The 72,089-nt window shown below is 38.7% G+C and overlaps 2 protein-coding genes and 1 pseudogene across 2 annotated transcripts; all 3 read right to left on the bottom strand.

The window, feature by feature from the left end:
* Positions 1-4,423: 4,423 nt before the first annotated feature.
* Positions 4,424-5,449, bottom strand: LOC133099165 (palmitoyltransferase ZDHHC4-like; annotated as a pseudogene).
* A 10,700-nt stretch (positions 5,450-16,149) lies between these two features.
* MMP20 (matrix metallopeptidase 20) lies at positions 16,150-67,135 on the bottom strand. Its single transcript, XM_061203697.1, is given in 14 exon segments — positions 16,150-16,250; positions 17,251-17,360; positions 30,353-30,508; positions 31,489-31,614; positions 48,646-48,787; positions 51,045-51,206; positions 52,003-52,083; positions 52,086-52,127; positions 54,269-54,417; positions 57,812-57,972; positions 58,278-58,364; positions 64,956-64,997; positions 65,000-65,099; positions 67,119-67,135. Coding segments are annotated over 14 exon segments (1,476 nt in total).
* LOC133099155 (heterogeneous nuclear ribonucleoprotein K-like) lies at positions 33,428-34,832 on the bottom strand. The gene is given in 2 exon segments (XM_061202639.1): positions 33,428-34,091; positions 34,093-34,832. Coding segments are annotated over 2 exon segments (1,404 nt in total).
* Positions 67,136-72,089: the final 4,954 nt, after the last annotated feature.

Below are 72,089 nucleotides of genomic sequence, written 5' to 3'. Positions count from 1 at the left end.
AATCTAACCTTACACCTAAAGGAACTAGAGAAAGAAGAACAAACAAAACCCAAAGTTAGTAGAAGGAAAGAAATCATAAAGATCAGAGCAGAAATAAGTGAAATAGAAACAAAGAAGACAATAGCAAAGATCAATAAAACTAAAAGCTGGTTCTTTGAGAAGATGATAAACAAAATTGATAAACCATTAACCAGACTCATCAAGAAAAAGAAGGAGAGGACTCAAATCAATAAAATTAGACATGAAAAAGGAGAAGTTATGACAGACACTGCAGAAATACAAAGCATCGTAAGAGACTACTACAAGCAACTCTATGCCAATAAAATGGACAACCTGGAAGAAATGGACTAATTCTTAGAAAGGTATAACCTTCCAAGACTAAACCAGGAAGAAATAGAATATAAGAACAGACCAATCACAAATAATGAAATTGAAACTGTGATTAAAAATCTTCCAACAAACAAAAGTCCAGGACCAGATGGCTTCACAGATGAATTCTATCAAATATTTAGAGAAGAGCTAACACCCATCCTTCTCAAAGTCTTCCAAAAAATTGCAGAGGAAGGAACACTCCCAAACTCATTCTATGAGGCCACCATCACCCTGATACCAAAACCAAAGATACTACAAAAAAAGAAAATTACAGAACAATATCACTGATGAATATAGATGCAAAAATCCTCAACAAAATACTAGCAAACAGAATCCAACAACACATTAAAAGGATCATACACCATGATCAAGTGGGATTTATCCCAAGGATGCAAGGATTCTTCAATATATGCAAATCAATGTGATACACCATATTAACAAATTGAAGAATAAAAACCATATGATCATCTTAATTGATGCAGAAAAAGCTTTTGACAAAATTCAACACCCATTTTTGATAAATACTCTCCAGAAAGCGGGCACAGAGGGACCTACCTCAACATAATAAAGGCCGCATACAACCAACGCACAGCAAACACCATTCTCAATGGTGGAAAACTGAAACCATTTCCTCTAAGATTAGGAACAAGGCAAGGATGTCCACTCTAGCCACTATTATTCAACACTGTTTTGGAAGTCCTAGCCACAGCAATCAGAGAAGAAAAAGAAATAAAGGGAATTCAAATTGGAAAAGAAGTAAAACTGTCACTGTTTGTAGATGACATGATACTATACATAAAGAATCCTAAAGATGCCACCAGAAAATTACTAGAGCTAATCAATGAATTTGGTAAAGTAGCAGGATACAAAATTAATGCACAGAAATCTCTTGCATTCTTATACTTTAAGGATGAAAAATCTGAAAGAGAAATTAAGGAAACACTCCCATTTACCACTGCAACAAAAAGAATAAAATACGTAGGAAGAAACCTACCTAGGGAGACAAAAAACCTTTATGCAGAAAACTATAAGACACTGATGAAAGAAATCAAAGATGATACCAACAGATGGAGAGATATACCATGTTCTTGGATTGGAAGAATCAATATTGTGAAAATGACTATACTACCCAAAGCAATCTACAGATTCAATGCAATCCCTATCAAATTACCAATGGCATTTTTTACAGAACTAGAACAAAAAATTTCACAGTTTATATGAAAACACAAAAGACTCCAATGGCCAAAGTAATCTTGAGAAAGAAAAACGGAGCTGGAGGAATCAGGCTCCTGGACTTCAGTCTATACTACAAAGCTACAGTAATCATGACAGTATGGTACTGGCACAAAAACAGAAATATAGATTAGTGGAACAGGATAGATAGCCCAGAGATAAACCCAAGCATATATGGTCACCTTATCTTTGATAAAAGAGGCAAGAATATATAATGGAGAAAAGACAGTCTCTTCAATAAGTGATGCTGTGAAAACTGGACAGCTACATGTCAAAGAATGAAATTAGAACACTCCCTAACAGCATACACAAAAATAAACTCAAAATGGATTAAAGACCTAAATGTAAGTCCAGACACTGTAAAACTCTTAGAGGAAAACATAGGCAGGACACTGTATGACATAAATCACAGCAAGATCCTTTGATCCACCTCCTAGAGAAATGGAAATAAAACCAAAAATATTCAAATGGGACCTAATGAAGCTTAAAAGCTTTTGCACAGCAAAGGAAACTATAAACAAGATGAAAGACAACCCTCAGAATGGGAGAAAATATTTGCAAATGAAGCAATGGACAAAGGATTAATCTCCAAATTATGTAAACAGGTCATGCAGCTCAATATCAAAAAAACAAACAACCCAATCCAAAAATGGGCAGAAGACGTTAATAGACATTTCTCCAAAGAAGACTTAGAGGTGGCCAAGAAGCACATGAAAAGCTGCTCAACATCACTAATTACTAGGGAAATGCAAATCCAAACTACAATGAGGTATCACCTCACACCAGTTAGAATGGGCATCATCAGAAATCTACAAACAACAAATGCTGGTGAGGGTGTGGAGAAAAGGGAACCCTCTTGCACTGTTGGTGGAAATGTAAACTGATACAGCCACTATGGAGGTTCCTTAAAAAACTAAAAATAGAATTACCATATGACACAGCAATCCCACTACTGGGCATATACCTAGAGAAAACCATAATTCAAAAAGACACATGCACCCCAATGTTCATTGCAGCACTATTTACAATAGCCAGGTCATGGAAGCAACCTAAATGCCCAATGACAGACGAATGAATAAAGAAGATGTGGTACATATATACAATGGAATATTACTCAGCCATAAAAAGGAACGAAATTGGGTCATTTGTAGAGACGTGGATGGATCTAGAGACTGTCATACAGAGTGAAATAAGTCAGAAGGAGAAAAACAAGTATCATATATTAATGCATATATGTGGAACCTAGAAAAATGGTACAAATGAACAGGTTTGCTGTTCAGAAATAGAGACACAGATGTAGAGAACAAACGTATGGACACCTAAGGGGGCAAGCAGCAGGGGGTGGGGGGTTGTGGTGTGAAAAAAAAAAAGAATTAATTATATAGGACTGAATAAATTGATGTTGGAAACTTTTTTTCAATATTTATTTTAAATTTCAAGAACAATTATGAGACTTGAAAATGGAGAAAAAAGAGAGCACTAAGTGTTCTTTCAGTGGAGTGGTCCTGAGTGTTGTCTAGGTGATCCTCCAGGGATTATTTAGTTGTATTTGATTATTTCACTGTCTGGTTGACTAATCTATTTTATAGCTGTGTAGGGATAGAAACTAAGTTGTAAAAAAACGATAACAATCTAAGTTTTTCCAGTCCACAGTAATGCAAACAGTCTTGTCCATAGAAATGCAAAGACTCTAAAAAACAAAACAAATGAAGAAACAGTCTCATAGAAACAGAATAAACTGGTGATTGCCAGAGAGGAAGGGGAGGGGCTTTGGACCAAATAGGTGCAGAGGATTAAGAGGTACAGAATTTCCAGATAGAAAATAAATGTCAAAGGGATACAATGTACAGTGTATGAATTATAGCCAATAATATTTTAATAACTTTGTATGGTGACAGATGGTTACTAGACTTATCATGGTGATCAATTCATAGTGTATATAAATGTCAAATCACTATGTTATACACCTGAAACTATTATATGTCAACCATACTTCAATTAAAATAATTTAAAAAAGGAATGCAATGGCATATTGTCTCATAGAGATAAAACTTTTAAATGTAAAATTTATATTTAATTGACCTATAGAATTTTAACCAGTTTTGCGTTTATTAACAAAATCACTTCAATGTTCCTATTTGCACATATATATTCTCCAAAATCTCTTACTAGTACACTCATTAATTAATTGAATAAAAAAATTCTTTGACATATGTTTATTTTATGTTTGTTTGAGAGTCATAATTTTACCTTTTAGAAAATTATAATTTGGCAGTTTTGGAGGTTACACTGAGAAACCCAAGTGGGCTGTCTTGGCAAAGTATCAAGTATACCGCATTTCTGGAGAAGTTCACTAATGGTTATATAACCTGGACACATCTTTCTTGGCCTCCAGAGTGAATTCCAAGTAACGATAGAATTTTAGCTTTGCTTACTCGGTTTCTCTAGTTTTTCTTCTCTCTCTACTGATTTTTTTTTTTCTTCTGATTTTCCCATAGTCAATAATATATTCCCAAGTGGTTGCATCAGTGACTGGAAATTTGGTTTTATAGCATAACCATTTGATGATGTTTCTAGATGATGGAGATGAATTCTCTGTTGCGTGAGAAACAACAGAGAAACTGATTGGTTAGTCTTTTTTGTTTGTTTTTCTGTTCATCTATATTTTTGTGAGCGCACATCAATTCAGAAATTTGTGCCCCCTGGGAAAGAGGATAACTCTTTAAGATCTAAGCCAGTTTGTTTTTGTATTTCTGTGTTTATTCTTGACCGGGCTGAGGTGTGAGACTGAAGCCATAAGTTCACACTCTTCCCATCCTTATTTCTTCTTTCTTTCATAATGTGCAGCAGCAGGTAGAGAGATCTCTTGAAGGTTACTCCAAAGCCCATGGAAGTGAATGTTCTGGTAAACCTGGGGCTCTGCTGATGGGGGCCGGGCCATCTAGGAGCAATGTTGGCACCAGGCTCGGTCACCTCTCTACCACTTGTGGTGGCTAAGTACAGACAAAAGCACAGGTAGCTCCCCAGGAGGAAGCTCAGCACCACAACAAACCCCAACAGGAAGACAATCCTTGGGAAGGTCAGGAACAGGTGCTGAATAAGAAAGACAGTGTCAACAACCTGCAAGTGTCCAAGGTCATCAACGTAAGCCTCCAGGTACAAGTCTGACACCACCAACTGGACCAGAAACAGTGCTCTCCACAGCCATGGTAGCAGCTTAGGCTGTCACCATTAAGAGGCAGAAGAGGCAGTACCTGGTATTCCAGGCCCCAATGCAGTTGTTCACCCACACACAGTGATGGTCAAACTGGTGTACACACCAGTTATACATGCTTCAGTGCTTGGATCATGCTGGTTTCCTTAAATCACACATAGAGCACTTCATGTTCTTTGGGAACATAACTTCATCGAATTCATAAACTTGAAGAAACAGTAATTCGTTTGCTTTTGTTATGGTACTGGGGTTGGTTACACAACTTAGGGCAAAAACAAACAAACAAAACAGGTTTACAACCAGCAGCCGATAAGGCAGAAAAAAGGTAATACAAGGAGAACTCCAGCTCTTGACAAAGGCAAAATATTTCCCCTCAGGTGTATTTGGTATAAACTATCCTTTGCAAGATGAGATGCAGGATAACGAAGGTGTGGTTCCGCGTATGAAAGTGGTAATGAAGCAATCTTAGCATGGGTCTCCAAAGACATTCTGGAATCATACAGGAAAAAGAATCTGTGCTCTTCCTCTGACCAGGCCTTTCAAGCAATGGGTTTTTGAGCAGATGCAGATTGTAACAACACCAATCAGCACCAAAGCCAGGTAGAACAAGAAGAGAACCAGAAAGTCCATCCTGGGGGAAGTGATTCAGGGTCCCCAGCCTACATATATCTTTTGTTTGGATAGTTTTCAGCTGGCAGCTCTGGCATTCCTCCTCCAAACATTCATGGAGAATTCAAACGGCATCTCCTCTTGTGCAGTGGCATCCGCCTGGCACAACAGGTGGCACCAAAATCTGCAGGACATGGTTCCTCTAAGACAGCGGTCCCTAACCTTTTTGGCACCAGGGACCAGTTTCGTGGAAGACAATTTTTCCACCGACAGTGGGGGAATGGTTCAGGAGGTAATGCGAGCGATGGTTCAGGTGGTAATGTGAGCGATGGGGAGTGGCAGATGAAGCTCCGCTCACTCGCCCGCAGCTCACCTCCTGCTGTCCTGCCTGGTTCCTAACAGGCCATGGTCTGGTACTGGTCTGCGGCCCAAGGGTTGGGGACCTCTGCTCTAGGAGGCTGGATCTGGCACCAGGATCCTTACATAATCTTAATATGTCCCAAATTCACAGAAAATGAGAAAAGTAGTTTTAATATAGTAAATGTATTATTTTTTTTAATTCTTTTTTACAGATACTATTAACTCAGAAACATCTTAAGAATTTAAGTTCACATAATAACGGTAAGTCTTTGGCAAATCAGAATGGTTTAATAATCTTGGTTTTATGAAAAAAGCTAAGTCTTTTCTCTGATTTATTAGTGTTAAGTATAATACAAGTATACACTTTATTTTATTTTAAAATAAGAAATGAGTTTGTTTTCTCATGAACATACTAGTTAATTTGTACTTTCTCAGTGAGTCCTTCCCTGACTTAGAACACTTTAAGTTAAGAACTACACCTTAACCCCTGACTCCCAATTGCCTGACACTGCCTTACAAGTATTCTTCCCATAGAACTTACCATCTTCTAACATACTATATAATTTAATCACTTATTATGTCTACTGTTTATTGCCTGTCTTTCTCCGGCACATGGGAAGCTCCATGAGGGCAAGGGCTTTTGTTTTGTTTGCTGACATAATCCAAGAGTCAAGTAGATGCTCAATAAATATTTTTGAATAAATTAATGTGGAATTGAGGCTGAATGCCAGCAAAGATGGGAAGTCAGTAACAGGATATATAGTCAGCCTGACCAGTTCCTGAAAAATAACTTCTCTCACTCCTCCCCAGACTAGACACTAGAAAATTACAGAAATAGCAGCAGCCCTCAGAAATTCTCAGAACCTGATGTTGAATTTGAGGTGTCCCTGAGGGGAGGATCCACTGATCAGGTTGAGATATGAGAGTGGTTAAGCCCAGACTTCCAACACCAAGCTCCCTGTCCTGAGGTGCTTCAACTTCTTCCTGGCCCCTAAACTAGGCAAGAAGGCACAAACTGAGATGAAGGCCCTCATCCCTCCCCCAGCTAGGGACACTGATAATCCATGAAAATATGAGCTCACAGAGCAAATAAGTGAGGCATCCGAGGAGAGAAAGATGTCCAAAAGAAAGTTCACATGCTGAAAACCTATATCTGTGAGATAGGCTGGGACCTGGGAACCGGGACCTTTACTGGAGTGCTTGCACCTGGGAAAATGTCTCCTCCAGCAACAGAATACAAAGACACCCATAAGGGACTAAAAATAATTGCTTGCATGTGCAGTTGGGGCAAATTATGAACAATAAGATACAAAAAGTCCAAAACCCAACTGCCACTTCTGAGGTGTCGGGAGCAAAAGCAGGGTACTGTGCCTGATCCCTGCACACAGCACCACCAAGACCACATAGAGAAATATTGAAAGACTCCAGAATCAGATTGCTAGAGTTTTTCATGTGATATACTTTCCAGAACAGCCTTTACTTTCTGTAGTAGTTTGAAGCCTGCTTCAAATATAGTGAAATTTCCGTTCATATGCATGTAACCTATTTAGGTTTCAGGCTTTCAAACTAAATTTGATCTGGCTGAAACTTATTCACATATTTTTGTGACTAGCCTGTAATTAGCAAAGAGCGAGAGTAGGGGGAGAGAGGGAAGGAGAGAGAGATACAGAGAAGGAGATTGATTATGTAGTTGTGTTTATGGGACGTGGAAGTCCTGGCAGTTAAACCTAACCACTTTAGAGTATTAATATTATGAAAATAACGGAACTGAACTTCAGGTTCACTTGTAGGAAGGAAAATCTGAGACTCCTTTCCTCTTTCCTTCTTTCTTGCCACCTTTTTTCCTTATTTGGGTTTCTGTAGCATGTGTGGTTTGTGCTACTTGCTTGGCAATTAGTTAGCATTGATTTTATTCTCTGTACACATTCATGTACATTTCTAGTCTTACCTGTGTGACCGTGGAAGTAATAATACCCCTCAGGGTTACCACAAGTCTCAAAGCAGATTAGGTACGTAATGATGCTTGAAAAACTATGGTACTAAATATAATTCTGGGACACCAGCCAAGTGATCTGGGGGTTCAGCCAAAGTAGGGTTATAAATCTGTGTACTGGGAACAAGCACTGAGGCGAGGGCCTGTTTGCACACACTTGGTTAGGCAGAAGAAGGTGTACATCTCTGGGATTCATCCTAACCCTTGGTATACTGGCCCACTGGAGAGCAAGACTGGCCCTTCTGATATGAGCGCCACTGATGGCTGGACTGAGGTTCCAGGCATAATGGTTGTTTTGAAGATTGACTTGGGTACTGGGGAAGGCCTTGACTGAGGTAAAGACATAGTGACTCTGGCTTTCAGGCAAAGACAGAAGAATGTGGTAGAGAACTTGCTAGTCACTTTCTCTGTAAGGCTTGGTAAGATTAAAAATAGAAGTGTTTTCACTTCTATTTTAAGAACAAAATGGCTTTTTAAAAAAAAATCTTGAAACTTCTTTTTTAACCTTTTAAAGAAAGTCCTAGGCTACCAACAACTTTCTTCCAGAAGAGCAATCCTTAAGATTTTGTATTTTCTTTTGTGATTTATTCTTTGATTTTTGTACCAAGAAATGTAAATACCAAGGGAGAAAAACCCCTCAAAACCTTGAAAACTCTTGTTGAAAATTAAACCATGTTCTTGAAGAGGGGAAGAAGAATGGATTAGTAGACTGAGCACTGGATGGTGATTAAAAAACTTGAGATCTTTTTATCTGCTTCCTTATTCTTTTATAATCCATTTTCCCTGAGTTTCCTATGGGGGAAGGGGGCTCAAAACGTTGTAGGTGACAATATAAGGGCTATCTATGACTCCCAAATTTCTAGCTCCAAATTCTTCCTTGAACTCAAGCTTTTATATCTACTACCTAATTGGACATTTTCTCTTGGATGTGTAATAGGCAACTCAAACCCAGCAAAGTCAAAATTTCTCTCTTGATTTCCAGCCCTCATAAACCCATTCTTCCTCTAATCTTCCTCATTTCACCACCTTTCTCCCACTTGCTTAGGCCAAAAACTTTGGAGTCATTCTTGACTCCCCCCCACGCTTTTATTCCCTAAAATCCCACAGGCACTTCAGGAACAAATCCTGTTGGCTTTACCTGGAAGAATTTCCTCGATCTGACCATTCTTAACATCTTCATTGCTCCTTCCTTGGTCAGCACCGTCATCGTCTCTCCCCTGGCAAATGCCACTGTCTGGTGTCCCTGCACCCACTCATAAGCTTTTACAAGCTCTTTGCCACCTGGCAGCCAGACTGACCCTTTGAAACCTAGCTGAGATCATGTTATGCACCTGCTCAAACCCTTCTCACGTCATTAGTGTGAAGTCGATCTCCACAGGTGGCCTGCAGGTTCTGGGTAGTTTGGCTGGCTTTCTCTTGGACCTTACCTCCTTCTACTTTTCTTCTCCCTCGTTGCCTCCAGCCATACTGGCCTTTCTGCTGTGCCTCAAATGTGCCCGACCCCTTCCTAGCTGAAGGCCTTGCACTTACTGCTTCCTCTACCTGAAACCCAGAGACACCATGTCTCCTTCCTCCCCTCACTCACATCTTTGCATAAATTTCCCTGACTCAGCATATCCTTTCCCTACACATGCTTTTATAAAATGGCACTCCAACACCCTTTATCCCCTTCCCTGCTTTATTTATTTTTCACATCATTTTTAATGTCTTTGATTGCGTCTAGATTTATTTATTCATTTGAATATTGAATGTCTCTCCAATTAGAATGTAAGCTCCTTGAGGGCAGAAGTTTACACTTGAAAGCAGCTGGGCCTAGACTGGTACCCACATAAAGTAAACACTTAATGAATATTTTTTCATGCATTAAGAATGAGTACTGAGGGGGATGGTGGGATAGCTAGGGCCTTCAAAAAAGGCTGAATTATTTGTGGAGATAAAACTGTTTTAGGGAAGGAGTGACGTCTTTCAAAATAAATGGTCAAAAATTTATTAACTTCCAGAAATTGTCAGTTCATACATGCAAATATGCCTAAAGTTTAGTCAAGTGACACACTACAATTGTTGGGCAGCTTGCAATTCATGTGGAATGTGCTCTAATAGGACTTTTGACATCCCATCCTCTACCGAGGCAGCTGTGAACACCCAACCTCAAAAGCTCACATTATTTACACTGCATTACAGGCCTGGGCTTTTCCAAGAACAAACAAATCGCTAACTATTTACACAGACTTGCTTTTTTTCCCCCACTGCAGATGAGCTAAAATGGGTTTGAATGTTACATTTCTCAACTGGTCTTTTGCAACAGTTTTTTTCATCCTTCTGTCCTTATCTTTTCTGATCTCTCCCTCTACTCTTGTAGAAACAACATGCTTCATTGTGCAACAAAGGTTTAATATTATCCCCAACCATTTAAAATGATATATTGAATGAAAGGAAAGTATGTTGGATTAAGATTAATGGAGAAGAGATTAACACGAGGATATGTGCATTAGAAGCATCCTCTTTTGGACTCCAAAGTCACTCACTAATTTCCTACTCTAACTTATTTACCAGCAGGCTTCCCAATTCTGCTCTATTTCAATTCCAAGAGTCTAAGTGGTGAAAGCAAGGCAGATTATGGCATTTTGAGTATAATAGGATGCCTTTTAGTCTTGCCATGTTGACAAGCCACTTGGGGACGGGAATGAGACCAAAGACAGGCTCAGCAGATGGAAGATAATCAGAAGATGCTGTTTAGGCCTACTCAGGCCTGTAGGAGAGAGACACAGAGAATCTTTTGGCCTAGACTTTTCTATGATCCATTATGGGAGTCTAAAACTCCAACCTGTTGACAAACATTATGCATTTCCTCTCAAATGGTTCTTTGCTGGGTAATTTGGCTATAAATATTCACAAAAAACCTTCAATATCATTGTACATAAAAATGAAAGCACTTGAAGACCCTGTGATATGTTTTAAACATATCACACAGAAGTCCAAATAAAAAACGGTAGTTCGTTTGTGATCTACCATGTGAAATGGAAGTCCAAGGTGTTTCCAAAGAAACATTTGAAAAAGAACAGAGGACCTAGAAAGGTGGGTCTGCCATTTCACACCAGGTTAACTGGAAGAGAGCTTGGTCCAGCCACAGAAAATTTAAGGTTGAGCTGTTAGGGAAGCTCCTCACCTAGGTGAATCCATTTGTCCTTCAGTAGCCTTTCTGGTACTTTCCAAATAGTTATCACTGAGGTTAATAGGACAATACACAGAGGTCATCAGAAAGCAAACTCTGTTCTGCTTCCTCTTGATCTCAAAAGAAGCAGTCAAACCACACTTTGTTCAAAACTGTTATTTAACCTAATATTTTTGCACTGTTATTCTGAAAACAAGTGAGGAGCATATGTTATAAATTACTTCTGCGCAAAATTCCTCTTTCAGATGAGCATATACATGCTCTGAGTTCTGACACAAACAAAATCACTATTTCTTGTGCTTTAGAGAGACTATATCTTTCCAAAATACATACAACTATATCTGGAAGCCAGTTCTCTTACTCAACAAAGGAATAAGGATTTGTAAGAATTACTTTCAGGGAATGGAGGTTAACCACAGTCAGCATATTATTTGATTGTTGATTTAATTTGGAATTTGGAAAAGAAAAATTTCAGTTCACTGGTTATCAATCCTTGTGGTACTATAGCTCAGCTATCTCAAGGGATATACACAAATTCTCCAAAGCATCTCAAAACAAAATTTATTCTAATTGCTTCAAAACCAACAATTATAGAGCCCTTATAAGGTACCAGGGACTATCTAGAGTTGTACATATTTTGACTCATATATTTAAGCCTCTAAATATCCCTAGGAGGTAAGAACTATTCTTGCTGTAATTTTACAAAGGAGGAAACTAAGACAGAAATTAGGGAACTTGACCAACCTCACAAGGCTAAAAATAGCAGATCTGGGGTTTGAATTCAGTCAGGCCTCAGAGCACATGCTTTTTGCATCCAGTAACATTCATTTATTTAGTGAAGTGTTTACAGTGGACATGCCCCTCGGCTAACCCTGGACATAAGGAGGACATCTGGCTGGTTGTGCTCGGCACCAGATGCCTTCAGGCTGATGTTTCATTGCTATGGGGTCCCTGTCACAGCTGACCAGATTGCACGGCCTGCACAGATAATTGCACCACCTTGATCTCCTTGCTTATTATTTAAAACAAATAAAAGGTTTATTGAGATATAATTCACATACCATACAATTCCTCCATTTAAGGTGTACAATTTAATGGCTTTCAGTTATTCACAGATCACCTTTAGCGTGTCATCCATCACCTTTAGCGTGTCATACCCATTAGTAGTCACAGCTGCCCCCTCCCTCCAGCTCCTGACAAGCAGTAATCAGCTTTCTGCATCTATGGCTTTTCCTATTCTGAACATCTCATATAAATAGAATCATACAATATGTGGCCTTTTGTGTTTGACTTCTTTCACTTAGTGTAATGTTTTCACATTTCATTCATGTTGTAGCATGTATTAGTCCTTTTCTAAATTGACAAATAATGTTCCAATATGTGAATTTACCAGATTTTTAAAAATCCATTCCTCATTTGATGGCCATGTTTCTACTTGTTGGCTATTATGAATAATGCTGCTGTGAACCTTTGTGTGCACTTTTTTGTGTGGACATATGTTTTGATTTATCACAGGTATATACCTAGGAGTGCAATTGCTGGGTTATGTGGTAACTCTATGTTTAGTGTTTTGAGGAGATGCCAGACTGTTTTCCCTCCTTGCTTATTGATACTAAGAAGTTTTCCTCAGCTGACTGTTTTTGCAAAAGTGACTTTTCTTACTCTGTAGAGTCAGTTGACATTGGAAAGCAGGGATGCCAGATTTTGTCTTCAACAGTCAAAGATTCAACATCTGGTTGGCTGTAAATAGCCACTTTCAGTAACAGAAACCAAATGGAAAGTTTAGAGTAACCTTGAGTAACTGCTCCATCCTTCTTTTTTTTCAACATTTTATTTTTAAAAAAATATTTTTCTACTTCTTATACTTTATTTTTTAATTTTATTTATTTTATTATTATTATTATTATTGGCTGTGTTGGGTCTTCGTTGCTGCACGCGGGTTTTCTCTAGTTGCTGTGAGCTGGGGCTACTCTTTGTTGTGCTGTGTGGCTGCTCACGGCAGTGGCTTCTCTTGTTGTGGAGCACAGGCTCTAGGCACGTGAGCTCAGTAGTTGTGGCTTGCTGGCTCTGGAGCACAGGCTCAGTAGCTGTGGGGCACGGGCTTAGTTGCTCTGCAGCATGTGGGATCTTCCCGGCCAGGGCTCGAACCCGTGTCCCTTGCATTGGCAGGCGGACTCTTAACCACTGCGCCACTAGGGAAGTCCCCAGTCCCTTCTTAATATTGTCTTTTTAGTGAGTGTATGAAACAAATTTAATAAATGATGGTAATAATTATAGCTAATATCTGTTGAACACTGTAGATGTTCCAGTCTATGAAATATGTTAAATGTATTTTATCACCTAATTGTAGAAGTACTGAAAATTTTTTTTAATTGAAATATAGTTGATTTACAATGTTGTGTTAGTTTCTGGTGTACAGCAAAGTGGTTCAGTTATATGTATACACATATATATATATATATTCTTTTTCATATTCTTTTCTGTCATGGTTTATTACAAGATATTGAATTTAGTTCCCTGTGCTATACAGTAGGTTCTTGTTGTTTTCTATTTTATATATAGTTGTTTGTATATGCTAATCCCAAACTCCTAACTTATCCCTCCCCTCCCTTTCCCCTTTGGTAACTATAAGTTTGTTTTCTATGTCTCTGAGTCTGTTTCTGTTTTGTAAATAAGTTCATTTGTATCATTATTTTAGATTCCACATATAAGTGACATCATATGGTATTTGTCTTTCTCTTTCTGACTTACTTCACTTAGTATGATAATCTCTAGGTCATTCCATATTGCTGCAAATGACATGATTTCATTCTTTTTTATGGTTGAGTAGTATTCCATTGTATATATATACCACATCTTCTTTATCCATTCTTATGTTGATGGACATTTACGTTGCTTCCATGTCTTGGCTATTGTGAATAGCGCTGCTATGAACATTGGGGTGCATGTATCTTTTCAAATTAGAGTTTTCTCCAGATATATACCCAGGAGTGGGATTGCTGAATCATATGGCAACTCTATTTAGTTTTTTGAGGAACCTCCATACTGTTTTCCATAGTGGCTGCACCAATTTACATTCCCACCAACAATGTAGGAGGGTTCCCTTTTCTCCACACCCTCTCCAGTATTTATTATTTGTAGGCTTTTTAATGATGGCCTTTCTGACCGGTGTGAGTGATACCTCATTGTAGTTTTGATTTGCATTTCTCTAATAATTAACGAAGTTGAGCATTTTTCATGTTCCTTTTGTCCATCTGTATGTCTTCTTTGGAGAAATGTCTATTTATGTCTTCTGCCCATTTTTTGATTGGGTTGTTTGTTTTTTGTTATTGAGATGTATGAGCTGTTTGTATATTTTGGAAATTAAGCCCTTGTCAGTCTCATCGTTTGCAAATATTTTCTCCCAGTCTGTAGGTTGTCTTTTTGTTTTATTTATGGTTTCCTTTGCTGTGCAAAAGGTTATAAGTTTGATTAAATCCCATTTGTTTATTTTTGCTTTTACTTCTATTGCTTTGGGAGACTGACTTAGAAAACGTTGCTATGATTTATGTCAGAGAATATTTTGCCTATGTTCTCTTCTATGAGTTTTATGGTGTCATGTCTTATATTTAAATCTTGAAGCCATTTTGAGTTTATTTTTGTGTAGGGTGTGAGGGAGTGTTCTAACTTCATTGATTCACAGGTGGCTGTCCAGCTTTCCCAGCACCACTTGCTGAAGAGACTGTCTTCTCTCCATTGTATATTTTTGCCTCCTTTGTCAAAGATTAATTGACTGTAGGTGTGTGGGTTTATTTCTGGGCTCTCTTTTCTGTTCCATTGAACCATACATCTATTTTGTGCCAATACCATGATTCCTGTAGCTTTGTAGTATTTTCTGAAGTTTGGGAGGGTTATGTATCCAGCTTTGTTCTTTTTCCTCAGGATTGCTTTGGCAATTCTGTGTCTTTTATGGTTCCATATAAATTTTAGGATTATTTGTTCTAGTTCTGTGAAAAATGTCATGGGCAATTTGATAGGGATAGTGTTATATCTGTAGATTGCTTTGGGTAGTATGGCCATTTTAACAATATTAATTTTTCCAATCTAAGAACATGGGATATCTTTCTATTTCTTTGAATCATCCTCAATTTCCTTTATCAATGTTTTATAGTAGAACTACTAAAATGTAAGATTAAAAAAAATAAGAATGACAGACAGCTGTATTTTATCTGTACTAATGACTAGGTAGGAAAAAAAAGGTTTAGCTTGAAGTGAGAAAAACTAAAACAAAATACAAACTTCCTTAAATGGAAAGCTGTTCAGAAGAGACACACTTAGATGGGTTAAAGATAGTTTCATTGAGGGCATTTTATTTTTGGGAAGAAGGAAAAAGAGTGAATTATGAGTATTTTTTCTGGGTCTGCATACTCATGATACTATATCAAGGTTTGAGTTTTCTATAGGTACCCAGAATTTGTTGCCAAAGTGTGATAGAAGCTAGTAAACATTAACGAAAGAGAAATGAGGAACTATTCTTATACAACGTTTTTATTGGCTTTTGTTAAAAGTCTTCCTGTTGCAAAGTGCCCACCTCTTACCTAGTATGAAAATCCATTTGAGTAGGTTTGCCCACTGTAACCTACTTCAAAGACCAGTGAGCACACATAGAGTCAAACAAACAAACAAACACAAAAACAATGAGAAACAAAATTTATACAGTATGTTGTCTGTGATATGTTAAAGTAAAGACGGATACATTTATATTCATCATAACAAATGTTAAGGCCAAAAAAGCTACTGCTTGTAAAGAATTATTATAATTTGTATAGTAATGCTATTTCCTATTAAAAGAATTATAATACATGTCAGGGAGTCCACAAGTAGGCTTCTTCCTGGAAATAAAAACCAACCTTATCAATTTGCCTCAGTGTATTAGGTAAGAAAAAAATGACGGGTCTCTAACTGAAGCGTGCATTGTGTTGATTCTGATTTTGTGTAAAGTTGACCATATAGGAATTTTCCATTTGGATTAAAATTCTGAATCCAAAACTAAGATACAGTTCAGAAGCATAATTATTTTCAACAAATTCTAAATTACCCTTAGAATTGAAGGTCATGGGAAGAATACGTAACCTGAGTTCTGATTTAGTCCTTAAGATCCGGTTACCAGCTGCTCTCGGTCATCTTCATTCCTTAGGAAAGACTAGACTTTTCTATTTAGCAACCAATCCAGGAACTAGATTTCAGCACACTAACCACATCTTCCTTCTCTGTGTCATACTTGTACATTTTGGGTCCTGAAAAGAAGTAAATGTAGCCTAAAAGAGACAAAGTTGAAATTATGGTTACTGAAAATGACTCTCAAATTTATAAATGGGATTGTCTTGTAGTTGTACCTTTCTTGAGGTAGCACCAAAGGGGGACTGAGAACGTGTCAGGTGGCAGTTAGCTAATCCTCTGCACAGCTCTCTCTGAGCCCTAGAACTTGACGCCCCTAACATGTCGATCATCTCTCATCTCTTTGCTCATGCCAGAGGTGCTTTTTGCTTCTACTCAGGCTGTTCCCCTCCAGGAAATCCAGCCCCTGCTGTTTTTTTTCCCTAGTCAAACCTCTAGCCATTCTTTAAAACCCAGCTGAAGTCCCACCATGAAATCTACAGCACCTGATGCCTGTTTTGACCTTTTCTTCCTCAGATCACCTCTTGCAATTATTGTGAAGACTACCACACAATTCAATACTAAATTATAGATTGTCTTGTTTTCTAGTAATTTCATCTGTGTTGGATGGAAGGTCATTTCCCAAAGAGAATAACCATTCCACAAGTGCAGAGACCATATCAAACTGTCTTTGCGTTTCTGAACATTGTCCAGCTCTGTGCTATGTACTCAAGAAGAATGTTTTGACTGATTCAAAAAATCCAATTAAACTTATTCAACTCAGTTCAATTCAATTCAACTTTCCCAGCTATGTGTTAAATTTCAGGAGTTTGGTGATGGAGTGGGGAAAGGCACTGGGAAGGTTGAGAGTATGTGCATTTTAAAGATGAAAAAGGTAATTTTGTCTGGATGGCCTTTATGATGTAGCTGACTAATGCACTGAAGCTATACTTTTAAAACTTTCCATTTGTAAAGAGAGAACCATAATGACAGACTTTTTATACTTTCTGGTGGTTAATCTTGTTAGCTAAATTTATGTGGGACTCAGGGACAAAAAAATAAGAACCAAGGACTCCCATTTGGAAATCCATCTTCTTCTATGTTAAAGCAGAGACCAGATTTCTTGTTACAATTTCTACAAAGAAACTTTTCAGTGTAAACACTCATCATTTAACTCCACAGCAGCAACTATTTGGCCATTAACTCCTGAAAATTCTTCTTCAGTATTCTTTGGATAGTCTTTTTCCATTTTCCTTTTTCATTCATCATAGCTGGAAGAAATATTATTTCATAAATAATATAAACAAGAAGTATTTATTGATTGTAGAGGACACTGTGCTAGTCAGGCATATTTAGCCAGGGTTGATTTATGACTTACTTTAGATCTCTCTCTGTCTCTCTGTCTCTCTCTCTTTCACACACACACACACACACACACACACACACATTCTGCCATTTCTCTCCCAGTTTCCAGAGATTCTGGGAACACTACTTTGGGAGTCATTTGCTCTAAACATTCTCTTTAAAAAATTGCCAGATATATTGTTTAGAAATAGTTATCTTGTTTAGAATTATAGGATCATATTTCTATAATTAAAAAAATACTGCCTTTCAATGTGAACGCTACATATATTTTTAGTGCTTTATTTACTGTTGCAATTTCTGTCTCTCTGATGTTCTCTATGTATGAATTTCTTGGCTTACCAAACAGTTAAAAGCCCTTCACAGAGGCTTTCCTTAATGAGCTTCTTGCTGTGTACCCGTAGAGGATGGATTGAACAAATAATGCACAGTGAATGAATAAATAAATGTGTTAATGCTCAATAGATAAAGACAAGAAATGAGAAAATCTGGAATAATGGAGACTTTGCCTTTTAAATTGTTTATTTATTTATTTATTTATTTATTTATTTTTGGCTGTGTTGGGTCTTCGTTTCTGTGTGAGGGCTTTCTCTAGTTGCGGCAAGCGGAGGCCACTCTTCATCGCGGTGCGCGGGCCTCTCACTATCGCGGCCTCTCTTGCTGCGGAGCACAGGCTCCAGACGCACAGGCTCAGTAGTTGTGGCTCACGGGCCTAGTTGCTCCGTGGCATGTGGGATCTTCCCAGACCAGGGCTCGAACCCGTGTTCCCTGCATTAGCAGGCAGATTCTCAACCACTGTGCCACCAGGGAAGCCCTTAAACTGTTTTAATTGAATTAAATTATTTTGTTTCCTAGAAAGGTTATACAACTGACCAAAGAGTAGATTAGGTTTTTTTTTCTGAATCCACAACTACCGTGTAATGATAACTCTGAAGATTGGTTAATACATCTCTTTGTGATCTAAATTACCCCTTGTAGAAAAGACTGTGACTTGTATGAATCAGTATGACTTGTATGAGTTCAGTATGTAGGCAGGGCAGACTCTTTTCCCTTCAAGAAGATTTCATTTAAAGTGTGAGAAAGTCCCTTCTTCATTAACATAGAGCTCCCAGTGCAGACATTCCCAAGGTGGACACGCCACTCCTTTCCCACCCAAAGGTCAATTTCTCCTGTGTCTGGGCCACTGAGAGTTTCCTGCAGCAGCAGATCACATCCACCTTCTCCTGAAATGTGCCTTTCTTGTGACTATGACTGCACAGGCCAGGGGACAGATCTCTCATGATACTGAGTGGATCAAACATTGGGAAAGAAGTATTCAGGCTGAAACTGACTAGTGGGCTGAGGTGCTTTATGGGGTGTTGAGGATAGGAGTGGAAGCTAAATCCTAGAAGTATCAATAGGAGTCCAAACTCCCTTTCCAGGAGACCTATTAGAATCTTCCAAGTAGGCCAAGGGGAAAACCAAGCTATATGAGTTACTGTAAGCACAAATAAACATGGAAGCCATTTACCATATTTTGTTGTCATCAGAAGTGCCAATAAAGAGTGGGGACAGGACACCTGTATGGTATTAGAAGGAGTGGTTGCAAGGTATCAGGACTGTAATGAGGGAAAGACTGGAGAGAAAGAACAGCCAGGAATATTGCCTCTCCCATGGCTTGGACTTCTTTTGTTCACTTTGTTCCAGTGTCTGAAATCTAGAGTCAGACACTGAAAGTACAGTTGTTTACATATTAATCTTTGTTCACTAGGTTTTCTTCTCTCAATTCCCTGAGGCAGTTGTACTGGGAAAATGGATGCTTTGAGTGAAGGGAGTGAGGAAGATAATTCCAAAGCTTAAAATATTTAGGGAGAGGGATGAAAAAGGAAGAACAAAGAAGTGACCAAGAGACATTTGGTGTCTGTAGCTATAGAGGGAAATGTGGTGGGGGGATGCCAGAGAACATGACATTTTGAGTTCTTTGCTTAATGTTGACCCCTAAGCTCAGGGAAAATGGTGAAATGCGTTTCATGTCTTTATCCTCTTTTGTCTGCTCTGAATAGAGGATTAGAAGCTGAGCTATTATAATTAGAGCTATACCTTACCTTTGTGTTCATTAAACATTTATGAGTGATTTTGAGAACTTAATCACCATTTATGTTGTTTTATGGCAAAATGTATTCTCAGTTCCAAACAAGTGACTGACTCAAGAATATCTATAAGGAAACCTATTACAAGATGGGATATGCTTGTATTATATTTAAGTTGGATTGAGAAATCTGAAAAGTATGAAAGGAGAGAGTAAAGATCTTTTCTGAGACTAGAAAAACCGTTTAAATAGTACAGGAATAAGTTTTAAAGAGAAAATGATGACTATTAATCCAATAGAAAAATCTGAAAAAGAAATCTTTCTCTTTTTATCTGTCTGCTTAGTTTGCTAAGGTGGGTGATGGTGACATCTAAAATCTTATATATATATATGTTCACAGGATAATGGAGGTAATAATATTATATGTAAATAAAATTTCAGAAGAAATTTTAGAGACGCAATGTCTGACTGAGAATTTTAATTTTCAATTTCATTTATAAAAACATAGGCAAAAATTTTGGCAAAACTGTGAAATCATTTTTTCTTTCCTCCATCCCTTTTACCACTTATGTATTTAATAGTCCCTCTCCCTTTCTGCCAACCCCCTCTCTGCCCTCTTGCCTCTTATCCTATAACAGCTTTCCAAAGAGTATTACTCTCAATAAAATCTATCTCAAAGTATCAGTCTGACACATAAGTCACCATTTTAAGATTAGCTGATAACATGTATATTTCATTTGGACCTTTTATGTAGACACTGTGTGGATGGGCCTACATAATTAACATAGGGTTACCTACTTTTCATTTTACCAAGTAAGAACATTACCATCAACCCTCAAAATAAAAATTACCACATATTTTCACTATCATTTCACAAAGAAAAGAAACTTTAATACTAAAAAAGGCAGAAAGGACATAATCTCAGAATAAAAGATGGTTCTTGCCAATAATACTGACCCAGATCACACCCCCCAGTGTTTATTATATTGTGCTATTTTTATTTTTCTGTAGACTGCTGAAAACTTTGTGATGATCTAGCCCTTGGTTTTTGGACAGATATTTGAGGATTTCTGTAATAGAGCAAAGAGTGTATAGTCAGATGGTTCTGGGTTTGAGTTCTAACTCTGTTACCTCCTGGCTTTGTGATCAGGAGAAAGTGCTCTGAGCTCTGAGCCCTGGTTTCCTTATCTGCAATACAGTAGCCGTGAGGATGAGAGAAATCACACACACACACACACACACATGCCTGGTACATGTCAACATGAAGGTCTGGCCCAAGCTATAAGACTTTGTAGTTTATTTTGGTCCCAAGAACCAATAAATGACTGGCTAGTATGATGTTTAGTGAATGTTGCCATTTGGCCTGGGATCCTAAGTCACCAAAGAGTTTAGTCTTTACCTAATTTTTTAAACACACTTCATTAGGATAACATGCAATAGTAGGCAAGGTTGAGAAGAGGAGAAAGGAGGGCTAGAGAATGTTGGAGGTAGTCCAGAGACCTCAGCAGGAAAGGGGTTAGGAGGTCTACTAGTATGTTGAGGATTTGGCTGCGGGTAAAAGAAAATAAAATTATATGACAGGATGAGAATTATGGGCATGGGTATTTTAATTGACAGTAAATAAATAAATCAATGGTGAAGAGAATAAAAGGTGACTATGTATGGTAGATGGGACGGATCTCTGGATTTGGATTCAGAGGGCATAAAATATAGCCTCAGATGGACTATTTTTAGCTGTGTGACCTTGATCTAATCACTTAATCTCTTAGATGCAATATTTTCAACTATGAAATCGAGGTAGCAATACCTACTTCTCAAGATTGTTGAGAAGGCAGGTGGGAAAATGAGAGAATATGAGAAAATACTCAGTGTGATTCCTAACACATAATAAACCATCAATACTTGAATACTAAGAAAATATTTATTGTAAATATACTAGATACCTGCTAAAATCATTGCATACGTTTTCTCATTACTTGTTTGTAAATATACTAGATACCTGCTAAAATCATTGCATACGTTTTCTCATTACTTGTTTGTCTCATTACTTGAGGTCTTGTTTGTGAAACCTAAATACCAACTAAAAATGATTGACCAGTAACTATGTTTATTTCCTTTAAGGGTATTTGTTTCATCATTTAATATTGATCAATAGGTATAGATATTAACTAAATCATTACTGACAGTGACACTTTACTAGCGATATTGCCATAGATATCTGATGTGGTTTTTCATATATATTATCTTACTCTCTACCTTTGTAATCTAAGAATTTGGGGACTATATTGGTAAAATACTTGCATATTGTTTAATTGTATGCTCAGACCTCAGATTTGTTAGGAATTTCTGGTGTTTTCATTGTGATGATTTCTAACTTATGTCAATGGCAAAACTTAACTCCATTCTGCCCTCTTTGAAGTACTCAATAGGGAGTTCAGTCTGCTAAAAGATGCTTAAAGAAAATGTGAGAAAGGATGGCAAAAAGAGGAATTTATTGATAAGTATTTATGGTATATGTTTCAGGAAGTTTCTTCAGGGAGACCTTTCTAGTGAAATCTAGTGGAATTTCTAGTGGAATCCCCTTTGAAGTTAATAATCCACTTCTAGCCAGGAATCACATGGCTTTCATGGAGGAAGAGGCCTTTGTGATCTCACTAGAGAGGGCAGGAGGGAGAGTGGTCAGGAATGAAGAGAAGGGAGAAGAGTAAGAAGCTGCAATATACCATCCTAGATAAGGGTCAGGAACAAGGTCCCCATGAGGAAAGTAACTGTGAGAAAATTCTGGAACAAAGAATTAATAACAATGTTGAAAAGTATTGATGGTCTCAATTACTATCTTATTGTATGATGAAATGCAAATTTATATCTCCAGCCTGAATTCTCTGAATTCAAGACCTGTATTTCCAACTGCCTTCCAGACATTTCCATTCTTCAGTCTCACTAGCATTTCAAACTACATATGTACAAACTGGAATTCCTGTTTATTCCTTTAAATTCGCTTTACTTCTTAATTTTATTCTTTCCCTATTGAATGGCCTTAGCTTCCTTGTAAAAAATCAACCGAGCATAGATATATGGGTTTATTTCTGGACTGTCAATTTTATTCCATTTACCTATATGTCTATTCTCATGTTAGTATCACATTCTCATGATTACTTTTGCTTTCTAGTAAGTTTTGAGATTGAGAAGTCTGAGCTCTCCAACTTTGTTCTTCTTTTTCAAAATATTTTGGCTATTCTGGGTCTTATGAGTTTCCATATAGATTTTAAGGTCAGCTTGTCAGTTTCCCTGAAGAAACTGGTGATATTCTGATAGGGATTGTGTTGAGTCTGCAGATCAATTTGGGGAGAAACTGCCATCTTAAAAACATGAAGCCTGACCCATGAACATAAGATATCTTTCCACTTAGATCTTCAGTTTCTTTCAACAATGTTTTGTAGTTTTCAGATTACAAGTTTTCTACTTGTTCTGTTAAAATTTATTTCTTAGTATGTTTTTCTTCTTGATGCTATTGTAAGTGGAATTGTTTTCTTAATTTCATTTTTGCATTGTTCATTGAAATGTATAGAAATACAATAGATTTTTTTCATATTGAACACATACTCTGCAAACTTGATGAACTCATTTATTAGTTATAACAGCTTTTTTTCTTTTGAGGATTCTTTAGGCTTTTCTATGTAAAAGATTATATGACAGACAAAGAAAATTTTACTTTCTTTCCAATCTTTTCTATCATTAATTTTGTATATCATTCATTCTTGCTTAATTGCCCCTCTAGAACCTCCAGTAAAATGTTGAATAGAAGTGGTGAGAATGGAAATTTTTGTCTTGTTCCTGATATTAGGGGGAAAGCATCCAATCATTCAACACTGAGTATGATATCAGCTGTGGGTTTTCATAAATGCCTTCTATCAGATTGAAAAATTTCTTTCTATTCCTAGTTTGTTGAATGTTTTTATCATGCAATGGTGTTTGATTTTGTCAAATGCTTTTTCTACATCTATTGAGATGATCATATGGTTTTTAATTTTTTTATTCTATTGGTATGGTGTATTATATTACTTGATTTTCAGATGTTAAACCAATCTTGCATTCCTGGGAAAAAAATTCCCCCTTGGTCATGGTGTGTAATTCTTTTTATATGTTTCTGGATTTGGTTTGCTAGTATTTTTGGAGGATTTTTGCATCCACATTCACAATATATTAGTGTGAAGTTTCATTTTCTTGTGATGCCTTTGTCTGGTTTCCATATAAGGGCAATGCTGGCCTCATACAATAAATTGGGAAGTATTCCTTCCTCTTCTATTTTTTGGAGGAGTTTGTGAAAAATTGGCAATAATTCTTTAAATGTTTTGGTAGAATTCACCAGTGAAACATGTAGGCCTAGGTTTTTCTTTGTGGATAATTTTTTAAATTATGAATTAAATATCTTCACTTGTTATAGGTGTATTCAGGCTGTCTATTTCTTCTTGACTGTTTCATCTGTATCTTTCTAGGAATTTGTCTGTTTCATCCAAATTTTCTAATTTATTGACACATAATTGTTCATTCCTTTATAACCCATTTTGTTTCTGTAAGGTTTGTAGTAATGTTCCCTCTTTCATTTCTGATTTTAGTAATTTTGGTCTTTTTTTTAACTAGGTCAATTTAGTGAGCAGTTTGTCAATTTTCTTGACCTTTTCAAAGAACCAAATTTAGTTTTGTTGATTTTCTCAAATTGCTTATATATTCTCTACTTCATTTTCACTGTAATCTTTATTATTTCCTTTTTTCCTGCTTATTTTAGGATTAATTTGCTCTTTTTTCCAGTGTCTTAAGTGGAAAGTTAGGTTATTGATTTGAGTTTTTTCTTCTTTTTTAACATGGGTATTTACAGCTAGAAATTTCCCTTTGAGCAGTGCTTTAACTTCGTCAATAAGTTCTCATACGTTGTGTTTTAATTTTCATTCATCTTTAAGTATTTTCTAATTTCTCTTGTGATTTCTTCTTGTCCCATTGGTTGTTGAAGAGCATGAAGTATAATTTCCACTTATTTGTAAATTTTCCAGTTTTCCTTCTGGTATTGATTTCTAGCTTTATTCCAATGTGGTCAGAGAAGATATTTTGTATGATTTTAATGGTTTTAAATTTACTGAGGCTTGTGTTTTGGTCTAACATATCATCTGTACTGGACAATGTTCTACATTCACCTGAGAAGTATGTGTAGTCTTCTTTTGTTGAGTGAAGTGTTCCATAGATATCTGTTAGGTCTAGTTGGCTTAAAGTGCTGTTCATGTCTTCCTTTCCTAATTGATCTTGTTGTCCAGTCGTTCTGTCCATTATTGAAAGTGAAGTATTGAAGTCTCCAACTATGATTATTTCAGTTGTGGTTTTCTCCCTTCATTTTTGTCAGTTTTTTTTCTTTATCCATTTTGGGGCCCTGATGTTAGGTTGTCTTATATTCCTGGTAGAGTAACGCTTCTATCACTATAAATGATCTCTCTCTATTCCTAGTAATACTTTTTATTTTAAAAGTATTATTTTAATACGTTTTGTTGCCTGGTATTAGCATAGCCACCTTGGCTTTCTTATGGTCATTGTTTGCATGATGTATATTTTTTCCATCCTTTTACTTTCAGTCTATTTGTATGTTTGAGTACACAGTGACATTTTGTTTTTTTATCCAGTCTGACAACCTTTGCAATTTGATTAGATTGTTTAATCTATTCACATTTAATATTATTGATATAATTAGATTTAAATCTGCCATTTTGCTTTTATTTTCTACAGGTCTTATATCTTTTTTAGTTCCTTTTTTCCTCCTTAATGCTTTCTTTTGCTTTAGTGAAGAATTTCCAGTGTATCATTTAAATTTCTTTCATGATTTTTTTACTTCATTTAATAAAGTTATTTCCTTAGTGGTTGCTATAGAGCATACCATATATATATTTTAACTTAACATAAGCTGCTTCAAAGTTTATATATAAATGTATATTATCTTTCTATATGTTATAGGCCCAACCATACAATTATATATATATATATATATATACACACACAGCTTTATACAGTTAATTTTAATTAATTTAAAAATCAGTTAAGAGAACAAATACACATTTATACTATCTTTTATAATTACATAATTACATTTACTGGTACTCTGTTTTTTTATGTGGATTCAAAATTTCAAATAACTGTCTGCTGAAGCCTGAAGAATTTTCTTTAGTACTTCTTGTAAGGAAGATGCTAACGACAAAGTCTCTGTTTTTGTTTATCTGGGAATGTCTTTATTTTGCCTTCATTTTTGAAAGATAGCTTTGTGCAATATAGGATTCTTGGTTGAGAGTTTTGTCTTTAAGCACTCTGAAGATGTTTCCCACTACCTTCTGGCCTAACTGGTTTGGCTGACTTCCAGTCTTGTCCCCCTCTAATCCAGTCACACTGCTGCCAGAGTGATATTTTAATAACACAAATCTTAATGGGTTACTTCCTTGTTTAAGACATTTAAAGATATCCCTCTTTTCTATAAATTAACACTGATCTCCCTAGAAAGGCATAGGCCCTCCATGATCTCCGTCCTTGGGCCAAATTTCTCATTCTAGCCCACGTTCTAATCATACTGAACTGCTTGAGGTTTTCCTCCTATACACAGGCTTTTTTATGCATCAGTGCTTTTGCTTCAACTGCTCTCTCTGCCTGGAAGCACCCTGCCCCTCCTGTTTGGGAAACTCCTACTCAACTCTCAAGATGAAGCTCAGTCACTACTTCCTCTAAGAACTCTTTCTTGACAAGTTTCTAGAATTGGCCATTTCCTCTTTGTTTGCCCCACTGATCCCTGTGCAGTCTTTTACGAGGCCACTTGTGGCACCTGGATTGCTCTTAATTACTTATCTATACATTTACCTTCAACTGTAAGACTTGTTGAGGGCATTAATAACACCCAATATGAACTGAGTACTTACTATAGGACAGGCATTTCACATTTTTCTCATTCATTTCCACAACTCAATGAAGTAGATATTATTTCTGCCTCCATTTTGAAGATGATTAAACTAAAACAGAAAGGTGATCCAGGTTGCCAGATGACTGCTGTTAGAGTTGACATTAACACTCTCTTACTCTTGTCTACACTCTTATAAACAGCAAACTTTGTGCCTTCTCATGTGTCAAGGTCCTAATACAGATCCTGACATGTAATCATGCCCAATATATGTATGTTGAATGTGGTAGTTTGGCAATACATTAAAAAAAATAAGATTAAAAAACCAAGATTTTGAACTCCACCCATCTTTTAAATTTTTATTACTTATTATTTATTTCTCTATGGTGACTAACTATAAAATCCTTAAATAAACAGATCCAGTTCCAGTATTCTTGGGGTATCTAGGAAGGAAAGAATTTAGAAGACTGTATCTTATTTTGCATCAATCATGCCTCCATATATATAGAAAGAGTGATTTAGGAGTGGAAAAGGGCTGGAACCTGTAGATTTGTAAGTCACTTTACACAAAATTTAGAAAACACTGACCATGTCAAAGAATGATGGAGTTGATAGCACCTCCCCGTCCCCCCCCACCCCCACCCCAGTTCTCAGAAACTCCTTGGTGTAATCACTGCTCTGGTATTAGTAGGCAAGGGAGAACATCTATAGGGAGAAATTAACCATAAGTAGTGGAAGTAATGTAAAGAAAAAAACTGGCTGGATCATTGAGGCCTTCTAGGAAAAGAAAAGGAAGGAATGAAAGCAATCAAATGTATGGGGAAGTAGCCCTTGTTAGTAAAGTTTAACCAGTATGTCATTTGGTAATGTAGCATGTGACGGCATCAGCATGGCAGAACCCCCTTTTGGATTTCACTTTGTAGTTCTGTGGGTTGCTCCTCTGTAAGTTACTATCAATAGTACACTGACATGTGGGTTCTTACTCTTACAGCCTGAATCAACCTGGTCCCAAGCCAACACTCAAACCTCAGTGGAGGAATTCTTCAGTAGTTTTCTCATGCCATTTCATTCACTAAAATGTGTCCCCAGCCCTAGGGGTTCATGGAGAATTTCCCTGACAACCTGCATATCCAGAGACTTTTCTTCCCTTGGCACATTATTTGTGTCACAGACTGAACTAGCATGAGGACCAAAGAAGAACCTGAGGAATGACTAAGGAAAATAAATCCTAACACAATGTCAATGGGTGTCAATAGTAAAATTATTGGTCTGTAACTTGAGGCTTCTGTATTTTTTGAGTGTGTCCATGTGCTTTACCTATAGAACTCCATTGCCTCCTTTGCTTTTTCCTTCCAGTCCTCTTTCTTCCTATTTAGAATAGGATGTAATGGCTGAGGTGCCATTGGACACTTTGAATCCTGTGGCAACCATGAGAGTGGAAGCTACCTGTTAATACTAGAGCAAAATGTCAGAAGGAACTTGGGTCCCTAATGGCCATGGACCCACCTTACCAGCTCTAAATCTGATAAACTTCAGACATTTTACATATATGAGAAAAAAAGACCCTTATGTGTTTAAGCCACAGTTATTACTGGGTCTCTCTTACTAGCAGTTGAACATAATTTCTAACCAATATAGGGCTTTACAAGACAATAAGATGTCATACTCATGTGTGAAATGTGTGGAATTCAGGGGGATTTATTAATAAAGATGATATGTTAGCTTTTCCTGAACTTTTGAGGTTATTTGAAAATAACCTTTTCAAGGTTATTTGTCTTATTCCTTAGTATGTAAACCAGTGTCTGTGTTGGAGAGTATAAAGTAGAAGACTCCAATTGCTGAAATGACTGTCTCTGCCTTGCCAAAAGCAGAGATTTCAGTGCAGTTTCAGGGGCCTTCAGTATTTAAAAAGGAAATCCCCTTTGACCAGCTCTTTGACTGGATTGCTGTTTTAGGAATACTGAAGTTTAAGCAATCATTTGTTAATTATCACAACTTTTAAAGCAATTATTTGCTAATTACCATATAAGTTCCTACTATTACTGAACAGTCACTCTTTTTGAGCACCTACTATATGCCAGGCACTGTGCTAGGTATCTACATGCATTATATCACTTAATACTCTCAATAACCTGGGGAGGTTAATATCAAAAGTGCCTACTGCAGTTTCTTTTCCTTTCCAGCAAAAAGAGCTCTTTAATATTTGCATTAGTGCCCTAGGCCAACTTTTTAATGAATCTGTTTTATCTAGATTACTAAAGACTTTTCCTTAATAGACACTCACAGAGGTTCAGCTGGAAAGGTTCAAAGTTATTTCCTCAGGGGGATAAGGCATCGTTAAAATCAGGGACCCTCCCCTCCCCATCCCTAAATTTATGGAGAATTAAAAACCTCTCACCAGGCCCCTTGTGTTAGCTGTTAAGCCTCAGTCCTTCCTGGTTGGAGGTCCATGCTTTACTGCGGGTGCTGGTGGGTGGTAGATTAGTCCAAAGACCAGGCGATGAATGGAGAATAGAAATAATAAGAGAGTGGATAATCCCCCCAAGGAGAATCGGGCTATGAACAGGCTTTGACAAATAACCGAATAATCATAACTCATACTCTCACACACCTGCTCATACACGCATCTCTGGATGCCATTCTCTGAAAACCTAAAATGGGAGTTGGATTTCTCAATATCTATCTTCCTGTATGTCAACACGGTGATTACAGCCACCTTACCTTAAAGAAAGACTTTGGAGAATATGCCCAGCAGATATTAGGGACTTAATAAGGGAATAACTATTACTATTTCATAAAGGAAGTTCTGAAAGAAAATTAGCTGGCTTAGTGGTTTAAACATTGGACTGGAAGTGACAACTCATGACAGCACGTGATACTTTGAGCAATGCTACAAGGGCTCTCAGTGGTCCAGAAAAGTCAGCAGGGTCCACATTTTGACATTCATTTTTATGAAATAAATTTTTCTTTTCATGAAGTATATCTGTGCTTCAGTTATATTACTTTCTCAGCTCTAAATTGAGGAAGATGACAGATATTTATTTATAAATTTATTTTATGCCACAGAAATGGTTATTAAAACTAGATAATAGAAAATGGAATGAAAACCCTTGGACCAAAGTTGGGTCCTCTGCCAACCAGACCTTAACAGGGACCTAAAGCGTTTAGCACAGTCACCAGTTTAGAGTCTGTTTTGGTTTCTTTCTTATAGTTCAGAAAAACAAGCAATGCTAAAGTGAGAACTGTGAATAAAGAAGGTGCAGAGGCAGCGCTTGACAAAGAGTTGCACTCAGTTCTCTAACATGAGTCAATTAAAGTGGTAAGATGAGGCAGGAGAGATGGGGTGTGACCCTGTGTGCAGTGATTGGATCTGCTTACAATAACCTCCTGCAAGACGGGCATGGAAATGATATGTAATCCTCCTTGGATAAGAAGAATCTTCATGTTCTGGGTTAAAGGACTTAGCAATAAGGTCTTTGCCTTTCAGCAAAAATTTCCTTCAAAGAGCCCCATAGTCATGACCACATTCATTTTGCACAAAATCACAGAGTATGCTGGAATGCATAGATACTCAAGAGGGAATCAGTTCTTCTTTCAGGCATTCTCAGTGGGTAATTATATACTGGGAGTGCTACATCCACTCTTTTAGGCCACTGGGGGTCCAGTTAATGAGTGATTTGAAAGCTTTGGATGATTCATGTGCTAAAGACCAAACAATGGGATTATTGAATGAAAGTTTCACTTATTTGGATGGTTCAGTATCTTGAAGACAGTATCAACCATCAGTAAATGACACCCCAGTGGCTGAGAAGAGTCGATGGGCCTATAGCAAACTTGCCTTGCATTCTTTTCTGCAAAAGGATTTTTCCTTCTCACTGAATACATCTGGACAATCAAAAGGAGAAAAGCCATACCTGTAGTATTCATCTCCCACAAAGAAAAGGGTCTTCTGTGCATCCTTGAGATAGATGGCAGCATCTATTCGCTGCACGTATCTTGGGAACCCAAAGTCATAAATAGTCTGAGGAGTACCTTGCATTTGGAATCCTCTTGTTATCCAGTAGTGGGGTTGGAAACAGAAATTAAAATTTACACAAACTCTGTACCATTTAGTGATGCTCTTCACTCATGAGGATTTCTATGCAGGATCACAAATAGGGCTAGTTTATCAGATATTTACCATGGCTAAAACCTAGTAGGAGATAAAAGCCTCTATTCAATTCAGTAAAAGACTTAAAACTTGCTCTGGAGGCAAAATCCCTAGTGATGCCTTAAGAAAGCAATAATATTGATACAGTTATGTTTTAAATTGAACACATTCAATTTTTTCAAGATACCTTTCATCTGTATAATTTCATTTTAGTCTCATATATGTATGAGAGACAAGGGGCAAGCAACTCACAAAAGCTGATTCTTGCTTAAATTGGCACTAACCTTCTACCCTGAGCCCTCAGCATCAAGAAAATACAAGTTAAAACTGATAGTTACCATTTATTGGACAACTTCCATTGGCTAGCCATTGTCATATCTTCAAGGTTGTTATTCTTATAATTATTTTGCACAGAAAGAAATGAAGACGGAGAGCAGTTAGATAACTTCCCGAAGTCACTCAAATAGTAAAGGTCTGGAGCCAGAGACATATTATGTGTGTCCACTTCCTGAAGTTGCAGGCATCTCTCCACTCCCAGCTGCTTGTATTGTTCTCCTGAGGGTTCCATGCTGATTTTTGTGAATTAGAGGCTCTCAGTAGAGTATACCATGTCACTCAGAGCAGAGGTCCAGGGGACAGGGACTAGGTTTCTACCTCCCTGGACACTGTCACTTATCACAGTGCCTCACTAGACGACATCTTTGGCTCTGAGGAGAGTTTGATGGTCACTGTCACTCCTGTCGTTGTCACAGTACAGTAGAGGGGTTTTTCATCCCCAATCTGAGGAGGAGTGACTAGAACATGCTCTGTGATAGCTAACAAATGCTGACAGTACTAGGTGTTCCAAACACACCAGGCACTGTACCCTGCCACTTCTTTCTTTGAGGGTTCTTTAGGGTACCTTTAAAGAAGTAAGCTGTGCCCCTCTCAGCCACTTCATAAGCTGCATCCACATTGGACATAAGCTGGGGGAAGGAGCTGGGCCGGATCCCTGACATCAAGTGAACCTGCCGACGCCAGAAAATCCTATTGGGCAATGGAAAAGAAATCAAGGTCAAGGGTTGACGTCTTAGATCTTCAATTGAACCTGGGCTGAAATATACTGCAAACCACACTTCAGAGGCCATTTCTAAATGCCTCTTGCTCTTGCCTTGTTTTTAAGGAGAACATAATTTTTTGACTTTAGTAAACAGTTTCTTCTCCCTTATCATTCTTTTAGCATCTCTGTAATCCTCTTTCCTTCATTTATTTAAGGATGTTCAAAACATGAAAGGATAGCAAGGGTTGGCATCAATAATTTATACACTTAAGCTGTGCACCTTCCTATTCCAAGTATCATTTGCTACAAATTTCCCTTTCCTCTTCTGATCTTTTAAAAATTAAAATCTCATAAAGATAAATACCATCCAGGTGCATTTTATGGATATTATATAAATGAGCCAAACTTTTGTGGTTGGAAGAGGCTATTTCCTGTAAAAACAGCAAAAACATTAACAATTATAAATGATGTTGCCTATGTACTTATCTATTGAAAATGTTTATATCTTTGGACCTAATGGCTACTTCAGAGAAACTCTGGTACACACACATTAACTTAAGATTTATCAACTCAACCACCCATTTATCCAGTATTATTTACATAAAATTGTGGGAGTATACAAGAGGGTACTGGGCTGAAACCTTCAATGTAAATGAAGTCCACTTTGAATTTTGGAGATGAAAATAATTCTTATAAAATACTAATAGTTTACTTGACTCCACAGAAGCTAGAATCAACACATAAAATTATTTGCAGACAGGGAAATTGTAGTAAAGTTCTGACATTTAATTTTCCATGTAGTAAGTTTAGGCACTCCTCAAATCTTATGTTCAGTTTTAGTTAATTTAACAAATATTTATGGAGCACCTATCAGCAGGCACTGAGGTAGACATCAAGGATGAAACACTGAATAAGACTCAGGCTCTGCCCTCAAGAAGCTATAATCTAGTAGTAGAGGCAGATAAGTGATTAGACAATTATAATTGAGAGCAATTCATGCAATGAAAAGTCAAGCTCATGATGCTCTGAGAACATAGAGTGTATCCCACAGGAGGGATGTGTCATTCCATTTAGGGGGCTGGTGAAGCCATCCAGGTGAGGCACTTTAAGCTGATGACAAAATCTAAAGGAGAGCTGTATTGAGAGAGAGAAATGCTTCATGTTCCTAAGCAACATCAAGAGGCAAAAGGAAAAGCACATCATGTTTTAGAAGGCTGTAAGCTGGAGTTGCAATTCCAATGCTGACCGGTATTTCCAAGCCTGTTTCATAATCTCTTTTTTTAAAAAATTTTTTTTAGGTTCACTAAATTTATTTTAAAAATCATAAAATGTTTCTTACAAAAGAGTATTACATTCTGCACACTGCTCTGAATAGATGCCAGGGACATATGGACTATTGTTACTTTTCCTCCCTGTCCCTCCCCCCCAAATGTTACAGTGACCACAAAGCAAAGTGTTCACAATAATTACATGGGTGGATTATTTTTTAAACCACCAACAATGAACAAAAATTAAAATTCACTCACTCTGCTGCTGTTTCAAAATTTCAATGTTAGTTTCTGCACACCCTCCCCCACCCCCCACCCCTGTTTGTAAGGAACTAAAACATTACATCTGGTGAACAGCAAAGGTTTCACTGCATCTCAAATGCAGAACACCTATGAAGCAGAGGAATGTTGGCTTTTTAAACAGAAGCAGATAAAAAAAAAAAGATGCAGGACTCCTTCAGTTCTTCACTAGTCTTAGATAAACTTTCCAGAATACTGCTTCACACTATAAAAAAGAAAAAAATATCTTGCATTAGAATCCTTCAGCATCTGCATACTGCTTCACACTAGCCTGCAGCAAATATTGTGCATTCTGTATCTGGTCCTGTGTTCCTATAATGGTAATGATCTGATCTTCGGACCCTTCTAAAGGCTCATCAATTTTGATCGAAGCTCCTGACTCCTGACGGACTTGTTTAATCCACTGACCACTTTTGCCAATAATAGATCCAGCCATAGATCCAACTATATCTTTGGGAATAGTTACTTGTGTAGTAATAATAGGTCCACCAAGATCACCATATGAGCCATGACCCCCTGCATAGGAATAATCATATCCAGAGCCACCCTCTGGTTCATAAGTCATCTGCCACTCTGATGGGCTCCATGTATCTATTGCAGAGTCCCAGGTTTCATCAGCACTGAAACCAACCATGCCATCATAATGGTCTCCAGGTCTTCCTCTTCTGTCATAGGCCATTAGATCTCCTCCTCTAGGTGGTGGTGGTGGAGGAAGAGGAAGATTCCGAGCTCTGCTATCACCCCAGCCACCTCGTCCAGGAGGAGGTGGAGGAGGTCCTCAACGAGAGCTCATATCATCATAATCTCTTCTGGATGGAGGCATGGGACGCCCACTCCAACCAGGAGGCATTCTGTCAAAACCACCTCTTCCCCACATGGGAAATCCCACGGGACATCTGGCGGTTGTTGAACATCATTGTAAAACCACCATAATCATAGGTTTCATCGTAAAAATTGGGATCATAAGGCTGAGCACGTCCTTTGATGGGAGACTCTGATATAAGATCAAGGATGATCTTTATGCACTCTACAACCCTATCAGGTTTTCCTCCAATAAGAACGACTCTGTCAGTGGATTGAGGACAACATTCCTGGAAAAGCTTGATTGTTGTCTGAGTGTTCTCTCGAAGTTCTTTGATTTTAGCACTTTTGACCCCAATAATTCCTCCAGCCAGACTCTGATGAATCAACAGTCTTAACTCACAGTCAAAGTCGCTTCCTTTATGGTGTTGGTAATTTAAGCATTCCACAGCATCAGATTCCAGCGGGAGCTGGCTGGTTGCAGTGGGTGATGGCAACTGCAGGCCCTCTTCTAAGGTAGGGATGATTTTCTTCAGAATTTCTCCAATTGTTTCAATGTCAGCACTGATACTCAATATGTGCTCGGGGCCACTGCTGTCTGGGACTGAAACACTGGCATTGTAGTCTGTACGGAGAACCTTAATATTCTTGCCTCCTTTTCCAATCACTGCCCCAGCATTCTTGCTCTGAAGCAGAATGCATAATTCAACCATCTCATCAGTGCTTCTAGATCTTTTAAAAGCTTGTTCCTCTTCCATATCTTCAGCAGGGCGTTTACCAAATTTGCCATTGGTTTCGGAGTTGAGAAAGGTTTCCTCTGGCTGTTCAGTTTCCATTTTCTTGTATTAAAGAGTCACACCAATCTATTATTAAATATATCCTTGCAGGGCGGAACTGAAGTGTTCTGGGCGGGACCAACTGACACCCTAGTGCTACAGTAGCTGGGCAAGGCTACCGTCCCTATGCCGCCGTGCCGCCTCAGCCCTGCTTCATAATCTCGTAAATGCAAATAATAATAACTGGCCTATCTCCTGAGATCCTTATGAGGATCAATTGAGATAAAGCATATGAAAGTGCATTATAAACTGTAAAGTGCCACTTGGCTGGATATTGTCCATTTTTAAAATTATTATTTGGGCATCTACCATAGACAATACTCAGTGTGGCAGGAGGCCATTGAGGGTACACTTCCTCTCCCCAAGCTCTACACATCACGGCCTTATCTAGACCATATGTATTAACAGATGGAAAACTGAGACCCAGAAAAGCTGATGGGCCCAAATGTCAGCAGTGGTTAGGGGCAAACAGAGCCGATTAGACTAGAGCTATGTTGATTTTCATCACATGCCCTAACTAATCTACTTGCTCCTTCTCAGCCTGTGACCTCTGGTTTTTCTCTGTTTATAACTTGACCCCTTACCCAATGAGACCTAGCCTTTGCTGAAGGCCAGAGGGACTGCTTTCCCCCTCTCCCTTCTCTTCACCATCACAGAAAGAGCACAGGTTTGGGTATCCAGAAGAATCAGGTAATGAAAATAGAAAAAGAGATCATGTCAACAGTCCATAATCTCATCTTTGATAAGGAGGACAAAACAATGGATTAACTGGGAACCTGATGAAGAATCCAAAAAACAAGTGTTTTCCAATTAATTCAATTTAATACATACTTCTGAAATGCTAACTCTGCTCAAGTCACTGTGCTAGATTCTCACTAAGGCACAAAACGTGCCTTTCAGGCAATTATAATAGTGGGGACGAAGAAATGAGAAAAGTGGGCAGGGGGAGCAATGGTACTGGAGTGTAGCGAAGACAAGGGATGACATCTTAGTTTACATCCTACAATGCACAGGACACCCCAACATGACAAAGACTTGTCTGGCTCAAAATATCAGTAAGTGCCAAAGTTAATAAACCTTAGTTAAAACACTTATGACATATTATAATGTATACACTGTATGTATAAGGTAGTAATAAACACTACCTATATGTGATACTTGTGTAAAGTATCACAAATTCCAAAAGAATCTGTACTCATGAAAAATTTCAGTACATTAATGAAGAAAAATTATGTCTGCTGGGTAATAAAGCAATAGAACACATATTCAGAGGATTTACAAACTTAGAGCTATAGATTACAATAATTAATAAATTAAAATTGACAAAAAATGTATAGCAAGTAACCTCCTAATACAGCTGTAAATGGATTTAAAATATAAGCAAAATGAAAATCTATAAAACTGTTGGAAAGGAACAGCTGAAGGGGAATGTAAAAAGGTATTCTACGCAAATGGAAATCAAAAGAAAGCTGGAGTAGCAGTACTCATATGAGACAAAATAGACTTTAAAATAAAGACTGTTACAAGAGACAAAGAAGACACTATGTAATGATCAAGGGATCAATCCAAGAAGAAGATATAACAACTGTAAATATATATGAACCCAACATGGGAGCACCTCAATATATAAGGCAAATGTTAACAGACATAAAAGGAGAAATTGACAATAACACAATAATAGTGGGGGACTTTAATGCCCCATTTACGTCAATGGACAGATCATCCAGACAGAAACCCATAATGAAACACAGGCCTTAAATGACACATTAATGACAGATTAACTTAACTGATATTTATAGAGCATGCCATCCAAAAGCATCAGAATACACATTCTTTTCCAGTGCACATGGAACACTCTCCAGAACACATCACATGCTGGGCCACAAAGCAAGCCTCAGTAAATTTAAGAAAATTGAAATCATATCAAGCATCTTTTCCTACCACAATGCTAGGAGATTAGAAATCAACTAAAAAAACACAAACACCTGGAGGCTAAACAATATGCTACTAAACAACCAATGGATCACTGAAGAAATCAAAGAGGAAATCAAAAAATACCTAGAGACAAATGAAAATGAAAACATGATGATCCAAACCCTGTGGGACTCAGCAAAAGCAGTTCTAAGAGGGAGGTTTATAGTGATACAAGCTTAACTCAGGAAATGAGAAAAATCTCAAATAAACAACCTAACCTTACACCTAAAGCAACTATAGAAAGAAGAACAAACAAAGCCCAAAGTTAGTAGAAGGAAAGAAATCATTAAGATCAGAGCAGGAATAAATGAAATAGAAGGGAAGAAAACAATAGCAAAGATCAATGAAACTAAAAGCTTGTTCTTTGAAAAGATAAACAAAATTGATAACCCTTTAGCCAGACTCATCAAGAAAAAAAAGGGAGAGGGCCCAAATCAATAAAATTAGAAATGAAAAAGGAGACGTTACAACTGACACCACAGAAATATAAAGGATCATGAGAGACAAGCAACTATATGCTGATAAAATGGACAACCTAGAAGAAATGGACAAATTCTTAGAAGGGTACAATCTCCCAAGGCTGAACCAGGAAGAAATAGAAAATATGAACAGATCAATCACAAGTACTGAAATTGAATCTGTGATTTAAAAACTCTCAACAAATAGAAGTCCAGGATCACAGGTGAATGACTTCACAGGTGAATTCTACCAAACATTTAGAGAAGAGTTAACACCTATCCTGAAACTATTCTAAATAATTGCAGAGGAAGGAACACTTCTGAACTCATTCTATGAGGCCACAATCACCCTGATACCAAAATGAGTAAAAGATACCACACAAAAAAGAAAATTATAGACTAATATCATTGATTAACATAGATGCAAAAATCCTCAACAAAATACTAGCAAACCGAATCCAACAATACATTCAAAGGATCATATACCATGATAAAGTGGGATTTATCCCAGGGGTGCAAGGATTTTTTAATATCTGCAGATCAGTGTGATACACCACATTAACAAATTGAAGAATAAAAATCATATGATCAACAGATGCAGAAAAAGCTTTTGATAAAATTTGACATCCATTTATGATAAAAATGCTCCAGAAAGTGGGCATAGAGGGAACCTCAACATAATAAAGGTCTTATATGACAAACCCACAGCTAATAACATCATACTCAACAGTGAAAAGCTGAAAGCATTTCCCCTAAGATCAGGAACAACACAAGGATGCCCATTCTTGCCACTTTTATTTAACATAGTTTTGGAAGTCCTAGCCACGGCAATCAGAGAAGAAAAAGAAATAAAAGGAATCCAAATTGGAAAGGAAGTAAAACGGTCACTGTTTGCAGATGACATGATACTATACATAGAAAATCCTAAAGACACTACCAGAAAACTATTAGAGCTCATCAATGAATTTGGTAAAGTTGCAGGATACAAAATTAATACACAGAAATCTCTTGTATTCCTATACACTAACAACAAAACCTCAGGAAGAGCAATTAAGGAAACACTCCCATTTACCATCACATCAAAAAAAATAAAATACCTAGGAATAAACCTACTTAAGGAGGCAAAGACTTGTACTCCAAAAACTGTAAGACACAGATGAAAAAAATCAAAGATGATACAGACAGATGGAAAGATATACCATGTTCTTGGATTGGAAGAATCAATATTGTCAAAATGACTATAATACCCAATCTACAGATTCAATGCAATTCTTATCAAATTATCATGGAATTTTTCATAGAACTAGAACAAAAGAATTTTTTTTTTTATTATAAATTTATCTATTTATTTTTGGCTGTGTTGTGTCTTCGTTGCGGTGTGCGGGCTTCTCACTGCAGTGGCCTCTCCTGCCGCAGAGCACGGGGCCTAGGTGTGCGGACCTCAGCAGTTGTGGCACACAGGCTTAGCTGCTCCGCGGCATGTGGGATCCCCCCAGACCAGGGCTCGAACCCACGTCCCCTGCACTGGCAGGCGGGCCCTCAACCACCGGGCCACCAGGGAAGCCCAGAACAAAAGAATTTTTAAATTTGTATGGAAACACAAAAGACCCAAATAGCCAAAGCAATCTTGAGAAAGAAAAACAGAACTGGAGGAATCAGACTCCCTGACTTCAGACTATACTACAAAGCTACAGTAATGGTACTGTTACCAAAGCAGAAATATAGATCAATGGAACAGGATAGAAAGCCCAGAAATAAACCCATGCACCTATGGTCACCTTATCTTTGATAAAGGAGGCAAGAATATACAATGGAGAAAAGACAGTCTCTTCAATAAGTGATGCTGGGAAAACTGGACAGCTACATGTAAAAGAATGAAATTAGAACATTCTCTAACACCATACACAAAAATAAACTCAAAATGGATTAAAGACCTAAATGTAAGACTAGATACTATAAAACTCTTAGAGGAAATCATAGGCAGAACACTCTTTGACATAAATTGCAGCAATATCTTTTTGTATACATCTCCTAGAGTAACAGAAATAAAGACAAAAATAAACATATGGGACCTAATTAAACTTAAAAGCTTTTGCACAGCAAAGAAAACCATAAACAAAATGAAAAGACAACCTACGGAATGGGAGAAAATATTTGCAAGTGATGTGACTGACAAGGGATTAACCTCCAAAATATACAAGTATTTCAATATGAAAAAAACAACCCAATCAAAAAATGGGCAGAAGATCTAAATAGACATTTCTCCAAAGAAGACATATAGATGGCCAAAAGACAAATGAAAAGATGCTCAACTTTGCTAATAATTAGAGAAATGTAAATCAAAACTACAATGTGGTATCACCTCACACTGGTCAGAATGGCCATCATCAAAAAGTCTACAAATAATAAATGCTGGAGAAGGTTTTGAGAAAAGGAACCCTCCTACTCTGCTGGTGGGAATATAAACTGGTACAGCCACTATGGAGAATAGTATGGAGGTTCCTTAAAATACTAAAAATGGAACTACGTGTGATCCTGCAATCCCACTCCTGGGCATATATCTGGAGAAATCCATGATTTGAAATGATACATGCACCCAGTGTTCATTGCAGCACTGTTTTCAATAGCCAAGACACGGAAGCAGTGTAAATGTCCATGGACAGATGAATGGATAAAGGAGATGTTGTATACATACACAATGGAATATTACCCAGCCATAAAAAAGAATGAAATAATGCCATTTGCAGCAACATGGATGAACCCAGAGATTATCACACTAAGTGAAGTAAGCCAGACAGATAAAGACAAATATCATATGATATCGTTTATATGTGGAATCTAAAAAAAAATGATACAAATGAACTTATATACAAAATAGAAATAGACCCACAGACACAGAAAACAAACTTATGGTTATCAAAGGGGAAGGTGAGGAGGGATAAATTAAGAGTTTTGGATTAACATATACACACTACTATATATAAAACAGATAACCAACAAGGACCTACTGTATAGCACAGGGAGCTATACTCAAATTTTTGTAATAACCTATAAGAGAAAAGAATCTGAAAAAGAATTGATATACATGTGTGTATAACTGATCACTTTGCTGTACACCTGAAACTAACACAGCATTATAAATCAACTATACATCAATTAAAAAAAAAAACAGCTGCAGGATGTATTGGAACTGGTAATGAAAATAAACAGATCATATCAACAGTCTGTAATCTGCTCTTTGATAAGGAGGGCAAAACAATGGAGTTTATTGATATTATAGACCTGCTGATAAATATTTAACTGCACTGTTTATCTTTGTGTAGCCAGGAGCCACTGCCATGCCTGGCAGATAGTCGGGGCTCAATAAATATCTGTTGGCTAGATAAATGGGTGTCAGAGGGTTGTGTGGAACTCATCTAATCATCAGTTTTCATATTCTCTGAAATTTTCATTCTCTTTTACTAAAGAACAGCAATTAAATCATCAAGTTTGAGATGAAGTCACTGGTAACATTCTTGAACCTCTTTGCCAGTCCTGTGAGCTCCTTGGGGCAAGGTCATGTATTATTCATCTATGTATTCTCAGGCTTAGCAAGTGCCTGGCACATCTGGGACTTGATTCATATTTGTTGAACTTTTCTTTTTTTGTTTTACCCCACTGTCTTCACTCCCCATCTGCCTAAACTGATCCTCTCAGTCTTTCATTTTCAGGGGAGACCTTCACCTCTTCTTTGCTGACTGTTAAGGTAATCCAGCAGGAGCTGATGGGTGCTTTCATGTTCTACTGTCTTCACCCCTTACTCTCCTTGACTCTCTTCTTCTCTGTCACCCTGTTCCCTAGTTTCAGGGGAATAGGTGTCTTTCTTCTTTTTATTGTTTTGATGCTCTCAGTTGAACTGATGCTTCTCTCCCCTGAGACTGGACACTGTGGTGCAGTGAAAGAAGAAAGGGGTGCTGGAGACCTTGTTTTATTATTGGATGTGTGACCTTGTGTGAGTCACTTAATTTTTCTGGGAGTCAGTTTCTTTCTGTCAAAAAAGAATGATAATAATAATAAACCTGTGCTAATATTTCAAAGGATCAATTGAGACAATGCATATTAAAGCATTTTATAAACTCTGGGCTACTCTTACAATTATTTGTAAATACTTTAAAGAGACATGTTTTCACTCTACAAATTTATTAATTATGTAAAACTTAGAGTTTATCAGTAGAGCTAAGTTTCCTTCTAAATTTGTCTCGCTGATATAAAATTTTGTCACTGGAAAATTTGAAGTACAGTCACATCATTGGCCAAGGAGCCATTCATTTGAGGGGAGCTCACTAACCAGGGCTGTTTATATCAAGATGTTTCAGAGGCCAAAAATCAGACATGCATCATCCATCTCACTGAACCCAAGAGAAACAGAGCTTATAAAATTAAAAACCCACATGTAGACAGTGGTTAAAATAGCCAAAGCTGTGCACAGTGTCCTTAAATTAAGTGTTTATATCCATCTGAGGAGCCTACGGAGATCCATATTTATAAGCCGTAACCTGTGAAGATGTAAAGGACCTCATCCTTAGTCAGAAGGAGGGTGTTCAGAAGAAATGGCAATGAATCAGCAATCTTAGTACACCTTCTGCCTCTTTGTCTGAATTTGTAGTACATAACAGAGAATCACTCTAAGTAAATACAATGCCTTGTGTTGACTTTCAGTGATGCAACCTTATAGCCAGAAAAGAAAGATTTCCAGGGAAACTGAAGGAGGAAGACTTCCTCTTTAGTTATGCAGGCTTTCCTCAAGCCCACGGAACCCTGGGAAATGCTAGGTTCCAATGGTGCTATCTAATAGCAGAGGTTACTGATTTTATTGTCCCTCCTTCCCAAAGTGCTTTGCATTTCTTTTTCTTCATTGGCTCCTTTTCATGTCTTCAAATGCGCCCAGGTATTTCTCATCTTGAAAAAAATCCTCATTTGACCCTGCTGCCTCTTCCAGCTATTATCTTAACTCTTTGTTATTAACAAGATTCTCAAATGAATGACCTACATCTACCATTACCCTTTGCTCCCCACCATTTGCCTTTTCACTCCTCGGGATCTGGGTTCGTTCCTTACTACGCTGCTAAAACTACATCCCTTCATCATCCTGGCCAGTCAGTCCTGTTCTTCAGTCCTCAGTCTGGTGACCTCAGCAGCATTGTCCACTGTTGATCACTTATAAAAAAGATAATTCTCTTTTCCCTGGTTTATCTGGGGCTCCATTATAGGGATTCTGTCTCTGAAGTCAAGTAGACCTAGGTTAAAAATTCTAGCTGGGAAAAAGAACAGTGGGGATTAAATGAGCAGAAGTCTATAAAATGCTTAGCAGAACACACAGCACATTGTAAATGATCATAAAATGTCAGCTATTGTTATTATAATTATTAGAGTTTATTTTCAAATCTTTCAGTGCCTCCTCCATGTGGGAGATTCTATAACCTATGAAGCCTTCAACTGTGATCTCTCCCCTGAGCACTGGCTTATTTCTATAAAACCCCACTAGAATTGTCATCACCTTAAATTCGACACATCTAAAATTGAGTTTTTCTTCATTTGTCCAATAAGTCTTTTGGATTTTCCTATCTATGTGGGCCATGCTGCTTCCTTTTCCATTGTTCTCACCAAATCAGTGTCCAAGTCCTGCTGGTGACTCCTTCAGGATGCCTCTTACATTCGCCCTTCTCTTCAATCCCTACTTGCATGACCCTTAACCATATTTTTCTTTCCATTCGAATCTACTATACATAACGTCTTTCAAATGTGACAATTAGTGATTGACAGATGTTTTTAAATAAAGAATCCTATTTTGAGAATAAAACAGAATGTGGAGAAGCCTAGCAAACATTTTTGGGAAACCTGGATAGTCTAGGACCTCCTCCTTCTTTCCCTTGCAGGTCGGGTAAAGGTTGTGGCTCTTTATCCAACCCGCGGGCCAAGGGCCCAGGAGCACAGGAGCCACCCCAAAGTGCTTTTCCTACTCACTCCAAATGCATTCCAGTCAAAAAGCATTCATTCATTCAAGTCAAAATTCAGCGTTCTCTTCGTAGTTCCATTGCACAGTCAGAGGTTATCTATGTGAGTGATAGGATAGACTCAGCATCATGAGTCAGCAGACCCGGGTTGCAGTGGAGGGTCTGCTGGGCTGAGAGACCCGGGCCTAGCTTTCTTATCTCCAAAATGAAGGATTAGGACATGATCAACCTTTATGCTTATTCTATATGTAAAATGCTATTATTCTTCTAAGGTCTATAGCTGATTGTGATATTCTTGATTTTATCGTTAAAATTATATCATGTAAAACCCAGAATAATCAGAGAGATGCAAATATCATTTGGGTATGACTGGAGTTCCAGTCATCTCGAGGACATCTGGGATAACTTTAATATTTTGTCATCTATTATAAAGAGAAATCTATATGAATTAAATATATACATATATTTATATATATATGAAAGTCATATATACTTATGACTTTCAACTTATTATAGCTGAAGTTTATTTCTCTTCCAACAGAACATTTGAATGTACCAATGTACCTTTATACACTGCGTAGAATATGTAACAATCTCACGGTGACTTTAAAAGGCACTGCATTCCATCTTGCTTTGGAAACAAACTGTGTGGTTATTACATCCACAGCCTGAAATGTCTCATCAACAGGTTATTGTTGGTGATGGGGAATTCCAGGCTGGCAGGTGGGAGAGAACAGACTGGGAACTCTTTCATCATGGCCCCAAGGTTGCCATGATGGCTGTGGCTTGAAAGAATTCTTTGTTCTTTTTCCAGGCTTAGCAAGCACTTGGGGACTTTTGGTGACAGCTGGTAGGAGATCAGAGCCATGGGATTCTAGCTCTGGACAGCACCTTAGGAGGTGGTTAGGCAGGGAGGTTAGGAGCATGGGCTCTGGCAGAGGACAGTGTGGGTGTGGGCCCCAGCTCCACCCCTCACTAGCGACGTGAGCTTGAACCAGTTATCTTTTCTATGTCTAATAAAAAAGGAATAATAATCCATACCTCACAGGGGTGTTGTAAGGAGTTGATAACAAAGAGCTTAGCATAGTGAGTACTGGACACACTGAAGTCGCTATGAATATCAGACAACACCTCATTTTAAAGCGGAGAAAGAGAGGTTCAAAGTCCCAAGTTGGGTCAGTGGCAATTCCAGTGTTGAAAGGGTACCACTCCTGGCTCTTTCTAGCTCCTCCTAGACCTTTGGTATTACCTGCCCTACCACAATAGCTCATCAGATCAGAAATGGGAGAAGATGACAAGGTGATGGCTGAGCAGATACAAGTTCCCTTTCTTTAATCCCTTCCCTAACCACTCCTTTCTAAATGTCCCTTATATCTAAGCCTCCCTTTCTATTCTGTTACCACCCTCAGTATTTACAGTCAAGATTTTGTCAAAGGATGTATTATCTTCACTTATGGCAACTTTTGAATGCTTAGAGTTTGATAAACAGAAGGTTAAAAAAATTTTCTTTTGCTTTTATAATTATAATTGCATGAAAGGGCATAGTATCTTTGACTGCACTGTCTCCTTTGCCTCCATCACAAACATTGATATTACCAAAAGAGTAAGCTGTGTGCTGCACTGGGGCACAAGTGTTACATGCACTTTTCTGGGCAGCAGAGTCTGACAAGGTTATCCCTCAGATGAAGCTGACGTCATCTTGCACGGTGTCCAGGCTTCCTGCTCTGCGCCTTGCCTATCACTCCTGGGTCAATGTTTACCGATTCCCCTTTGGTTTACTTTTTGGTTATAAACAATAAAAATAAAGTAAATAATCAATAAGGCTTAATAAAAAAGATAATAATTAAAAATACCTCAGGTTGTTTCTAATCCCTAATCTGTTGTACATGTTTTTTGATTTCCACTCCTAAATATAGTAACTGCCTTTTATTGAGTGCTTGCTACATGTCTGGCACATTACTTGCCCAGTGTCACCTGATCAGTAAGAAGCATGGCCAGATTTAAACCAACTTAGCCTAAGTCTAAAGCCTGAGTTCCTGGGCTTTCCTCTCATTTGTCTTTGAAAATCAGATGCCCATTCATTATTGAAGCTGTTCCTAATTTTTAAAAATCAGAAACAATCCAGATGTTCATTAATTTGGGATTGGTTAAATAAGTTAGGACAGATTTATATATTAGGATAATATATGCATACATAAAATAAAGATGAAAATTAAAATTCATTGACATGGAAAAATGAGATATTATTGAGTGAAAACATGTACAAATCAGCACATCCAGCACATTACAAAATCCCACTTTTGTGGACATCCCTGTCTCCCTCCCATATTTACAGTAAATCTCTACCCAGAGAAAAAGTCTGGATGGACATCCAATAACATGTTTAACAATGTGATTACTCTGTGTTATGAGCTGAATGTTTGTGTCTCCCCATAATTCATCCCAACCCCCAATGTGATGGTGTGATGGTATTTGGATGGGACCAGTGGGAGGTAATTAGGGTTTGATGAGGTCATGAGGGTGGGACTGATGGGATTAGTGCTCTTATAAAAAGAGACACCAGAGCGTTTTCTCTCTGTCTAAATGCGCACATGAGCACACAGCGAGATGGCAGCGCTTTTTGAATGTCCCTCTCCCTCATCTAACCCTGAAGTGTACAAAAGCAAGGGGACTATTGATCCATCTTTATAGCTCCAGTCACTACAACAGTTTTTAACACTCTGTATGAGCTCAACGACCACTTTTCCAATGAAGAAAAAAGAATAAAAAATGTCACACATGCATAGGCCTGAGCCACCTCTGCCTATTCTGATGTGGTTGAATTCAGTCCCCAGTAAGGGGAGGAGTGGAGGTGAGAGTTGGGATGTTTCTCTTTTATGTCCAAGGAGAGAAGTAATTATGCTCCCTGAGAAGCCACAGAACGAGGAGAAAAGGAACAATTTAACTTAAACTCATGAGATTTCCAACAAATCTTCATGCTTAACCTTGGTCGTTATCTGCTTCTACTAATGGGGCTTCCAGCTGTGGCTGGTGAATCGGCCCAACTTGGCTTCGCCCACGACTTCCCTCAGCCACAGGAAGCCCAGCAACAGCCTCAGCATCATTCAAGCACAAGAGCTGAAACAGGTGTCTTTTTACTAATTTGCTTTTACCATTGATAGAAAATAATAAAACTATTCAAAACACTGACACTCTGTCTAGGTGCTATCACCACACTAATTATTCACAGCAAAATGACATTAAGCAGACTGTTGTCTTCTCTACTTCAAGCCAGTTAGGCCTAATAGTTACCATTGGTATTACCCAACCATACTTAGCATCCTTCACATCTGCACACGTGTATTTTTAAATTCCATGTTGTTTATATGCTCTGGGTCTATTATTCATAACTTACTGAACGAGACACCTGAAAAATAGGCAGCTTATTTAGAGCTTTACCCTTTACTTCAACCTCACTTATTAACAGAAGCCTAGAGCTCACAGGTAGGCCTTGCCTTACAGGCTTTTACTCCAAAGCCTTAATTATCAAACTGCTAACACACTGTATACCAATGCCTGAGCCCTATTATTTACTCTCGTTGCTACTTCCCTAGCAGTTGCCTATAGCGTTCAAATTATTTTCTTCACCTGTCTAGCACAACCTCATTTTTCAACACTAACTCTAATGAATGAAAATAATCCTCTCCTAATCGATTCTATTAAACATCTTTTAATCAGAAGCATTTTCACTAGATTTTTTACTTCCAACAAGATTACCCCAACAACTATTCCACATACAACTATGCCCTAGGACCTAAAATGAGCAGCTCTCCCTGTAGCTGTTTCAGGTTTTAGTCTAGCACTTGAACTTAACTTTGTAACACAAAACCTAAAATTTAATTCCCCTTTGCACCTGTATAAATTTTCCAACCTCTTCAGGTTTTTTCTGATTATTACTCACTGCCTGTCACCATTCATCAACATTTCAGCAAGCCAAAAAGCTAGCATCATTAATATTACATTTAATTTGGCTAGGAAACTTTATTCCAAAAACTTCTTCTTATCTTCAGATAAAAACTTCCACATTGGGACTTCCCTGGTGGTGCAGTGGTTAAGACTCCGTGCTCCCAATGCAGGGGGTCTGGATTCGATTCCTGGTCAGGGAACTAGATCCCATATGCAGGTCGCAACTAAGAGTTTGCATGCCACAACTAAGGAGCTGGCAAGCTGCAACTAAGGAGCCCGCCTGCCGTAACAGAGACCCGGCACAACCAAATAAATAAATAAATAAATATTAAAAAAAAAAAATTCCACATCAATTTCAAACCAAAAACATTTAATTTTCCTCTTTTTCCTTATTACACTAATGTTAAACTTACTTATTTTAATTTTGATGAGTAATCTCCATAACAATAAAAATACTAAAAAATAAAGATCAACCACCTACCACCACTAATCATAGCTGTATCTGATACTATAGCTACTCCTATAGCTCCTATAGTATCTTCACCAAAAACCCAGGATCTCTATTATCATAAATTACTCAATCTCCTATGCTATTAAAGTTAAATACCAATGCTATCTCATCATTCTTTACAACTCACAGAACTACTGAAACTTCTACTAGTAAGCCCAAAAGAAACATTCCTAAAACAACAGTAATAGAAACTTAAACCTCAGGGTATTCTTGAGTAACTAAAGCTGTAGTATAACAAAAACCCACCAATCTTCCCTCCTTCTCTGTGCTTTCTGACAGCTGATAGTTGAAAAGTCAGGAGGCCTTGAGAAAGAGGGGTTTAGGAAGAATACTAACTTTAGAACCATCCACCCATCTATCTATCCACCTGACTATCCATCCATCCATCCATGAATTCATCCATTCTTGCAACAAGCTCTCTGTCCATCTTTCCATCTATCCAACCCCCATAACAAATATTTATTGAGAATATACTGTGTGCTCTCGCTAGGGATACAGTGGTGAACAAAACAGACATCAGATGAATCTGGGCTGGGGTCATAACTCAGCCACTTAAAACAACTGTGTTACCTTGTGAAGTTAACACTTCTGAGCTTCTGTCTTCATCTGTAAATTTGAGCTAAATTTGACAGACTGAGCTTCTGTCTTCATCTGTAAATTTGGGATTCTAACTCTGCTTCACAGTGAAAAAGGTTAGAAGAAACACTGTACTCGTACGGAAAACAGTACAGTGGCAAGAACATAGTAGGTACTCTTTGGGTTTTGGCAGTTCCATATCTCCCCAGAGACTCCTGCCTCCCATCCAAATGCCACACAGGACAGCACTTCTGCATGATCGCCACCTATGGCAGCAACAAGGTCCTCTAGAGTGACGTGTGTCTGGATACGGAGCTGAGGTCTGATAAGAGTTGATGGCATGTCTTAATGCTTACCGGTCCCTGAAGAACAGGAGCTCCTTTCCCAGCATTGTCACAGCATCAAAGGCTGAGCTGGAGTCACAGAGGTCAGGGATAGAAGGATTATGAGGGGGGCTGTGGGGCACAGCGGGCTTCCCTGGGAATGTCTTCCGAGGTCCTAGGATTCAAAGCAACTTGGTCAAAATGGTACCAGGAATGTAGAGTCTGTGCACTTCTGCTCCAGGGACCCGCTTTCACTGTATATGACAAGGTAATAAAGAGCATGGCTGTTGATGACAGGCAGACCTGGGTTTGAACCCCGGCTTCATTAGTTGCTGACTTGTGTGATACAGGTGAACCTCTCTAAGCCTCCGTTTCCTCATAGTAAAATGGGGCAATAATGGTACCTACCTCAGAAGGTTTTGGTGAGAATTAAATAATGCCTAAAAAGCACTTAGTGGAGTGCTGGGCATATAATAAAAGTTCCAAAAATGTTAACTATTATTTCATTACTATGCATAATTTCTTTCATAGCTATGGGTGTTTCAAATTAGGAATCTATTTTGAAAATTGCCTCTGATTTTTTTCTTTTTGATAATTAAGTACTCTTGTTCTCAATAAGATTATAACTTTCTTGTGTGTTTTCTTATTATTTTTGAACAACTTCTGGGTGTCCTGCCCTGTGCACAAGCCTTTTCTTAGGCACCCGGAAGAGACTGAGCAAATTCTTGGGGCACTGAAGTACCTTGGAAGTGTTTGTCATTTAAAGTTATCTTCTGGTGGACCCTCTTGGAATGTAGGACCCGCCCTTTGGGAGAGGTGTTGGTGAGTTTTCATCCCCCATTCTGTTCCTGAGGACTGTCTGCCAGCTACAGAAGAGTGAGCTGGGGCTGGCTGAGCCACTGCCCCACGCAGGTCTCTGTGCTTGATAGAGTCTTGCTGTGACCAGAGCTGAGGATCAGGGAAGGAGTGAGGCACAGGGAAGGGTCCACTAAGAGTGAGAGATGGGTGAGATCAGGGTGGAGAAGGGTCAGCAATGGGGTGAAGATCAGAGGTGGGGTGCAGCTTTGGGAAAAGATCAGAAACTGGAAATTGGTCAGATCAGAAATGTGCTGCCAGGCACTCTACCAAAGATCAGGGTGCTCAGGTGGTCAGGGGTGGGTGATGTGTGTGCTTCTTGGCAATATAAAACCATGCTTCTGCATTTTGTTCACCTGTGTAAAAATGGCCATGTCAAAATATAAGCTACAGCTCCTGGCCGAGTAAGAGTGGCCATCAGAATGGTGGTGACTCTCCAGTGCACAAGGACCCATAAAGGGCAGGCACGGATTTGGAGTGGGTTCTTCTTGGTGGCCACAGGAAGTGTTTCACATGGGAGTCCTAGGGCCAAATGTGTTATATGGAGAGATTCACAGTATTTTTTTTTCCTGTCAATCAAGGGAGGAGCAGGACTGGCATATACCCCTCTTTGAAGGGATACAGCTGGCCGAACACTTCTTGGGACGAAATTTGTCTTTCATGCCTCAGGTAAAATCTGACTGCAGGTGTGTGTGCCCATTTCTAAGCAGCAGATGGGCTGGCTGGCATGCAGGAAACATGGGTGAGCTGGGCTCTACAGACCCTTTTCTAGGCTGAGAGGAAGAGGAGGGACTCCTGTAAGTAAAGCCTGAATAACCAGGCTCTGAGGCTTAAGGAAAAGTCAGTTTCCTAGATTCTTCAGCTTTTATCCATCAAACACAAAAAAGTGTCAAGGTCTAATGATGTTTCAAGATTTCATCTCATGGATTAACAGATTTGTCTTTCTGTTAAGCAAAATTGGATATAGAGTTCCTAATAATACTTTATTACCTCTGAAAGAATGTTAACACTTGAGATAATTTTGAATAGTTTGGGATAGTTACTGTCTTTGAGCCTCAGCTTTCTCAACTATCGAATGAGGAAAACATTTCACACCCCACAGGCTGATCATGAGGATGGTATGGAGATGACTCATATGAACATGATTTGCAAATTGCAGATTGCCTATATGACTGAATGGTACAGTTATTACCATCATCATTGCTATTTTTAGGAAGATAAGGTCACTTATCTGCAAATGGATAAGCACCATACATATGAAAAATATCCATCCTCTCCCAATGTCTGACTCCGATCAACACTCAAAATTCACACAAATGATTGTATATTCTATGGCCATCAAAGGACCAATATGCTCTAGAGGAAAGATGTAAAATTTAATTGTACATCTTACAAAAGAAAGCAATACTCATATCTGGTAAATAAGCTCTTCATAAGAGGGCATAGCTGGGGCTGTAGTTTCTAGCTTAATCTTCACTTATGCAGGTAACTCCTGACAAAGTATACTTTCTTTAAGTTGGAGACCAAATGCCTGTCACTTTCAGGGTTTGTGGTCAAAAAAAGTGTAGTGATTGTACCGTACAGTGCCTGGATCCCTTTCACATCATCCTTGGGAAGGTGGAATCCATAGGGATGCTGATACTTATAAGTTGGGTACATCAGTGCTGATGGGTCTGTGGAATGGGCCAGGCCCAGTGCGTGGCCAAATTCATGAGCAGCAACGGTGAATAAATTGAAACCTAGACAGTATGAGAGAGAAAAGGACAGCATCAGCACAAGGTTTTATTTTCAACATTTCCTGTCTTCACAGGAGAATTTATGCCCAAATCACAGTTTATTCATTTTCTTTTCATAACTTGGTTACTCAAAGGTTGGTAGGTTGTCCTGGCACTTAGCTTTGCTGAATTTAGTCCAGTTCTCCCCACCTTGGCTAGGAGGGGCTTGGGGGTGGGAGAAGATGGAAATGTAAATCAGTTCATTTTGTTCATTGTCAATGGTGCTCAGTAGATTGATAAAGAAGGGCCTTAGAGCTAACGGTGGCAATAATACCTAGATTTAGGCCACAGATGCCTTACTAGTTCCCTGCCTACTCCCTTTTATCCACACAAGTTTCACACTGAAGATTTCCAGATGACATGCATGATGTTCTAGAACTTTTATACCTATCCCCATCGTACTTCTCAGGAAAGTACTGACTCCCCTCAGGTCATTTCTCAATATAGCCTATTTCCAAGTACAAGTAAGAATCAAAAAATATTATGTAGTTGAAGAAAAATTGAGCTGTGTGTTGAGTAGGGGATTGTTGCTTCTTGAGATTATACACTATGAACCAGAGATCAGAAAAGTCTACAGCACATTTGAGGGTGGATCTTTTTCCCTTACGGTGCTCCCTTTTGGATTTTTGGCTTACTTGTTTTTTCTAGCCAGCCCCCCTAGTTAAAGGGTGGCTTGGGACATTGAACCTCAAGGTTTCATGATGGAGGCCCAGAAGAAGGTACAATATTTTCCAGGTTATGGTGAATTGTGCATATATACCATTCATTCCCATAGTCCACTTCTCAGCATTGTCGAAATGTGTATCTCCTCCCAGGCCTTCTCCAGGTGCAAATGCATGGCTAGAGTCCCCCGAGGCCCATCGAATGGATAGGAATCCCCGTGATCTAAACAAGTGGGGAGAAACACCAACAGGATTTAGTCTTTCTAGCAATTTTTGAAGGGTACCTAATATCACAGTGAACAGAAAACTTTTTCAATAGCATTGACAGTCTCATACAAATAGGTTTATTTTTCAATATTCATTTTTTATAAGAAGAAGCTCACATGCCAATGAGTAACCTATCCATTAAAAAAATAAAAGGGATATTTTGTATTTTAAAGATAGTAAGCATTAAAAATAAAAAATGTTCTTTTGATGTTGTATTTGTTGCAATGTCTATTAACTGGCACAAGGCATACTGTAGACTATGACCATGCCACAGATTACAAAAGGAGAAAGAGCAGATGGTCATTCAATCGCAACCTCGTCCACTGACTGGTCTGTGAACATGTTGGCAGAGTGCTTTCAATGTATGATTTGGGGTTAGGAGGGGAGGGATAAATTAGGAGTTTGGGATTAAATATACACACTACTATATATAAAATATAACCAACAAGGACCTACTATATAGCACAGGGAACTATACTCAATATTTTGTAATAACCTATAAGGGAAAAGAATCTGAAAAAGAATATATATATATACACACACACACATATATATATATAACTAAATCACTTTGTTGTACACCTAAAACTAACACAACAGTGTAAATCAACTATACTTCAATAAAAAATAAAATTAATAAGAAAAACAAAAAACCAAACAAAAATATGATTTGACTAAGACAATTATAGTAAATTGAACAAGTGTGTGCTTTCTGTTTCTAGAGCACAATATAATTTAAGGAAGTGTCAAAAAAAGAAAAAGAAAAAGAAAATTTCTCTGTAATTTTGATATACTTTCATGCATAAAACTCATGAAAGCAATAAAGGTGTTTATAAAATTACAACTTTCAAAGCTTAATATGCTTTTGTATTATTATCTACATTTAATTAAAAGTTCATTACAAATATAATAGAAAAAGAGGAAGAATAAAATGAGGGATAGTATAGAAACTACATTTCACAGTTTTTCAGGATTTTCGTGAGGATACCTTGTTTTATTAAAAACCAACAAAACAAATTCTGGTGTGCCATTCCCCAGGTTTCAGTGCAGTGTTGTCTAATCAGATTACATGCCCTGAAGGCCTGGTTAAATGGCAGCACAGTCCCTAGTAGTCAACTCTGTTTTAGGGAACAGAGCACAAGCTTGGAAGATCAAGAGACAGCCAGATGTTAACTCCATCACCTCCAGAGCTGCCCTGAGCCCACTGCCCTGCCAATTCACTGGGGGTGGCCTTGGTCCTCTGGGAGGAACAGGATCTGCCATGGACCAGGCCACACCCAGGGCCACCCCTCAAGGGGTCACACTCAGGACTTACTTGATCTTCTCTCTCCCAGCTTCTAAGCATGTATTTCCCCAGTGACATCAGATAAAAATTAAGATAAGGACTTGAAATAGGACACTTAGAAATGTTATCTGTGGAGGGGAAGAGGCAGTGATACTCACCTTGACTCTGAGGAAGCTGAGAGGGGAAAGGAATTACATGGCCTTTCCATCATCTACTACTAGACATGCTTCTCTGAAAAGGGCTCCACTCCTCGCTGGGGGGAGTTGGGGGATGGAGAAGAAGTGGGCAGGTCGGAGGCAGGCCTGGCATCTCCAAAAGATGGTATGCAAGTGTGGACAAGACGGCAATGCCAGTCACTCTCCTAAACATTGCTGCACAGGAAAGCTGTCAGGGCTCCTGTGGAATTAATCCTCAGTGAGGATTCAAGGTGGGAAATCCTTGGCTAATATGGGAGGGGGTATATGGCGATGGACATCATCATGGGAATGGGATGAGGTCAGATGACCTCCTAGCCAATGGGAAAGCTAAATCTGACAGCATTTGTCCCTGATGGGGCAATACCACTATGAAAGCTGGTTATGCTGAGTCCATTCTACAGCTCAGTCTAATGATGACAAGAAATGCTGAGAACTCCTCTGGTTCTATATTCTGGCCAGATGAAGACTGTGACTTTGCCATGATCTTGGCCTCTGCCCTTCACAACTGTGTGAAGGAGGATTGTGCTGATCACATGGATTAAATACTGTAGAAGGAAAAGTGTTGAAGCATCTCTTCTCTGATTAGTAGACAAAATCTAAGAAGCACCACAGTACCTCCAGTTTCAAAAGATATCATAATATCTGCTTCTCCTGAGTTTATTCTGACAAAGCTCAGAGGGACGGCACTACTCCAGGCCTGCAGGGCCATCTCCACTGCTTTGTCCACTTCTGCAGAAGTCATGGAAGGTGTGTATTTGGATATTCTGCGAAAACAGAAGGAACATGTTTTGCTTTCAGTAAGTGCTCCTAAGTGAAGAAAGCAAGAATTACGTCAAGGTTGTATTAAAAATAAAAATATTGAACATAAATCTATAATTTAGATTTTTTTCTCCAAAATAATAATTTTTATTTTGCTTTCATATTTGTTAAATTACTGAAACATGTTAAACAGTAAGAAAAATGAAGGGGAGAAATGAAAGAGTTGAGATAATCTGGTACTGAAACAGTTTGGCTTTCATTGTTATTATATATCACTAACTTTAAAGAATAATACCTTGTGTAACTTTACGAGTAGCCGGAAGTCCATTTTCCCTGAAGTGGTTTTAACTGAGAAGGGACCTCTTTCCCCAAAAGGTACTGAAAATTTTCAATTGTAAAAAATAAAAACACAGAGTTTTGAGGTTTTTCAAATTCTTAATCAAAGACCATCAGGATTTCCCCAGGGCCATGGGGGAATGTTTTTTCTTAAAATAATATGTATCTTAAAGGGGAAGTGCTAGCTCCTCACAAGGATGCTCACTTGAACTGAAAAAGGCTTGAGTCTTTCATCAAGTCCTGGCCTGGCAATGACATCAGAAGGCAGAAAAGTACAGAGCATTTTGGACAAACAGTGGGTGGAGACAGTTGGTGTTTTTCTAGGACATGCCATGCTGGAGGCCAGGGGCTGGGGGTTCTTGGCAGCATGTAAAGGAAGGGCGGGAGAAAGGAACTGCCACCCAGAACCTTGGGCTCAGATGGAATCATGGGTGCAGAGTTAGAAGTGAATTCTGTGAGAGCCAATCTTGAGAGCAGACACCTAGCCAACTTTCTCTTTCTCCAGTTCCTAGTCCAGGCCCTTGCACATAGTAGGCACTTAGCAAACACTCGCTAAGTGGATGAACTAATGAATAAAAGCTAGTGTTTTTTAGGGCCTACTCAGTAGTTCTCAAAGTTTAGGACTTGTGATAACTACTTAGGAAACTTGTTAAACACACATGTGTGATCCAGAAATCTGCATTTAACAAGTATTCTAGGTTATTCTGATGCAGGTGGTGCATTCTCAGCCAGAAACCAACAGTGGTTATCCTGGGGGCCCAAAAGGAAGGGACCATGTCCCACAGAGAGGATGAGAAATAGCTAAACCTCAGTAATGGAGAGGGAAGGATCAAGGAGATCTCTAACTCCAGGGACTGGGGCCAAGAGGAGGGAGGTAGAGTGTCCAGGGGGAAACCAGAAGGACCCTTGAAGGGACCATTTAGTGTTTTCAGAATATGCCACGCCCACTGCATAATATGAATCTGTGATTTATCATGGCTCTGTGTAGTTGGTATGTCGAAATTCGCTCACATTATAGACAAGCTATACATCCCCACAGAGCTGCCTGTGTGTTGGGCTGGAGAAGACGGGGATGGAGAAGGGATGACACCAGAAAGGAAGAGCATGTGGACAGAGGTCCTGACCCAGGGTCTGGAGACTGACACAGCAGCAGTGATGACAGCTAATGTTCTGTGAATACACACTACGTGCTGGACCTTGTCCTAGGCACTTTTAAATGTGGTACGCCCTCTAACCCTCACAGCAACCTTCAGAGATAATAGTAACACTCTACGTTTTATGACTAGTCAGGACTTGAGCCCAGTTCTTTACGACTCCAAAGCCTATGCACATAAGCACTATGCTATATTTTGTCTTTTGCAGTCCTTTGGGCTATGTTAAAAGGAGTTATTCTGAGATCCAGTAGCTATATAGACAGAGTACTAAGATAGTCTCTAGTTCCTTTTTGGGTGGGGCGGGGGAGAAGGAGAGTTGTTTGGGAGCAACTGGATGGGCAGTGTGGAGGGTGCTTTTGGGACTGCCCAAAATATTATCACAAGAATATTATACTTCTTTAAGTCCCAAATTAGCTTGATCAATCCCCTTGTCTTTGCTGTGCATAATCACTGACTAAAATTCTATGATACAGTTTATTTTAAGAAATGACGGAAAAAACTTCGTGAGTTTATATAAAATATTTCTGTCTTACCCTTAATCATCTCATAATCTCTTGGGTGTTTAATTCCTTATAGGGTGTTTCTTCCCCAAATGCTTTGATTTTTGTGGAATTCTTATGCTGGAACAGAGACTAATAATTGTGTTCAGCACCACCTTAATGGACTCTTAGGCTCATAGCAACTAACAAGTGGCCTAGAGGAATCATCTGATCTCTCCTTGGGTTTGAGTCCCCATTTGATCACAGGGAATCACTGGTGTGCTGCTACAGTTTAACAACCAGTTCTATGACCAAAACTCCTTGTCTGTAGGGTTTGCTGATTTCCATACTGTAAGTACCCTCACTATGGCTAATTTCAACAACCAACTTGCCACGAGTGAACGTAAAGTTGGGAGGAGATGAGCAGCAGCACATCATTTCCATCATACAGATAAGAGATGTAAGTGACCTCGTGAATATAGATAATAGTAAAATGTAGTATAATAATTAGGAAGCACCATGGACGGTCCAACAGGGGAGGGTGGAACAACCTGGGAAGGAGGCCTGTACTGGCTCCACAAATGGATGCAGGCTGCGGGGCTGGAATTCTGGCCTGAGAACCCAGAGTACAGTGAGGGTGTAGATTCTGGTTGGGTGAATGAGTCCTCTTGGATCGTGCAGAATCCTTGTTCCGCCTGGGACAGGAGGAAGCCAGAGGATGGCCAGGTGGGGGCCAGGCTCAACTGTGGAGGTGGAGGGTGGATAAGGTGGGAGATGGGGGAGCCTGGGGCTAGGGGCTGACCGGCTCCCGCTTTGCCTACAAGTCAGGCTCAGATGTCACTGGCCGGTCCCTGGGTGACTTGGTAGCTCCCTCCATGTGCTGCCACAGTTCTCTGCTTAGACCTGTAGTTTCAGACTTCTCAACCAGAGCTGCGACTGTTTGTATGCGTGTCTCCCCCAAAGGAGAGGAAAGGTGATCTACTCACCTTTACATCTCCAAAACTGAATGCCTATGGTAGACATTTAATAAATTGTCAATAAAGTATTTTTGGAATTAATAAAAAATTAATTTATTAGTAGGTGAGTTTATTTACTTCTGATTTAGAAGATTGTTTTAAGAAAACTGGTTGGTACCATCAGGTTATTAATCCTAGACTAGTTTATTTTTCTTTAGAGAAAAATGTGTTGTCTCTAATTGGTAAAATTGTAATGCCTAAAACGGCCAGCCATTATGATACTCTTGAGATCATATTTTCTAGTGAATTCTCCACTGTCATTTTCTAAAGATTAGACCTAAAAATTTCTTATGCTCTCTTATAATTGTGATGAGTCATGATTTTTATACAGATCAGAAGGAAGATATTTTTAAATGAAAAGAAAGGAGAGAAAGGCTCTTTCTCTCCGAATTTGGAAAGACTCGATCTCATTACCTGTATGTCAAAGTATTTTTTTTCCATTTGGATTCACCTGCGAAGAGGCAATAGTTTGCCACATCAGGAACTCCACAGCGAGGCCTCTTGATCACATCCATGGTGGCCCGGTCTAACTTCCCGGTGACTCGGAGGCCGAAGAAAGCCTGCAGCTCCTTAATGTTTTTTTTAAAAAATTATTTATTTATTTATTTTTGGCTGTGTTGGGTCTTCGTTTCTGTGCGAGGGCTTTCTCTAGTTGCAGCAAGCGGGGGCCACTCTTCATCGCGGTGCGCGGGCCTCTCACTATCGTGGCCTCTCTTGTTGCGGAGCACAGGCTCCAGACGCGCAGGCTCAGTAATTGTGGCTCACGGGCCTAGTTGCTCCGCGGCATGTGGGATCTTCCCAGACCAGGGCTCGAACCCGTGTCCCCTGCATTGGCAGGCGGATTCCCAACCACTGCGCCACCAGGGAAGCCCTCCTTAATGTTTTTAACCATGGAATTGCCTCTTCTTGCACCCATCTCACCAATCTGGCGCCCTCCTTTCTTTGTGTAATATTTGTCAAGGTATGCCTGAAACGGAGAGGCAGGCTGATGTCCACAGCACAATCTCTGGGCAACACTTACGCTCAGGTAAGACAGGGACGGTATTCTTGATATGCTAAAGATAGTGTGCAGAGCATATTCCCACTTTTGAAAAAATTAGATATATTTGCGTAGATGAAGCTTAGATATATGCCAAGTTATTAACAACAATTATCTTTGGGGGGTGGGATTTTAGATTTTTTTTTATTTGTGTGCCTTTTATACTTTTTCTACAATGAATAGTTATTTGAAGAGGAAAAAATAATGGAAGGAGAATAATGTGAACATTTTCCCCACGGACCATTTATTTGTCATTGAGGTCTTTACCAATTTGCAAAACAAAGACTGTCCTATTTTTCTGGTAAACAGTTATTAGTGTCGTATTTTCATTATACATTATGCAAGATCAGTATGTTCTTAACTCTCTGCGGCCTTATATTGCAGCCTCTCATCTTATACAAAGGCAGCAGGTCAATCTGTTTCCCAGCTGAGACTTTTAATTAATTCAGGTGTGTTCAATACATGGGGTGCAAATTGTTTCCAAGGGGCATGTTTCCTAGGACTGGCTCTTTGTCCCTTGAAGCAAATGAAATTAGCCATAAATTATAAGGCTTTTATTTGCGCTTAAAGGCTTAAAACCCTAATGTATTTCTCAAAACACTCTGTATGGCTTCTTGGGCGAAGTGAGTGAGACAGGGTCGTGAAAATGCAGGGTCAGAGCCTGCTGTTGGCCCAGGAATTTCACCCACCCAACTTATTTCAGGAAAACAAAAAGCAGCTAAATCTTTGTACCTTTATTTTATTAAATATAAAATTTTATATTTGTACATTATTATAGGGTACTTATTTGTTGTATATAAATAATATTATTTATATATTTTTGAAAAATATTTAATGGCATGGAGTAATGCAGTCAATATAATGGCAATATACTGAGAAAGGTAGAAGTGAAATATTTATACATAATTTCGTAAATAAACAAAATCATATAATGTAAATATATTATATTCATGTTTATTATATCTGTATATTAATATAATAATGTTAACATCTATATTAACACTTAATATTAAGACATTAATCAAGACATTGATAATTAACATATATATAATTTATAATGAACATAAGTAACATAAATAATGGAAGGAAATAAGTCTGAATATTAATCTTGTTTATCTCTGGGTTTTAAAATTATGGGTGACAATTTATTCTTTATCCTTTCCTATATCCCAAAGTTTTCTGCTATGAACATGAACTGTAATTGTTAAGGAAAAAAAGAAAAGGAGTAAGACTCGCTCACTTGTTTGGACAAGGTGCTCTGTGTCCTTACGGTCAACCAATCCTTACTCCTTGCCCTGCTTATGAGAGGAGCTCACTTCCCTGGTGGTCGTTCTTTGTAAAAATCTTACTGAGATGAGAACCCAAGAGGAGGAAAAGGGCGATGGAGCCCTGAAACCCAGGGCAGGTGCCCTGAAACAAAGGTGTAACTATTTGCTTTCATTTCCGTGTCTGGTTAGGCCATCTTAAATCAGCATTTTATGTTCCTGATCTTTTTGGCAGGATGACGTTGATTCTCTGAGCCATTCTGTTTGCTCAAGCTGATGCTGTGATAACATGATGCTCATGGTAAGTCTGAATTACGCTCTTCAGAGGTGAGCTCTGTGCGGAAGGCCAGATGCTCCATATGTTCTGAGGCCGTTTTGATTTCAAATATTTTATTCCCTTGTTAGGTTATGTGTTACACTTACACTCTAAATTTTAATTTTGGTTTTATGAAATATGGTCATATAAGAAGATGCTTCTGATATATTAAGTGAAAAGAGGTTTACAACTATTATTATAGTACAAGCCACCTTTGTAAACAGAAGTCTGTGCGTATTAATACACACAGATATATAGTCGTAAACTAGGACTAGGATGAGGAAGTGGGTGGGGGGTTGCCAAATACTCAATGATCAAGAAAAATAATGTTTAATGCAATATTTTTGGAAAAAAATAAAAATTAATGCATAAAATCCATGATGGACAAAATACCAAAATTTTAAATAAAGACAGGGTCCAAGCTTGTGTCACTCCTTCACGTTAGTCCCAGCACTGAGTCATAGAAAGCGTTTTGAAAAATATAGACTAAGGGATTAACAGTGGTTATATTTTAGTGATGGAATTGAGAATAATTCATTTTTAGTTATATATGTTTTATATATTTTTTTGCTGTGAACATATATAATTTTTATAATAAAATATTTTTTCTTCAAAATATGCTTAAGATGCTAGACCTGCAGCTCAAAAGGTTTAAGGCAAGTCATAGTAAATAGGATTAAAACTATCTTTAACGAAGTAAAGACAAAATCAGAAACTATTTCTACTTAAAGAGACCACAAGGATTGGTTACTGCAGTGACACAGGTGAGTTGCTCCCTACTGGGTGCTCCCACGGAATGTGGCTCTTAGACTAGTGAACACCTGCCACCTTGTACCACAGTCCACCAGCTTCTCATACTCTCACCTGTGGGGTCTCAGGCTGGGGATCGTGATGCCTTCACAGATATGGCCCTGGCCTGACCCAGTTCTAGGTGCAGAGTAGATGTTCAGTTACCATTTGAGCTATTTTTCTTTAGCTAAAATATAGAAAATATGCTTCTTTGAAGAATTATCAAACTCTCTGAGGTACAGAGAGCCCAAATTATTCTGTACACTTTCTTGCCAAAGTTATTGATGAGGGTTTAGCATACTTTTCAGAGTCAAAATGTTCAGTTAGGCACAAAGGTGCCCACTTAGAACTGTGTTTGTGTTCTGTTCTAACACTTGTGTGCTGTTGGCTCAACACCTAATTGTGGGCCTGGGTCAAAGATTTCAGGACTCACCAGAATTGTCCTACGTGCCTCCCCACCCTCCGTACTCCCCCGTTGTTGAAACCGCAGGAGTCTAGGGTTGGCAATATGGTGGTCCCCTCTCCGTGTCTCTAACAATGTCTGACAGATAAGAATAGCAGAGACCTCGAGGGCAGTCCCAGAAGCTAGTGGCCCAGGTCCCCCTCCCAATTCTTCTTTCAGTGCACTTTCCTAGTGTCCTTCCTGAGAGTGAAGAGCTTAAAGCTCAGATTTAAGTGTGCTTCAGGACAAGGTGAAGTTCGAGATATGGTTCTTCAATATATCTTTCTGTTTTGGCTAAGTCACAGGAATGGAACTGTGGGAACTTTTTGTTGTGTGACAAATCCTAGGTTCTAAAAAGCTTGGGCAATTCCTTTTGGTATCAGGTTTCTCATCTATAAGATGGGGTTGGTGTCTACCCTACCCACACCAGTATGAGGATCCAATGAGATCCTTAGTGTGAAAATATTTGAAATATATCAAAAGACTTTAAAATGTATATACCTTTTTACTCATTAATTACACTTCTGGAAATCTATCCTGAAAAAAATAATCCTTTAGATTAGGCTGACGTACAAAGATGTTCATAGAAACATTATTCATATGGAAATATTCCATGTATCCAACAAAGGAAATGGCTAAATTATAACTCACTTATATTCTGAAATATTTGTAACTTTTTAACATGATCTTTATGAACATAGTATAAAATCAAAATTTTATTGTGTTATAATAATAAGAAAGGTAGGAACCAAATTTTGAGTATAATGACAATTAAAAAATATCTTTATGCACAGAAAGTAAAATGGTAGTAAAAGTACCTGAGTTTAACAGTTTGTATTTGGAAGGTTTTTTGTTTATTTTCTTTAATTATAAGTTCATAATAATGTGATTATAAAAGCTTATATTATTTTAAGGACAATTTAACAGCCTGTATTAAATGTTGTATTGCTATTATTATTTTTTAAAAAAACAAACAAAAAGTAGAATAAAACTCTGGATTATGAGACTAAGTATTTCATCATTTTCCAAGCCTTTATGATAATTAGCCAATCAGAATTTAAAAGATACAAGTGGGCATTAAATCAGCTAAAAACCTGTTTATCTTTTCAAGCATAGATTATCGTGTTCATGGATTTAGGAAGAAGCGAATAGTATTTGGAAACGTTTCCTGCCTGGAGTTTCCAGGCACAGGAAACCATTTGTTATCTCTTAGTGAGCGATCTAGAAAGAAGAGAGTAGTGTAGAAGGGACTTAACCTGACCTGGACCCCCAGGCCCCAGGTGTGTGCTGGCCTGGCCTGACTCTGGGACTCAGCCAGTATCTTCTTGCCACGCTAGCCCGATGCTCCAATCCAAGCTCCTTCAGCCGGCTGCTGCACTCGCTCTTTTCTCTGCCTGGACTGCTCTGTCTCCAGATCTTCACATGACTGTGAAGTTCAGGTTCACATAGCTCTTTATCTCAAATATCACTTCCTCAGAGAATCCTTCCTGAACTACTCAAGTGAAAACACCCCCCAGGGTCCCAGTAACTCGCTATCATCCTAATTTATTTTTTAATATCACTTGGGGACATATTGATTGACTTGTTTGTCTCCTCCCAGCATCTTCCCACTCCTCCATCATCCCCATGCCAGCGCCATAAGAACAGGGACTTGACTTGTTTTGTTCACTGATGTTTGTCCAGTGCTTAGAACAGGTCCTGGCACATAGCATACAGTAAACTTTCAATAAATAATTGCTGAATGAATGAACTTAAGCTATTTTTATGAAATAAATCTATTTCATGTCATTTCATTTGTTGTATTGTAAGGCTGCCTAAGTTGTTAACTATTTCTATAAACTATAAGGTGGGACAGTAATTCTTTCTAGGCACTGGGATCCACCTGAGAGGTTTGCCCAGATCATTCCAGCTTGCTGCAGAGTGATACCTGTTCCTGCCCAGAGCTGATGACTGGAGCCATTGCAGGCAGGAGAAGGTCTGTTTGCCAGGTGTTGACAAGTTTTCTTGATCTTTGGTCTAAGGTCTTTCAGGAAGTATGCCATAAGGGAGACTGAGGAAGGCTGACTTGCTTTGGAGAGGAAGGAGTAAGGGGTCACTAGAGATCCCCAACAGTCCAAGAACACCTAATTATTTCTAAATACTCCTAGCAAGGTTAGCTTTTTCCAAGGCTCACTGGCCTTATTCCTGCATAGACCACTATGGGGTCAGCTAATTGTTTTCTGCAAAGGCCTGATAATTAATATTTTTGGTCTCATCATGTGGTTTCTGCCATTGTGGTACAAAAGCAGTAATTGATGATTTGTAAATGAACAGGCATGGCTGGTTTGGGCTCAATGAACATAGTTTGTCTGAACCTGGACAAAACCACGGTCTTCAGCCACCAGATCAGTTCTGGCCTCAGCATGACCCTCCTTCTGGAGGTCCCAAAGACTCTAGTTTCTGAATCAGAGTGGCATGAGGCTGGGTGACAGAAGATTACATCTGGGGAGAAGGGATTCAAAGCTTGGTGGCACCAGCAAGATGCAATTTGAAATAGACCTCCTATATTGTGAGATATGTTATTTGGAATTTAGTTCGTCTGAAAGTGGGCTCAAGTCAAAGGAAGTTCAATTCAACAGGTCTGTGCTTGGCATCCACTGTGCTGTTTATATGCAGGGTTGATGTTCAAAATGTTTAATGACTGGTGTGGCAGGGGGACGGACCAATTAGAACGGAAGAGTGGTGTAAACAATCAGTAGGGACACGCTGGTGTGTACAGGCGACAATCAGCTCTGCAATGCTGTACACAGGTGTAGCCTGGCAGGTAGGAAAGCAACCCTGAGGCAGGGTTGGCAATCACAGACGCGCTATCGTTTTGACAGACACTTGAAACGGAGGCCCTGGTGCAAAACATCTCACCTACACACCTTTCATGAATGTTGGAAATTCCTTCATTGAAGACTTGTTTCTTAAGGTTAAAGTTCGCCAACTTCCCTTGAAATGTTCAAAACAAAAAACCAAAACGCTTGGAAGCAAATATACATTGAATCACTTTGAGTCACACTTAGTCTTTGAAGAAATTCTGATATGAATTATTTTATCAGATCCTCTCTGACAGTCAAGAGAGATTTTAAAGGAGGGGAAGGTACAGAAATTGTAAGTAAATAAGGTGCTTGGGGAATATGCTTTAGAGAGGAGAGACCCTCACATGAGAAGCGGGTAGCCACCCAGCAAAAACTTGGTTCACTTCAAATTTTGATCAAGTTTGCCCTGAGTACAAGAGCCATTTTTCTAAAAAGTGAACACAGGAAATCTTTCTGTTGTGACTGTTAGGAATCTTAGCACTAAGTTTCCGACCCACCTCTACTGTGCAAATCTTACACTTTGATTTTTATTTTTCTGCCCTTATTTTTCCTCCTACGCTGCTCCTCAAATACTTCTTTTGTCTTTTTTTGTAATGCATGTATTTTTGCAAGCCACCTCAAATTCTGTGTGCGGCAAGATACCTGGACAGACATTCATTCATTTATTTATGCAATCATGCAAAACAGGCACTCAGTGTGTACCAGACACCAGCCTTAGCTGTACAGGGGATAGTATCCATTAGACTTCAGTGGACTTAGAAGATGATTTCAAAGCCATAACAGATGTTCCTTATTTTCTTATTATCCCCTTTAGGTTTTCTGGGGCAGGAGGGGGAAGAGGGAATTGTGCAAAGATTCACAAACCTGTGCGAGCTGGTAGCTGTTCCTTGAGGTCCTGGGGGGGGGTGGGCTGCAAATAGGGAGGGGGCTGCAGTGGAAAACTTCAGAGCTGTGACGAGGAGGACAGCAAGGCCAGATGCAGGGAGCACCTTTATCTCCTCCTGGTGGCTTGGTAATTATAGCAGCCCAGGGGATCGCAGACAGTGCATGTTTGCACTTCGACCTTGAGCTGCTTTTATAGAGTCAAACAGGTCTGGGCCCTCAGAGCAAGGATGATTCATGTCTCAAAAGGTAATTATACAGCTCCTTTCTCCCCTGATGACGGGGTAACACAGCGGTACACAGGAGTCAGGCAATGCTTCACTCTGCGATTTACCAAGTGGCAAAAGGAGAAAAACAGTCACTTTCAATGCAGTTTGTCAGCTACTTATGTGAACTAGAGTAAACATGATTAATTTGAACCCACCTCAACTGAAACATTTGATGAGTCTCAGTTTGGGGCTTTTCTATTCTGCTGGCAGAGAAGGTAAATGAGTAGAATATACTTTAACTTGTCCTCTAACTCTGGGCTCCCCACACATCTACCCCATTCACCTTCTTCTGTATCCACTTGGACATTTCTCAGAAACAAATGCTGTTTATAATGATGGTTCTGGGACACGTAAGATCCTGAATCATCAAGGAAGCATTACATTATACCATGCTGACTTAGGGTGGAAGGTGCACTGGTAATTGTTAGAAAGCTTTTGAATCAGTTAACATAAGAGAGATGTTCTTCATTAACCGAAACCATCAATTCCCCATTCTCTGTGCACTCTGGTTAACTGGAGTCATACTCTTGTTCCTGGCTCTGATTTGGATGGATCCTGATTTAGAGATAGCATGGAGAAATGGTGTTGTATGGTGGAAAAAGTACTTTGGCATCGGACAAACTGAGATTAAATTTTGTTTAAGATACTTCCTAGCTGGGTGACTTTGGGCAAGTTATGTAACCTCTCTGAACATCATTTTTTTTTAAATCTGCAAAAGACTGACAGTACTACTGTGTGTAAGCCCCTCATGTTACAGAGGTAGCATAGCCTGTGACATGGTGTCTGTGGGTGTCACTTGCATCCAGTAGACCTGGGTTCAAGTCCTACTTCTGACACTTGTCCATATGACTTTGAGCAGGTTACTTAATCCCTTTCAGCTGTGGTAATTTTGCCTGAAAAATAGGGAAAAAGGTACCTACTTTGAAGAATTGTCATAAAGGAGTAAATCAGGTCATAACAAAGCCCTCAGCAGAGTGCTCAGTAGATGTCAGCTCTTACAGAATAATGTTCAATTTATCTTTTTACTTTATTACCAGGCACCAGGTAGGCTATTTTTTTAATGAATTAATTGTTCTTAAATTATTTCACTCTGGAGTTTTTTTTTTTTTTTAATTTTTGAAATTTATTTAATTAATTAATTTATTTATGGCTGCATTGGGTCTTCGTTGCTGCACACGGGCTTTCTCTAGTTGCGGCGAGCGGGAGCTACTCTTCGTCGTGGTGCTCAGGCTTCTCATTGCAGTGACTTCTCGTTGCAGAGCACGGGCTCTAGGTGTGTGGGCTTCAGTAGTTGTGGCATGTGGGCTCAGTAGTTATGGCTCACGGGCTCTAGAGCGCAGGCTCAGTAGTCGTGGCTCACGGGCTTAGGTGCCCTGCGGCATGTGGGATCCTCCACGGCATGTGGGATCCTCCACGGCATGTGGGATCTTCCCGGACCGGGGCTTGAACCCATGTCCCCTGCATTGGCAGGCGGATTCTTAACCACTGCGCCACCAGGGAAGTCCCACCAGGTAGGCTTTTAATTAATGTTTTTTGAACGGATGAGTGGATGACTCAGTTAATGATTCTCAAAGTGTAGTTCCTGGGCTAGCAGCATTACTCTTACCAGGAAACTTGTTGGAAATACAAATTCCCACCCAGACTTACTGAATCAGAAACTGTGGGAATGGGGCCCAGCAGATGCATTTTAACAAGCCTTCCAGGTCATTCTGATGCATGCTAAAGTTGGAAAACCACTGGAGTAGATGAGCAAACTGGATTATGAAGTATGGGATGAAAGGAAAATATATACAAAGTGCCAAGAACATCCTGGTCACAGAAAGTATTCAGTATTGCCCTTGCGATCTACAGCAGTGTGTCTTAGTGGTGAACATACCTGGTATTTAAAGTCATTTGTGAAGTCTGTTGCAAATAATTTAATACTATTATTTGTTAAATGATAAAAATACATAAATGTCTTACTTTCACACTTAGGCTAGATTCAAAGTTATTACTATAGTGCTCTCTCTCTCTCTTGCTCTGTTTGCATGCTGACACATTTTCCTGAATGAAGAGAAAACAGTGGGGTTATGGCCATGTATGGTGTCTAGTGAATAACCCCAGGTACTCAATGAGAGTTTGTCACACATGTGAACATCATCTCTGTTATATGCTGTGAGGCACACAAAACATGATCCTCAGAAGAAAAAAGAAAAAAACCACAGATCTAGTAGACTAATTCAACTAACTGAATTATAAGTTCCTTGAAGAACGAATGATATAAAAGTCACGTAAGTTTGTTTTATAAATGAATGAATGAATGTACAAACATATACTCACTGTCACTTTTTGGTCTAAGTAAAGGAAAATACTATGACAACAATCTTTTAAAATTTGCATTTATATGTTCTCCTGTCCTCTGCAGTGCTACTACTACACTTTCACAGCAGCTGCCACAATTGAAGAACAAAGAATGAGTCCTTGAAATTTCCCTCTATTTGATCATCTAATTCCTCCGATTTCTCCCCAAACCACTGTTGCAATTCATCGTGATGGCCCCAATGCAGGCAGGAAGTGAAGGAACGATAGCAAGAAATTCTGGGACCTATAGAGAGAAAATACTCTCACCTCCAGAACTCCAAAGAATTTGCTAAGTCCCATTTTTGGAAGTAGACTGAAGTAAATAACTGCTTATAAGGTATGATCTAGATATTTCTAGAAGATTCCAGTATCCACTCTTCATTTGCGTGAATGCAATCAATCCCAATATTCCCAAGTATGACACTTCGACTGTTAAGTGCAAAAACTGAAGAGGAGTAGCAATTTATATTCTTATAAGTCATTTACACGTTAATATGAGTAGGTATTACCTCAAGGCCAGTGCTAGGCAACACCCTTGACCCTTCCAAAGTGACAAACTCAAGCTGGTAATTTCTCACTAGGTGTTTTTTTGTCCTGACTTTCTCTCTTCACAAGGGAGCAAAAGTTTCCTTTCTTTCTATCATTCTTGTGTCAAATCTAAATTAAATCCAAATCATTCTAACCTAAAAAGATCATATCAAAGCAAGTCAATGACTAAAAGGGAATGGAATGAGAGCCCGTATCACAGAGAAATGTGGAAAGCATAGTATCTGTAGAAAAATCAGATTATAAAAATAATACACATGAAACAGGAGGTTGGTAGCCTCTGGGCAGGGTTGATGTTTTGGGCTCCTGCAGACTTTATAGAACTTTACACAGAACTCAAGTTTCCATGTACCACTAATGTAAGAGGATAAGCATTTTAAATTACAGAATCAAGTTTACTGCAAAGAACTGCTTTTTTCTAGACCCTAGCTGAATTTGATTCCATAGGGGTTTTAGTAAATCCTCAACATTGAAGTTGCTGAGATGGTGCCTGCTGTGCATGTTATGGATTGATGAATAATTGTTGAATAAATTACTGATTGCCCAGTTGACTTATTAAAGGGCTCTGTATTTAGACAGACCTAGAATTAAATATTGACTTGGTCACTTTCTAGATATATTACTAGTCAGTGTTATTATGTTTCAAGCTATGAAAACCAGTTTTGGATAATTTAAGAGAAAACATTTTTTTTAAAGGATATCAGGTAGCTTAGAGAACTGCCAGGAAGCCTGGAGCGTCAGTCTGGAAGAACCAGCAGAACTAAGGGCAGAAGAAACCAGAGCCAAGGAGTGATCAGTTGTTGGGACCCTTGCCTCTTACTACTGGACAATGTTCCAGATGGACAGTCAAGGCTACTGCTGCTCTTGTTTCTATGTCTTTTTCTCACTCCCTCAGCATTCAGAGTCTTTAATGAGAAATTCTATTGGTTGGGCCTGGGTCATGTGCCCTCACCCTGACGTCCAGAGGCAAGAAGCAGGCCTCCACACTAAGAGGCAGGACAGCTTCCATAGAGACCACCAATTATATATAAATATATAAATATATATATGTATATATATGATGGGAATAACCCCCAGAGAGAAAATTGGTGCTGGGCAGCCAAAGAACAAATCAAAACCAAACCCAGAAAATGTCTACCACAATCTGTGAAACCTCCTAAACTACTCCTGCATTGTCAAATGGCTGGGGGGTGAGGTGGGGATAATACCTATGTCAAGGGATGTTGAGAAGATTAAATGGATGCTTAGTGTTCAGTCTAGTTCGTAAATCGGAGACTACAGAATTGCTTTTTGCCATGATTTTCAAAAATTCCACAGAAATATTGTGAAAGATTAAAAAAAAATGAATATATGGCATTTTCTTACTTCTAAGATACCATCGGTTATTGAATTGACCATTGATTAAAATAACAGTTGTGGAGAAAAAGTAAAACATTACATCATTAAATGTATACACTGACATGCTATATATTGTTCAAGTGTTTTTTGTCTGTCTTTCACTTCTAGAATGTAAGCTCCATAAGGATAAGGACTCTATCTTTTGTCTGCAGCAATATCCCTAGTGCATAAAACAGTGTCTGGCACAAAATAAGTTTTCAATAAACAGCTGTTGAATAAATGAATGTATGAATGAGTGATTGATTGAATGATTAATGTTAAGAATAAGGAAAATAAGATTGCCCTCAGGGAGAGAAATTTTTCCTTAATCCATGTAATGAATCAAACAAAGGTGTGTAGCATTACCCTAAGGTATTGAAACTTTTATTAAACCCTTATTATATGCCAGACATTGAGCCAAGCACCTTATGTACATTTTCCACAAAACTATAGAACACCTCATTTTACAAATGAAGAAACTTGGGCTTAGGGAAGGTGAATAATTAGTTGACGTGCATGTAGATATTAAGTGGTGGCTCCATGATTTTAAACCAAATCTGTCAGAGCTCAAAAATCTGTGTTCTTGACAGTTACAGGAATACATACATTTATGCATGTGCCAAGCAGTGTCCTAGGGAACACTGGGCTCAGAGTTGGCTGGAGGTGGACCACTTGGCTGACCCCGGTGGCCAGGCAGCTCCCTAGCACTCCCACGAGTCTTGCCTACACTGAAGGGGGGCCAGCCAACCTGCCCAAGCTCCCTAACTGATGCTATTTCTCATTGCAAATGATTCAACTCTTTCTCTGGTTTCTACATCTCAATCTCTAGTGAGTTTAGCTTTCATAAATGATTACATTTCTTGACTTGCAAGGAGTTCAGCCCCAGTCTGGATGAATGTATTCCAGTGAGGCAGGCTCCTAGCAATCAGCCACCGGCTGGCCTTCCAGCCCACAGCCAGCCATACCACAGTCTTTCTTTCAGACTTCCCCAGTAAATATACTCCACTTTGAATGCCTGACTTGTAAAAATGTTTTCTTTAACCCATGAATCATATCATACTCCATTTTGTAATGATATATATATTTTTAGTTTAGAAGGTTTTTCTTCAGAATATAATACAAAGCTATAGTAATCAAGACAGTAATGTACTGGCACAAAAACAGAAATATAGATCAATGGAACAGGATAAAAAGTCCAGAGATAAACCCATGCACATCTGGTCACCTTATCTTTGATAAAGGAGGCAAAAATATAAAATGGAGAAAAGACAGCCTCTTCAATAAGTGGTGCTGGGAAAACTGGACAGCTACATGTAAAAGAATGAAATTAGAACACTCCCTAACACCATATACAAAAATAAACTCAAAATGGATTAAAGACCTAAATGTAAGGCCAGACACTATCAAACTCTTAGAGGAAAACATAGGCAGAACACTCTATAACATACATCACAGCAAGATCCTTTTTGACCCACCTCCTAGAGAAATGGAAATAAAAACAAAAATAAACAAATGGGACCCAATGAAACTTAAAAGTTTTTGCACAGCAAAGGAAACCATAAACAAGACCGAAAGACAACCCTCAGAATGGGAGAAAATATTTGCAAATGAAGCAACTGACAAAAGATTAATCTCCAAAACATACAAGCAGCTCATGCAGCTCAATATCAAAAAAACAAACAACCCAATCCAAAAATGGGCAGAAGGCCTAAATAGACATTTCTCCAAGGAAGACATACAGATTGCCAACAAACACATGAAAGGATGCTCAACATCACTAATCATTAGAGAAATGCAAATCAAAACTACAATGAGGTATCACCTCACACAGGTCAAAATGGCCAACATCAAAAAATCTACAAACAATAAATGCTGGAGAGGGTGTGGAGAAAAGGGAACCATCTTGCACTGTTGGTGGGTATGTAAATTGAAAGAGCCACTATGGAGAACAGTATGGAGGTTCCTCAAAAAACTCAAAATAGAACTACCATGTGACCTAGCAATCCCACTACTGGGCATATACCCTGACAAAACCGTAATTCAAAAAGAGTCATGTATAGGTAGGAACCAAGATGGCAGAGTAGAAGGACGTGCTCTCACTCCCTCTTGCGAGAACACCAGAATCACAACTAGCTGCTGAACAATCATCGACAGGAAGACACTGGAACTCAACAAAAAAGATACCCCACATCCAAAGACAAAGGAGAAGCCACAATGAGATGGTAGAAGGGGTGCAATCAGAGTAAAATCAAATCCCATAACTGGTGGGTGGGTGACTCACAGACTGGTGAACACTTATACCACAGAAGTCCACCCACTGGAGTGAAGGTTCTGAGCCCCACGTCAGGCTTCCCAACCTGGGGGTCTGGCAATGGGAGGAGGAATTCATAGAGAATCAGACTTTGAAGCCTAGTGGGAATTGATTGCAGGACTTCGACAGGACTGGGGGAAACAGAGATCCCACTCTTGGAGGGTGCACACAAAATAGTGTGTGCATTGGGACCCAGGGGAAGGAGCAGTGACCCCAGGGGAGACTGAACCAGACCTACCTGCTAGTGTTGGAAGGTCTCCTGCAGAGGCGGGG

The sequence above is a fragment of the Eubalaena glacialis genome, chromosome 10, assembly GCF_028564815.1.
Source record: "Eubalaena glacialis isolate mEubGla1 chromosome 10, mEubGla1.1.hap2.+ XY, whole genome shotgun sequence".
In the NCBI taxonomy this organism is placed as follows: Eukaryota; Metazoa; Chordata; class Mammalia; order Artiodactyla; family Balaenidae; genus Eubalaena; species Eubalaena glacialis.
This window is presented reverse-complemented; position numbering and strand designations above follow the sequence as displayed.